The sequence below is a fragment of the Trichosurus vulpecula genome, chromosome 7 (assembly GCF_011100635.1).
Source record: "Trichosurus vulpecula isolate mTriVul1 chromosome 7, mTriVul1.pri, whole genome shotgun sequence".
In the NCBI taxonomy this organism is placed as follows: domain Eukaryota; kingdom Metazoa; phylum Chordata; class Mammalia; order Diprotodontia; family Phalangeridae; genus Trichosurus; species Trichosurus vulpecula.
The window spans coordinates 182,134,488-182,206,576 of NC_050579.1; positions in this window are offsets into that span (position 1 = coordinate 182,134,488).

Below are 72,089 nucleotides of genomic sequence, written 5' to 3' on the forward strand. Positions count from 1 at the left end.
AGTTATTGTTAGATTCTGGGCCATCTGTGACTGTACCAACTGAGATGGCAAGTGAGTAGGTAGGGGAGACTCTCTCTTTTACATTGGTAATTGGAAGGTGTGTGTGTGAGAGAGAGAGAGAGAGAGAGAGAGAGAGAGAGAGAGAGAGAGAGAGAGAGAGGATATATAAGACAGAGAGACATATATAGGCTTATATGTGTATATATATATATGAACTTCTTTGATATTTATTGAGGAGGCAAAAACTTTGATTTTTTGACTTGATTGAAACATTCCACTATTGCTTGCACAGTCTCTAAATTGAACATTATGGGATGAGACTGAATAAATAGCCATCCATTACGCAAAAGTACCAATGCCAGTTGACCAGCTTAGTCACCTCCTCTTGTAAAGTCACTTTCTCATTCTTAGTTTATTCATCCCATACCTTGGAGAAAATGCTCAGAAACTCTTTCATAGCTTCCAGCTTCTCTACATTTATAAATTTTATAGTAGGTAATATGTTAGATTCTTTGTGGTAGCCAAGAATTGGAAACAGTGCCTACCCATTGACTAGTAGCAAAGAACTGGGAACAAAGTACTTGCAAATTGACTGGCAACTGGCTGAGAAAACTATGGCACACAATAATAAATTATTTTTTGCAGTAAGAAATGAATATTAGAAATTCAGAGAAATGTGGGAATATTTGTATGAACTTATGCAAAGTGAAATGGAGCAAAGAGAAAAAAAACTACATAATGACTATAACAATGTAAATGAAAATATTACTAAAAGGAAGTCAGGCTTTGAGTAACCGAAAAACGAGTAAACATCTTGAAGAACAGGTAATGAAAGATACCTACCCCTTCACTTCAAAGACCTAGTGCTAGGACAGAGTACTGTCTGTATAGTCAGATGCAAACAAGATGTTCTAGTTTCATTTTTTTTTCTTTGTCACACAGAGGGTGTTGAAATGCTTGTGACATAAAGACAAAAGGCATGAATAAAATGTATTTTTTAATGTGTTAGTGTGCATTGTGAGTGGATTCTAAAATCCTACTTGAATTAATCTCTTCCTCTACACAGGGAGCTAAGAGACCCACATTTTTCCAGTATTTCAGTGAAATACTAGCAGCTTTGATAGACTCTTCTTTTCAGAGGTCACCTCTTTGTATTCATCTTGTCACCCACCTTCTTTTGTGTGCCTGTGACTTTAAAGTGGCTTTCAGGTTTCCTCAGTCTATTTACAGGTGGAGTGGAAGTTATGCTGCTTTTTTGCTGTATCTTCTGCATTTCAATTTTGGGAACACTCAGGTTGTTTCCACACTGGCAAAGAGGAACATTAGGGACTTTTTTAATAATAAAAATTAAAGTCAGATAGAGTGCTTTCTAAACTGGCACAAGGATAAAAAATTAATAGAAAAAACACTAGGTGGTTGCCATCCTAACAGAGTACTTTCTGGCAATTTTTCAAATTATCATCATGCTGATATAGAAGGCACAAAGATTTGCAAAAGTATACTTCTTCCCTCTGCCAGTAGAGAAAACAACCTCATTCTTAAGAGACCATATAGTTTCAGCATCATAATTTTTTGCAACAAAATCCTTATTCTGTCCTGTATTATTCAGGAGCAACCTCAAAAATGGATCAGGGCACAGACAACAGTTAATTTATTTTCAATTTTAAAATGAAAGAGTCCCATGTAATCCATAATTCTTCAATAAAATGTGGGTAAATTTAATTAACCTATATGCTAAGGACTTCAAGATAAAAGCTTTAAGCTGGCAACAAGACAATTAATACAGGAGGACTCCTCCCCAAAGAAGGAAGGGTATATAAAAAGCTACTTCACAAATACAAGATGGGGGGAGGGTGCATCATATCTAGTTAGCAGTTCATCTGAAAAATATCTGGAGTTTTTAAGAAACTGCAAATAAAATATGAGTCGACTGATATTATAGCAAGAAAGCAAATATAATCTAAGGCTACATTAAGAGGGGCACTATGTCCAGGACTAAAGAGATGATCACATTGCCCTACTCTGCTCTGGTCAAAGCACATTTAGACTATTGTATTCAATGCTGAGTGTCATATTTTCTGAAGTTCAAGAAGATATTCAGGATGTTAATAGAAATAGAGAGCTTGCCATAAAAGGATTAGCTGAAGAAAATGGGAATGTTTAGTTGGAAAAATAAAAGATTTAAGGGGTAAATTACAATTACCTTTAAGTTTTTGCAAGGTTATCCTGTACAGGAAAGGTTATAATTGTCCTTTTTAGTCTCTGAGGGAGGAGTTACAGTGAGACAGATTTGGGCTTAATATAAAGAAAAATGTCCTAATCGTGTTCCTGTTGTTCAGTCATTTCAATCTTGTCTGATTCTTCATGATCCCATTCGGGGTTTTCTTGGCAAAGATAGGGGAGTGATTTTACATTTCATTCTCTGGCTCATTTTACAGATAAGGTAACCAGGGCAAAGTGTTAAGTGACTTGCCTATGGTCAAACAGTTATTAAGTGTCTGAGTCTAGATTGGAACTCCAGAAAAAGAGTCTTCCTGACTTCAGACACATACTCTATCCACTCCACCACCTAGGTGCCCTGTCCTAACTTAGAACTGTCCAAAAGTGGAATGAGCTGTCTTGCAAGATAAAGGATTCTCCTCACTATAGGTCTTCAATCTAAGGTTGGATGATCACCTAGTTTGGGTTTTGTAGAAGACATTTTTGTTCAGGTGCTCATTGGATCAGACACCCTTCCAACTCTGAAATCCTGCAATTCTGTGATTTGAAATGAAGAATACAATTTTAGACATTTACAGTACATTTCTTAACAAATGATCATCAACTTCTTCATGTGTTTCAGAGGAAAAAGTCACTTGAGACTTTCACACACATCCATATGCTTCTATATTTACTTTTTGTCCTATTCTCTTCTCAGGTAAATAAACTGCCATTTGCCTTAAACTTACCATGCACCCTTGAAGTAATTACATATATCAGTAGTTTGTTTTTTAATTCTTTTCTCCAAAGTCTTTGCACATCAATTCCTAATTTCCATCAACCCTTTAAAATCCACTCCATTGTTTGAATACCAAATGCAATTCCTACCATTTTGAATCTCTATGTCCTAAACGTGCCACCATTGCAATTATTACAATCCTATTGCACCTGGCTAACATCAACCAGTACCACTAAACAAGGATAGCATTTCAAGCTGCAAATGTTAATGTTTTAGCAACGTTCTAACTCTGAATAGCACCCTATTGGCCAGGGTAGGGTGGGGAGGGAGGTGATGGTGGGAACTTCAGTTATTTCTAGTTAGAAAAAAGGAACCAAAGGATCACGGGAAGCAGGAAGGGAGAACTAGTGGGAGGTGGAGTTGGAGAAAAATCTGGCATCTTTTAACATTGTAGGTATTGTCTTTCCAACAGAGTACATCTGTATATATTTTACTAATTAAATAACTAAAAAGAACATATGAACACCAACACACAATTGGTCAGGACTATAGATGATTTCTAAACATAGTAAAATTCCATTAATACAAAATGAGAGAGTAGAAAAATATTCTGAGTTATCCAGGTATGAAAATGATCTTTTTTTATTTGAAGAATGATAAAAGACATCTAGTTTGGCTGCTAAATAGCATTTGGTTTACCTTGAAAGTTCTTTTGAATAAATCCTTTAATATTTTCAGTGTGTCTCTACACACCACCTAGCACAGGGCTCTTACTAAATGTTTTTGACAACTGACTCGTGAGCAAATATCACTATGTGAAAGCTGCATCATCCAAATTAATACACTTGGTAAAGGGGATGTTGTTTCTCGTTAACCCAGCTCATTAACAATCACTCAATATTCAATGAAATGAGAGAAGGGCACACTCCAAACAGTACAGCTTTGCTGTGTAATTAGATACTACACAAAGACCATAACCGTATTACTCTTTCCTTAGTTTTTCATCCCTGAAGTAGCTGTTTAGCCTAATTAAGAGTCTGAAATACACATGAATGTCATTCTTGTAAAAATGAGATGCAATCATAAGTCTCTTTTGTTATTTTAAATGGAGTCTTTGCCTGCAGAACAACAAAAAGACTCCAGATGCAATTGTGCTTAAAAATGAGAATATCTAAAGCCATCTGAAAATGTAGACATTTAAGTATCTCTTTGACTGCTCATCTAATTGAAAAGATCAAAGAAAGGCCTTAAATTATCATTGCATTTGTTTCAGTCATCCCAGTTTCACAGTGTCCAGTCATTCTGTGTTTTCTATATTCAGAGCAGCTGTTGTTGTGACTCCCAAGATGTTGGACTCCCTAACAAGTTATTTTCCAGTTTTTTTGGCAAGAACTGGCTTTAGAAGCATGATGGTTTGCCTTGATGCATTCCAGCTGGCAGGAATTGTGTTCTTCCATCAAAAAACAGGTCATCGCCCAGAGGATCCCAACTTTTACCCAACTAAGCATGGAATTAGGAGCTGCTAAGGAGCCCAAGAGTTATATCTGATTAAGGATACCCAGTGACCTAGTGATCCAGCCACCACATAAGAGGTTAAGAACTTTTAACTTCCATTCCAGACTTCCTGCCAATGCACTTTATAACCTTGGAGACGCCACTTAACCTTCAGCTCTCTTTCCACAGCTATGATCCTAATTATTTTATATTTATTGAGCCACAAAAAACAAGCACCCGAAGAGAGCATAAAGTGAAAGTATTGCTTCCTTCTACTAAAGAGTTTACATTAGAACTGGTTCTTTAGCAACATTTCAACCTACCTCCTGGAAATACATTATGGGCTGAGCCATTATTATGAAATATTTAGGGAATATCCATCAGGACTGTTTGCTCATTTTAAAAGAAGCAGACTGTGGGGTTTTTCCTTCCCTTGTTATTTTTCAACTTAGAATTCTAATCTAATGTTACCACAGGTCCAAATATACAATGCCAAGTGATTTTTTGTTTAGTTGATGCAGTGTGGTACAATAGAAATAATGCTGGATTTGGAGTTGGGGCCCTGAACTAAAATCCTGGTCCCATTAGTTACTACCATTGTAGCCTTGGGAAAATAGTTTCACCTTTCTGAACCTTAGTTTCTTCATCTGTAAAAAGATGGAGTTCCACTCCATGGCCTGCCAGATCTTTTCCAGATACAGCTCTATGACTGCTCTGAGCCTATAACTAGATCACCTCTGCAGCCGAAGTCCCTTATAGTTCTAAATCTATGATACTAGAAGGTGGTAGCTTCTGTCCTGGTCACTGTAGTCCGCTTACTTTAGGGCCCCAGCAGTGGCCCCAAAAATGAGGCTCTCAGAGCTGCTGGGTCTCTCAAGAACTTCAAACCACAGCATAAATACAATTCAGTTTTTGTTTCCTTGAGTTTGATTTTTTGTGCTTGGGTTTTCTGCCTGTTGTTTCACAAAACGATGGTTGTTGTTGCTGTTGCTCAGTCATACCCAGTTCTTCGTGACCCCGTTTGGGGTTTCCTTGGCAAAGATACTGCAGTGGTTTGTCATTTCCTTCTCCAGCTCATTTTACAGATGAGAAAACTGAGGCAGAGTTCAGTGACTTGCCAAGGCCCATATAGCTAGTAAGTGTCTGAGGCCAGATTTGAACTCAGTAAGATGAGTCTTCCTGACTCCAGGCCCAGCACTTTATATACTATGCCACCTAGCTGCCCAAAGCATGGTTAAACTAGAGGTAAAACAATAGGGCTTTTATTTGTACAGATGCTCAATTATAATGGCCTCCTTCACTAGAGTCACAGAGCTTGTCTTTTTAGTCCCTGACCTTCCACAAAGGCACTTTATTTTAGAACACGATACTGAGTATAATGTTTTGGGGTTTTTTTCTCCTTCTCAAACCCCAACCTGGCTAAAAGTTCTTTGGAATCCATATCAGGGAAGGCTTACTTGCTTACAGAGTGCTCAATATGCTGCTCCAGCATTATACATGGATGTGTGTGAACAATTGGTTTTCTCTGCAGTGAGTGACCATTTTCAACAATGAAATATACTTTCAAAATACTTTTGTTTCATGCAGGAGTTTTCCCTCCAATATTTTGCCCTTAGTCCATTAAAAATGACAATAAAAAGTACCATCTCCCCTGCCCCCCCAAAATAGGAGTTCCATTTTTCTTATTCTTTTCCTCAGTAACCCATATAGAAACAGCACGTTTGATGGTGGTAAGTGTTTGAAATAATTTAACCACCAGGATAGAATTATTTCCACTCTATTCTAACATTCTACATGTAAATCTCTCCACTATAATTTTGCACTAAAATATTTTTCTCCCACTTCTAGGCATCCTTTAGAATTTCATGTGGGAATTTTCTATACAACATATTAGAAGGGGGAAGCAGTAGAAAACAGTTAAAATATAGAAAGGAATTCAACTGCTTTTGCCTTTCAACTTCTATAGACAACAAAAGCTCACTTATCCAGGCTCTATTCCTCCAGAATTTATTATAATTGGGGCAAAAGCTATGCTTGAATTTACCTCTGAACCACCTGTGAAGAAAAAATAAGCAAATTAAATAGAATAATTTAGCATAGTGTACCAGATAGAGAAATTGTCTCTGAGAGAGGAAGACCCAGCTCTAAATTCTGCCTCTTGCACATAACTGGTTGTATGTCAGTGGGCAAGTCAATTAACTTGATAGTGTGCTAGGCAATTTCACCATGTGTTGCAGAGAAGGTGCCAACCTGCATTGGAAAAGGGAGTTTTCTCACTTGGGAATTCCTCTGCCAAAAATATCACAGGTCTACTAATGCCCCCTTTTCACAGTGTCTTTGAGGAATGAGGTGTTCTGTCACTTATATGTATGTGTCGTATACCTCTACCAGACTGGATGCCATATGTGGAAGCTCTAGCACTATCAAATCTAAATTTTGTGCCTGCCCCAGCACCTGGCACAATACTGCACAATTTTGTTATTGTTGTTTGGTCATTTCAGTCATGTCCAACTCTTCATAACCTCATTTAGTGTTTTCTTGGCCAAAAAAACTGGTTTGCCATTTCCTTCTCCAGCTCATTTTACAAATAAAAAAACTGAGGCTACTGAGGGTGGAGTGACTTGACCACAGTGATACAGCTAGTAAGTATCTGAGATTTGAATTTAGGAAGATGTCTTTCAGTCTCCAGGCCCAGCACTCTATCCATGGTCACCTAGCTGCCCATACACACAATCGGTACTTAATAAATGTTTGTATAATCAAACTGAATTCCACATAAATTTTCCCCTTTACTTCAATGAAAATTCGATTTTAAACATTTTTAATAAAAGCCTTTCTAAAATGCCATACCTTAAAAAGCTAAGTCATCCACAAAAGTACTCCCCAGAGCTTTATTGTGGTATGGAGGTGACCCTGGGTTCTCGAAGGAAGCTGGAAAGTAACCAAAGACAAGTCTGGCAATGGACTGATTATCTTTCATCCAAGGACCTGTCTAACTGCATTTAGAAAGGCTCATTGCCAGGCTAGCTGAAAGGTGATAAATTTTTCAACTACAGCAACCCTCAAGGACCATCTACCAAGTAGTAGAGGGCTTTGTGATCTGTGTTGGGAGAGGACATACCCACACCAATGAAATCATGGAGCCTTGAAATAAATTATTAAACAGAATATGTTGACTATAACTTTAATTTTTCTTGATGGTCATGGTCAATCATTATGAAAATGTTATTAATGTGATTTATTTTCAGAGTCTAATGATGTATGTATTCTGCCCCTCTTCTAAATGGCTCCAAACAGCTTTATGTTTTTCATCATTCTATTGCCTCAGTGGTTTCCTTTCTTACTGTTAGGGAGGCAGTGTCGTATAATGGTCAGAGCAGTAGACTGTGAAGTCAGAAAGACCTTTATTAGAATCCCTCCTTAGACATTTACTAAGTACGTGACTCTGGGCAAATCACTTAACCTATCTTGGTCTCAGTTTCCTCGTCTATAAATGGGAGTGATAACAGTGCCTGCCTCATAAGGTTATTGTAAGGATCAAATGAGATAATGTACTTAAAGTACTTTGCAAACCTGAAAGTGCTCCATAGATATTGGCTATTGTCATTAGCAGATACTTCTCCATGTTGCTTTATCTAGTTTCCCCTCTTCTGAGTCTGCCTCATTGCTTCTAAACTGCTAACATCTAACCTAAAGGAAAAGGGGGAAATCAAGCTTGATAAATTAATAGACCTAATTATACACATATTTAAGATTTTTTCTGATTCTTTTGTTTATACTTGTGAAAAACATATATAAGTTTTATATCAGTTATCAGTATCTTTTTTCATCTTTATTTCTGGCCTAAAAGCAATATTTCACGCATTTGAGGATGCTAAGAATTTATTGGATAAATGGGGTATTGATACACTCTCAGAATAAGCTGTTTTCAAGGACCTTCAGTACTTTAAGACTGCATATACTTATAAGACATTGATGTGTTAATTCCAAAGCATCCTTACTTAGCTTTTTAGGCAAAACTTTGCTGGCCTGGTTCCTATTGTTATCTATTATTAATAACAAGAAATATAATTATGACTCATATTTACAGAGTACTTATAATTTTCAAGACCCTTGCCTTACAGTAAGCTTGTGATGTAGGCAGAGCAACCCACATTCTACGGAGGAGGAGACTAAGGCGTAAATATATTAAGTGACCACCTTTGTCACAAAGCTAATGAGTAGAAGAGTCAGAATTCAAAATCAGTTCTTCCCATTCTAAGTAAACTTTCTGCAAGCTATATTTCACTTTCAAAATTCTGTGGTTCAGACTTTTAACTAATTAACTGTTAGCTAATTAACATTGGCCTTACTCCCAACTAGTTGGAGTGAACTTTTATGATATTGCATACTGGTTGTGTATATAGGCCATGTATGTGTGTATAGATATGTAGCCACTAGTCCAACATCCCAGGTGTTTTTAGCCTTTCAGTGATCTTTGTGGTCTTTTTTCCAAGGCTCTTAAGATTTTCCATCTCTTCTTTTACTTATGAATAAATAGCATTTATTAAGTGTGTGGCAGATACTGTGCTAAACATTAAGGATAGAATACAATGCTGTCTTCAAGGATATCATATTCTAATTACCAGGAGACAATTCATATAAGGGAGTGTGGGTCAGTGCAGTTGATTGACACATTATTTCCAAAAGCAATGGTATTGATTTGATTACTATTCCGAGAGCAAGAGATCAAAAGGTTGAGTTCAGTGGGAAGGGGTGAGGAGAAAAATAAGGTTTGCATAACTGTCTTTATATAATTTGAATAAGATTCCAACCTACAATACAAGGCATGGCAATCTGCCTTATATGGCATTTGTTTTGTCAGAAGAAAGAGCCAGGTTCAGAAGTAAGCCCCTAGGACTGGTTTCCAGAAGTGGGGAAGTCTTATCATTAGGGCACAGGGCTCAGTCCAGTCATAGCTTGGGGAATAGGGATAGCTGCCAAGACCATTATTCTCAATCCTGGACAATGGCTGATGCTTCTAAAGGAGAAAACTGGCACGGCTGGGAGGGTGAGCATAACAAGACAGAACATAGCACAATTGGGGCAGCTAGGTGGCACAGTGAGTAGAGCACCAGTCCTGGAGTCAGGAGGACCTGAGTTCAAATCCAGCCTCAGACACTTGATACACTTACTAGCTGTGTGACCTTGGGCAAGTCATTTAACCCCAATTGCCCTGCCTTCCACCCTCCAAAATAAAAGGAACAGAATATAGCACAATATGGGAACCAATAGAGAGCAAATAAGGCTAGTAATCTCTATTAAGTGTAAATACTCACAATACTAGGGGACGGTAATGGAGGATGGAAACACAGGTCCACCGGTATCCCTGATGGAAGAGGGCACAAAAAAACCAATAAAATCTAGTGGGTTTTTATGGGATCATTATCTGAGTCAAGCAGAATCAGACATTCTTCTAAAGGGTAGCCTGGAACTGGAGTATAGGTCAAGGTTTTGAGATTGATAGTGATTCATGCTGGGGAAAAATACCCAGGAAATTGGCATATGGTTGATACCTGGTTTCCCTTCCCATAGCGAAAAGGTGCATTACTTCAGACCTTACCTTGTCAGGTGACTTGGAAGATTTGGGCTCTCCCAGGCCTTCTTCCATTAACAGAACAGAGAAACTACTGAGGACCTTACAACAACAATAATACTAAGTCAGATGGCAAGAAGATGGCAAGGTGCATAGTTGATTGAATTCACTGATTCACCAATCAGAACAGTTCAGCTCCAGAATCAGGTGAGGGATAGGGTCTAATGCTGAGTAGATTTACTCTCCCAGATCAGGATCTCTGGAGACCTGTGGTTTGGGGTCCAGGACTACAGTGACAATTACAGTATCTAGTATTATGCTCTATGAAGTGTTTGACCAGCATCCCACATAAAAAAAATTGTCTGCTAAGCCCTATTCTTTTTCCTTTAATTAGCAACTACAATGAAGAAGGGGCCAGTCTTCCCTACCAACTACCAACTAACTGTCACACACAGGTCAGGCAAACTAGACTAGCTGCAGCAGAAAGTCACTCTGAGGGAGTGGCAGGAGACAGCATATGCCAGACAAGAATGTGCAAGTCAAACCATGACCACTACCTTGACCGCAATCTTCCCTCAGACCCTAATGGCAATAGCTGAAGACTCTGAATCCAAGAATCTTAGGAAGAGGAATGCTTTCAGCCCAGATGTCCTCAGAAATCATACAGAGAAGCAACCATCATAAAGATTCACCTGGAAACTGCTACAGCCACAGCCACTGAAGACCCAGAAAACAAAGTTCTTGCCACCAAAGTTCTTAGCACCATCAAATAGTTCAACATCAGAAATTGATATGATTTTAGCAATGGAAAGGGCATCTTTAAAAAGGCATTAATATCTGCTTCACCACTATGCTGTAAGGAACACAGAACTTTTCCATCCTAACTTGTATCTGAAACCTTCCATATGTGTTGTTTCCTCTATTAGAATGGGAGCTTCTTGAGAGTAGGGATTGTCTTTTCTAATTGTACCCCTAGTACTTGGTACAGTGTTTCATACACACTAAGTGTTTAATAAATGCTTCATTCATTCATTTATTCATGAATCTTTAGGACTTTTCCCCTCCTCTAGTGTGCCTTTTAAAAAAAAATTAAGAAGAGCAAGACAAACAAACACTACTTTTCTGTCTTATCAGCTCTCTAGGTCTTGGCTTAATGCATATCAAAGGGGCCAGTCATACACCACCTGGTATTTAATACACACCTTGGTTTTCTACCATAAGTGTAGTACCATTCTCTTGTCCGTATTGAACTTTCTTTTATTTTGAACCTTTCTTCCAACTTGTTAATATCATTTTGAAGTCTGATCTTCTCAAGGCTTTGTCTACCTGCTAGTATCATCTGGAAGCCACATTTGCATGGTCTTGATTCCAACATCCAGGTCATTGATAAAAATGTGAGAATAACACTGGGCTCCAGCCCAGTACCTGCTGTAAGCAATCATGATGCTCTCTAAATTATTCTTCAGTAATGTCTCTCCAGACACAACTGTCTGCCTGAACAGAACATTCCACTCTGACCCTTTAAATTCTCAGTCTCCTTTTTAGTCCATTGAGCTAACACATGCCTCCCTCACATTACCACCACCTTAAGGTACAGTATAGCAGAAGCAAGGAAATTCCAAGCTGCTATTCATCACCTATGTGAGAGAAATACTTTATGACCTTTAAAGGAAGCCCTAGTCCATTAATACAAATCTCCTGCAATGTTATACATATTTACTCATGGCAGATTTGACTCCTGGCTCGGGAAATCTAAAGGAAGTCAACTAAAAAAACCATAAAGGCAATTTTTATCACTTGTTTCTGTGGGAGTCTGGCAAATGCGCTTAGGGATCCAAGTCCTACAGCTCAAAGTGCTGAAACTGTCACTAGCACACACAGAAAGTTCATAGATCAGCCAAGACACAGCAGCCTCACAGATTTCTCAGGCTTTTCCCAAAAGGAAACAATACTGTTTGTCCTGCATCTGTACAAAGGTATACAGCATCATTCTTTAGAATTTACTTCTGTTTTGAGACTAATTTTATAAGATTATATGTAATTATGAAATCAGGATTCTCTTTTCTATGAAAAAGGCTCACCAGCACCTTATTATTTTTCCAAAGTGTACTTTCCTCCATCCACCCACAAAAGAGCCAGGTAGTCAGCACTGTTATAATCGCCCCAAAACCCATGGCTTATAACATAGATTCACATTGCAGAAAGACAGAACTGGGGGAAATGAGCCAAAGGTCATCTAGCCTCATAAAAAGCAAGGAAATGGAATCGAGAGGTCACATCTCCAGAAGCTAAGCCCTCTTCAGATAGGTGAGATCAGAGACCATCCTAGGGTACACTACAGAGTCATCTCTGTCTTCACCTGGAGTCAGAATGTGCCAAGGGTCAAACATGAAACCGAAAACTGTAATAATTATCCCTTCACTTTTCTCTGACTCCACATTGAGAAATGTCCCACTGTATTATGTGTGTGATCAGAAACAATATCCCAGTTGCCCTTGGTGTTCCTTCCCCTGAATGCTCTCACTGTTAGCCTACTTCTGTCCTAAGCCTCCGGCAGACTCTGAGATGGACTTTTTGGCTCCATTTCTCTCAGTTTTTCTGTCAGTTGCTCTGTCTCTAAATAATGGGAAAAAAATCTTTCTTTCAACTCTAACACCCACTCCCCCACCTCTGCTCACTCATTCTCCTCAGCAATGTAATTTGAGCTGAAATACAAACAGACCAGTTAGTTCTTTGTTTGCCCCTATTGCATAATAACTGAAAAGGGGGAACAAAGGCTCCCATGAACTTTGGAGATTAATACCTCTTCTGTTCTCAGCTGTCAGATTTATTTCTCTTTTGTAGCTAAATCAGGTCATTATGCTACAAATCTTTATTCTGGAGGAGAGATTTAAATCTCCGGTGGCATTTTTTTCCCTGGGCATAATAAACCATAGTAATAGTAATTGGCTATAGTTTTATTTGGGTAGTTGGATGGGGGCTCCTATCAAATTCCCAGTAAACCTTCTCTGACCCTTTTCACTTTGCAGATCTCCTAGGAGTCCCAGCAACCCTTCCTATTGTCCTGGCACGTGGAATTTTATCCTTAATTATAGCTCTTTCCACATCTAAGATGTCATGTTTCCACAGAGCCACTTTAAACAATCAAAGAAATTAAAAGGTCTTTTGGGTTGCTTTGTAATAATTATAGTAATTTTTTTTAAGTTTCCATAACTCAAGCATTTGTCCTTGACGTGCTCTGAATTATTTCTTTAGAAAAAAAGAAAGGATTGAGGGGTGAGGGGGAAGCTCAGTATAATGGAAGGCTTACAGACTCCATTTAGCTACTTTAAAACCAGGACTGAAAAACAGCAGTTGAAGCCTGACTCCGAAATGAAAAGGCATTTAAGTCACCCAAAACGCCATTCACTGAGACCCCTTTAGAACAGATGTCACTTCAACCATCAAGGGCCAGGGAGGAGACAGTGAAGGTATTAATAAGGGTAATGAAGCTACTAGCCTTGAAATTAAAGCTGTTTTCACAAAGGTAGTCTTTAGGCAGAGCTTCCAATGATCCTAAAACATCCAATGGAGTCCTTGTTTCACTCATAAATCTCTTTTTCTCAGGATTGGTGGGGGTGCGTTAGATGAGAGGGAGAGTATAAAGGGAGGATGGGGGAGAGAGGAACAAATCTTGTATCTGTGCACTAATGACAGACCCTATAGAAAATAAGAAAACTAGAGACTAGGAAAGTTAAAATAGTAGCCTGAATACACCATGCTTTTAGCCCAAAGCACAAAGAACAAACGCAGATCTCTTGAAAAGGTACATTTGCCATATTATAACCCACTTTTCCCTACTGAGCTATATTTTTAGTTGTTTCAAGAATAGTACACTCCTCTGAAGAAACGAGGAGGTAAAGTGAAGCTTGTCAAGAAACAGGAGGAAATGTTCTCTGAGAATACTCGTGTCAAAGAGTTAAACGACCTTCTATGGGAGCTGTTGGCTTCTTAACTCAGTCATTGGTGTGGGCCCTGCTGAGTACCTGGCAGTGAAGCAATGATGTGGTCAGGTTCCAAGCCAAGGTCTCAGCTTGGGAGGTCTGAGAAAAGTCTTAGGGGAATAGGAAAATTCATTTCTGAGTAGTAGAGGACAGAGGAGATTCATGTAGAGTAGTGGGGGATAGAGGAATTTGAAAAAACAGAGTGTGAAGAGAAAAACGACCAAATTATTGGCCAAAGGAACCAAACGCCAAACCAGAAGACACAAGGAAGTGTTCAGTGGCAAGAGTTCAGCAAAGCTTACAACAATGAAATGTCAAGCCTCCCCATAGGCATCTACTTTTAGATGTACCTGCCCATCCAAGGTGAGGTTCTCCTATTGAGGTTCCAAGCAGTTCTTGGCAAAACCAAACATTTGGAATCCTGATTGGGATGGAGGTTTTATTTAGAGCTGGAGAGAGAGAGAGAGAGAGAGAGAGAGAGAGAGAGAGAGAGAGGGAGAGAAATGGGTAGATATAGATAGATTGGATAGATAGACAGATAAGATACACACATATATAAAATATATACAGATGTATTCATATATAATAGTTAATATTTATTTAGCACCTTAAGGTCTGCAAAGTACTTTACAAATATTATTTCATTTTATCCTCACAATTACCCTGAGAGATAGGTACTATTATTATCCCCAATTTATAGCTGAAGAAACTGAGCCAACAAGAGGCTAAACTATTTGCCCAGGATTACACAGCAAGACTGTGTAAGTATGTATGTATTGTGTTCCTGTATGTGTGTGACACACAGATAATGAAGCTACTAGCCTTAAAATTAAACCTCTTTTCACAAAGGCATTTTTTAAACAAAGCTTCCAATGATCCTAAAACATCCAATAGAAGATGAGAGGAAGAGTATGAGGACAGGAAAGGGATGTGTCTGTGTCTGTGTCTGTGTCTGTGTCAGTGTGCAAGTATGCACATGTGCCTAGAGGCTTCTAAAAAGAAAAATATTTTTCTACCAGTCTGAAATTCCCACCAATAGAGCAGTGGGGAACTCAGGAAGACCTAAGTTCAGATCTGGCCTCATACATTTACTAGCCATATGACCCTGTGCAAGTCACTTAAACTCTATGTTCCTCAGGTTCTTCAATTGTTAAGATAATAATAGCACCTCTATCTCTGGGGTGTTGTGAGGATCAAATAATATAATATTTGAAAAGCACTTAGCATAGTGCCTAGAACATATAATAGGTGCTATGCAAATGTTATCGTTCTTATTAGTTATCATTATTATTACCAGTAGAGTCAATCTTTTGGGGGAAAGCATTGCTTCCAAAAATAAGAATTAAAGAGTAGGATTAACATCAGTGCCACATGCACAGACTTTGTACCCAAAGAGTACCCTAGGATACCTTTTAAGCAATGCGTGACCTCTAATTGTCAGGGCCCTATGATTTCTAGCACAAATGCACCCAAGGGCAGCTAGATGGAAGAGTGGATAGAGTGCCTGGGCCTGGAGTCAGGAAGTCAGGAAGACCTGAGTTCAAATCCGGCCTTAGACACTTACAAGCTTTGTGACCCTGGGTAAGTCACTTAACACTGTTTGCCTCAGTTTCCTCATCTGTAAAATGGGCTGGAGAAGGAAACAGCAAACCACTCCAGTACGATCCCAAGTAGAGTCAAGAAGAGTCAGACCAGTTGAACAACACACTCAAGAGAAGAAAGGGAGGCTCAGGAGGGCTTGCCAAGGACACAGAGTCATCACCACCAAACCCACCAGAATTTAGATATTCAACACATCCTATCCTGATTTTAGCATTAAAGCATTGAGTGACTCAACCAGAGAAATTCAAGAAGAAAATGACCAAACCAGGCATTCTGCCACCTTTATCTGAACGTCTGAAGGGGTAAGTAGGTTCACAGTCGCTGTGCAGCTTTCCTCCCTTGCTGACAGCAGAAATAGAACAGAATGATATCACGGGTCACTTTGGCTGTGAAGTCAGAGGACATGGATCCAAATTCTACCTCCAATGCTTATTCCTTGTAAGACTTTGGCCGAGTCATTTACCTTCCCTGGTCTGTATTTTGCTCATCTCTAAAATGCGGCAGTTGGATTAGATGGCTTCCAAGATCCCTCCAGCTCTAGATCTATAAATCTGGGGTGGCATTTCAAGTCTAAGATGACTCATGCACCCCAGTACAGTATGTGGCATTTGGTGTGTTCAATGTTTGGGATGTTTTTGCTTATTTTTCTTTGACACAAGGAAGGATTGGCAGTGGGGGGAACGTGGGGGAGGAGGATGACTGTGATGTAAAGATGAAAGACATTAATAATTTTGAAGAACATTTCTGCTAATTATAGGATCCACATGAGCCAAGAGGAGACTTTCCACATGAATGTAATATCAGACAGGGTAAATCAGCAGTTGTTTCTGGTGTTTATTAAAAACCAATCAGGCTCTGCTGCTCTATGAACTTTGTCTACAGCAGTTTACTCAAATTCCAAAGTTCTTAACTTGAGGTCCGTGAACTTGACTTTTTTAAATATATTGATAGAGAATGGTCCTGCTGCCAGGAAGACCTGAATTCAAATCCAGCTTCAGATCCTTATTAGCTTTGTGAATCTGGGCAAATCACTTAACCTCTGTTCCCCTCAGTTTTCTTAACTATAAAATAGGGATAATAAGTAGCATCTACCTTGAAGGTTGATGTTTGCTCTATTGAAAAACCAGGTCAATTTCCCAAAAAAAGTATGATCTATAAATTCAGTTATAACAATATATATCATTAGCAGTCAGTTATAACAATATATATCATTAGCAGATAATAGGAGAAATTACTTAATGATCATTGAGCCAGAGATGAGAGCAGAGTGATTGAATTTTGTTCTACATAAAGTAGGGTGGTTGTTGATGCTGGGGGCAAGGGTAGGGGAAGGCTTAGATGACTGAAAGATTTTGAACAAAAGTTCTTAAACTCTTTTGTGACATGGAGCTTTATGGCAGTCTGTTGACACCTATGGACCCTTTCTCAGAATAATATTTTAAATGCATAACTGAGATAATATTTGTAAACCACTTAGCTCAGTGTCTAACACAGAGTAGTTGCTATATGAATGCTTTTTCCCTTCCCTTATTTCAATATAATTGGTTTCCTTCATTGTCCTATGTATTTTATTTTATGCATTTAAAAATATTATCCTAAGGAGTCCATAGACTTCACCAAATTGCCAAAGGGGTCCATGACACAAAAAAGTTAAGAATCCCTTCTCTGGTCTAATGATATAGATAGACAAATAGTCAACAATCAGCCACAATTGCTCAGAGAGAAATAGTGTATGATGCATCTCTGTTCCCTCCATCATACCCAGTAAGTCTTTTCATTATCACTTCAGGTACTTTGAAAGCATGAATTTATTTTATTATAATATCATGTTCTCACATTATCAAGATTTTTAAGTGTAAGGCTTAAGGAAAATATTATTGAAAATAAGTTTTGTATTTAGCATTTTCTATACTCCTAGCTTAAGGAAAAGATTATTGAAAGCAATCATTGTATTTATTTTTCTATGCTATATAGCCAGGCCCCTTCCTCACTCCTCACTTAATATAGCTAAAAAATATCTGAGAATGGATTTGAATTCATATCTCAAGTATATTACAGAGGAAGAGGCTATACTCTTTGTGTGTGTGTGTATGTGTGTGTGTGTGTGTGTGTGTGTGTGTGCGTGTGTCTGTTGGGCTGTTCCAGACAAACAAACAAATACATGCACAGAGCCTTATTTTCCCTCCACACATTCTCTGCCACCAGTGCTTGTGCTGCTCATTGGCTTCAATGGCCCTCCAACCACAAGGACACTTAAAACTTTTTCAATTTAATAAGAAAAGGAAGTTGGAAGCTCAATTTGGGTGCTTAGTCAGAAGACATTATATGAGAAGATGATGTGTTTAAATTCAGATGTTATATATTCCTTCTAGTGGGAAACAAAGTGATTTTTAAATTTCTACTTGGGACTTGGATCAGGAGATGGGTGGGTGGCATGAAATTAAGATTACACCAGTCACAAATCTAGGGTTTATAATTAAGAAGGGAAAAGTAAAAAGCTACTCGAACTAGAAGTGAAGAACTACTCAATTCCATCTCAGCACTGGGAGGTGTGTCTGTAGGGAAGATGAAGGGAATTGAAACATCAAGTGAGAATTTCCTTATTCTCATTCAGTCAGAGAACCAATATAGAGCTGGTGACCTTACTTCACGCTTCTCTACCCCAATACCTAAACTGCTCACTGGCTACCCTATAATTCAAATAGAGAATGAGATTGCCCCGGGGTGTTGTACAAATACAGAGGAGAGAGCAGGGCTGTACAACACCTATCATGATGGAACTGAATTCCAGCTTCCCTAATATTGAGACCAACCACTAACTTCCTCCTATTTCTGACTTTGCTATGCAGACTACTTAATTATGTTAAGTCTTGAAAATGCATCAGGGGAAAATTCTATTTCTGTTCTAATAATAGAAATGGGTAATGTTTACCACATTAACAGACTGTGTCATACAAATGAAGGCTGCTTCTTCAGTCCGTATCTATGAATATCTACGTGTATATGAACGTTCTTCAACAATCTTGGGGCAGGTGGGAATTTAAAAAGTAAGAGTGTGGGAGAGCTATGATTTTAAGAAAGTAATTTAATCTAGATTTGAAGGTTAAATGGAAACTGTTTCCATAAAAATTGTATGGTGGAAAAACAACCAGATTTCTAAGTATAGGGGGAAGGAAAGAAATTTTTAAATATTATTTTAAAGTGGATTAGTAACATTGATGTCTGCTGTATTGAAAAACCAGGTCAATTTCCCAAACAAATGCATGGTCTATAAACTCAGTTATGACGACATATAGCATTAGCAGATAATAGCAGAAATTGCCAAATTATCATTGAGCCAAAGATGAGAGCAGAGTCATTGAATTTTGTTCTATATAAAACAGAGTGGATATTGATGCAAGGGGCAGGAGGAAGAGAAGGGTTGGGGATAGATGGCTGAAAGGTTTTGAGCAGGAGTTCTTTAATTCCTCTTTGTTGACACCTATGGACTCCTTCTCAGAATAATATTTTAAGTGCATAAAATAAAATACATAAGATTACAAAGGAAACAAATTATATAGAAATATTGTTCTCAAAGTATTATAAAAACAAGTTCATAGACCTCAAGGTAAGAACACCAGAAGTGTGGCTTCTGAGAGGAAGCAATGTTTTTCTACTGATGGAGGGTCCCCAAGTCCCCAAGACTCTACAAACTCTGAATTTCAGCTAAGGCCAGGATTGCATTCCTCCATTGGCATTCATCTAACTGTGCAGGGCCTCCAAACCCTGCTAAAATTACGAACATCATTGTCACACTAGAGACTGTTCAATTTTCTAGACTTGAAAACAAAAGAGAAATATCGGCTCTAGTACAAAGTTTAGTGGCCTCTTCATTCTTCACTTGGGAAAACACATCTGATAAAGTATAACATACCTATTGTTAAAAACACTGGGTAGCAACTGAAACATGGATGAAATTCCAGGCACTGAGAGGGACAGTCATGAAATAGGAAAAGTCATTGATTGGGTTCTCTTCATTCTGTGTTCAACAGATGTGTCAAAATCCCAGAGCTCTAGATCCAGATGTTTATGCTATACTACCTTTATCCAAAGAGTAAAAGGGGACAAGCAGTCATTCTCTCATAAGGTCTCAGCCTTGTCCTCTTGGCCACTATTCTCCTTGAATACTTGTAGCCAACAGGCATGGACAAATGTGATGCACAAAAACATGGAAGAGTGAGCCAGAGGCAGAGCTGCAACAAACTTGTTTCATGACTGGGGAAAATTTTCCCAACTGGGATAAGCAGAATGAAAAATTACTTCAATTTAGGCTTCTTAATTTTTTTATGTCATGGGCCCCTTTGACAGTCTGGTGAGGTCTATGGATGGCTTCTCAGAATATTGTTTTGAATGCATGAATAAAAAATATATATTTATACAGGAAAACAATTATAATAAAATGTAGTTTCAAAATATTTTCAAAAACAAATTCACAGAATCCCCGAAATCTATCCACAAACCCAGACTCCAATTTAAGAACCCCTATTTCGAATCAACTTTTATAAGACACATTCATTTGAGGGAAGGACAGAGACCCCCAAGACACAGCAATGCCATATTTGAGGGAAGAAGAGGAAAGGAATTTACCTAGGGTGCAGCAACTGAGGAGGAGGAAGGAAGTGTATGCCATCTGATAGCTTCCTATTTTAGCTAATTATTCTTCCTAAGAGGTGCTATGCTTTTGGAGTGTAAGTGCTATCAATACCATCTAAATTCTGACATCCTAAAAGATAACTCCAATTGCTCTAGCCTAGTTACAATAATAATAACAATCAACTAATTAACAAGCATTTCTTAAGAGCCTATTAAGTGTCAGGCTCTGTCCCAGATACTAGGGTTACAAAGCAAAAATGAAACACTTTCTGTCCTCGATGATCTTACTTTCTATCGAGGGAGACAATATGAATATACATGAGTATATGCAAAAAAATAAAAGGTAATTGGGGGCAGGAGGAGGTAACAACTAGTATCTGGGAAGATCACAAAATCTCCCATGTAGAAATCATCCTGGAATGGAAGGAAACTAAGGAGGAAGGAAATAAAAAATTCAGAGTAAAGCCAAGGAGGGAGTGAATTCCAGGAATGGAGGTTTGACTATACAAATGCACAGAGATGAAAGATATAGTATTTTGCATGAGAAATGGGGAGAAGGCTAATTTGGTTGAAAGACAGAGTGTGTAAAGAGGATTAAAGTATAATGAGGTTTTAAAAATAACTTGAAAACAGGTTGTGAAGGAATTAAATCCAAAACGAAGGTCTTCAGATTTGATGCTAGAATAGGGAGCCATTAGAATTTATATATGGGCAGCAAGGTGGAGCAGTGGATAGAGCATTGGGCCTAGAGTTAGGGAGCCCTGAGTTCAAATCTGGCCTCAGATACTTACTAGTTGTAGGACCCTGGGCAAGTCATTTAACCCAATTTGCCTTGCTTTCCTCATCTGTAAAATGAGCTGAAGAAGGAAATGGCAAACCACTCCAGTATCTTTGCCAAGAAAACATCTAGTGGGGTCACAAAGAGTCAGACACACCTAAAAAGGTTGAGCAACAACAACAGAGAGCATTGAGCATACTTTGTTAGAAGGAATTTACATACTGAGAGAGCTTATCACCAGTGAAGTCACAGGGCCAGACTTATCCAAATTCCCACCCCCAAAAAAAGATATCTAAGTAATAAGTCAAGCTCAAGAAGCTTTGCTTTTTATAACTGAAATTTAACATCTCTTCCAAATTTGTTCTTTATAAAGTTCATTTTGACAAGCATGTGGAAGTTATATTGAAGAGAGGAGAGACATGATTCAGAGAAATCAAATAGGAGGCTATTGCAACAGACCAGGTGACAAGTGATAAGGACCTGAGCTAGGATGGTGTGGATGTGAGTATGGAGGAAGGGCAACACATGTAAGAGATGTTAGAAGTAGAATCAACAAGCTCATCATCCTTCCAACAAGGTTTACAACCTTAGAGAGTTAGACTTGATTCTTCCCTCTTTCTTGCCTGACAACTGATTGGATATGTGGGAAAGGGAGAAGGAAGAATCAAGTATGACTCTGAGGTAATTAACCTGATTCACTCCCTTGGTAGAAATGGGGAAGTTTTCAAAGAATCTAGGATTAAAACCAAGAATCATCTACCTAGCAAAAATGAATATAATACTTCAGGGGGAAAATGGTCATTCAATGAAATAGAGGACTTTCAAGAATTCTTGATGAAAGGACCAGAGCTGAATGGAAATTTTGACTTTCAAATTCAAGAATCAAGAGGAACATGGAGTGGTAAACAGGAAAGAGAAATCATAAAGGACTTATTAAAATTGAACTGTTTACATTCCTACACGGAAAGATGATATTTGTAACTCATGAGACTTTTCTCAGTATTAGGGTAGTTGAAGGAAATATAAATGTATATATAGACAGAGGGCACAGGGTGAGTTGCATATGAAGAGATGATATCTAAAAAATAAAATTAAGGGATGAGAGAGGACTATATTGGGAGAAGGAGAAAAGGAAGAGATAGAATAGAAAAAGCTGTCATAATGGAGGGGAAGAGGGGGGAGGTGAAAGGGGATGAGTCAACCTTACTCTCATTGGATTTGGCTTAAGGAGGGAATAACATACATACTCACTTGGGTATCTTACCCTACAGGAAAGCAGGAGGGAAGAGGATAAGAGGGGGGGATAATAGAAGGGAGGGCAGATGGGGGAGGGGGAATCAGAAGCAAGCACTTTTGAAAAGGGACAGGGTCAAGGGAGAAAATAGAATAAATGGGGAGGCAGAATAGGATGGAGGGAAATATAGTTATTTTCACAATATGACTATCATAGAAATGTTTTGCATAACTACATATGTATAACCTATATTGAATTGCTTGCCTTCTCAATGAAGGTGGGTGGGGAGGGAAGAAGGGAGAGAATCTAGAACTCAAAGCTTTAAAAAAACAAATGTTAAAAATTGTTTTTACATGCAACTGGGAAATAAGATATACAGGCAATGGGCTATATAAATCTATATTGCCCTACAAGAAAGTAAGGGTGAAGGGAATGGGGGGGGTGATAGAAAGGAGGGCAGACTAGCGGAAGGGGTAATCAGAATGCATGCCATCTTGGGGTGGAGGAGGGGAGAGATAGGGAGAAAATTTGGAACTCAAAATCTTGTGGAAATGAATGTTGAAAACTAAAAATAAATTAATTAAAAAGGAAAAAAAAGAAATGGGGAAGTTCAGAAGAGGGATGAGATTGGTGGGAAAGCTAATGAGTTCATTTTTGTAAATGTTACATTTGAGGTGTCTATAGCTTATTCCATGTGAAATGTCCTATTGTTAGTTGTTGATATGGGACTATAGCTCAGCAGAAAGAAAAAGATTAAATGTATTGACCTGGGATTTATCTGTATAAAGATGAAAATTATGGGAAGAGCTGGTGAGCTCACCAAGATAGTGGGCGGAGTAAAGGGTTCAAGACAGTGTCTTGGGGTGTAGACCAACAGTTATAGGTGATATATGGATGATGATCCAACAAAGAATGAGAAAAATCAGTCAGACAAGTAAAAGAACTGAAAGAGAACAATACTGCAAAAGAGAAAAAAAAATTGTCTAGGAAGAAAAGATAGTCAATAGAGTCAAATGCTGCAGAGATGCCAAGATGGATGAGGATTAAGAAAGTCATTTATATCATACATGTATGTGTGGGTATGGGGATCATGTATGTATCACCTCAAAGTTTGCAAAATACTTTAATTAATTAATTTAAAATCATTTATTTGGTATCTACTATGTTCCAGGCTAAGTGTTGGGGATATAAAAAATTATCTGCTCTCTAGGGAGGAAAGACATTAGCAATTTGGAGAATCAAGAACAGTTTCAGATAAAAGATATTGCTTGGCCTAAATCTTAAAAGGACTCTATAAAATGGAAATGAGGAAGAAGAGAGTATTCCAGGAATGAGAGAGGCCAGTGCAAAGGCACAGAAATATGAGCTAGAGAACCATGTGTGAGAAACAGAAGTTGTGGTTTTATATACATGGATAGAATATAAGTTCCTTGATGGAAAGTGTGGTATGATCGAACATGATTGCCTTGAATACCTGTGTGCTGTTGACAGTCCAGGTGGTAATAATATCCATGAGGCTATTGTAAAGTGGGACCAGATATTAGGAATGAGGTAATCTGTAGATATAGATTTGGAGTCATGTGCATAGATAGAGATGTTAGTAGAATCTATGAGAATGGATAAAGTGATCAAGGGAAAGAGTATTAAAAGAGGAGAGACAAAGGTAGAATTTTGGGGAATATATGTATTATATTTAGGAAGAGGAGCTAGCAAGGGAAAAATCCAAGAGAGAACCAGGAGAAAGAAGTCACAGAAAATTAAAGGTAAAGGAGTATATCAAGGACAATATGGTCAATAGTATCAAAGCCCTATAAGAGACCAAGAAGAATGAATAAAGAAAGGAAAAGCCAATGGACTAGGTGATTATGAAGCTTTTAGGATACAATTTTAGTACCATGGTAGGAAGAGATGGCAGATTGTGAGCATATTGGAAAAGGAAGTTGCTATCCACTCATTCAAGTTTTAATAAATAGGATAGAGATAAGACACTAGCTAAAAAGAGTCACAAATAATCAAGCAAAGTTTTGTTTTGTTTTCATGATAAAGGAGATCTATTCATGTGTGATTGTAAAGGGGGCAATATCCAGTAAGTAGGAAGAAATTAAATATCTTTAAGAGAGAAAGGGAATAACTGAGAGACCTGGGAGGGGATGGTATCAAATGCACAAATATAGACATTATCATAGAAAGACTAGACACATTATTCTCTTACAATTAATGATGGGAGGCAGTTATAAGGAGCATAAATAGTTAAACTTGGAAAGAAAAGAGTATAAAGGAGCTCACACCCAATGGCTTTGATGTCAGTGAAATAAGAGGCAAGATCAACATTTGAGGCTGAGGATGAGGCCATGAAATTAAGTTATTAAAAAGTGTAGGAAAGATTTGGAATAGCCATGGCATTTGAAATAGCCAAGGAATTAACAAAGGATCAGCAAAAGTATTGCTCAACAGCAATGAGGGTTTAAATTGTACTTATGAGCACTATTCAGTCAATTTAGGGAGGCAGCAACAATGGTTTCACTAATTATGCATAGGAAAAAAATCACTGACAAAACGTCCAAATGAAGAATTAACTATAGGTAACTCTTAGGTCTGAAATGTCAAGGAAAAAATATGTTAGATTTCAATCATAAAAAGCAATATTTTGGGAGCTTGGCCTATTTCTTAGATATCTTTTTTTTGCAAGAGATTGGATGTCTGGACCTGCGATTTCATGGGTACAGAGAACCCTCAGTAAGCAAATTTCTTCCAGTAATACAGACTTGCAACTCCTCTGTAACTTATAGTTTTAAAGAGTGAGCCTCTGACATACCAAGAAACTAAATGATTTGCCCAGGGTCACACAGCCAGTATGTGTTATTGGCCATACATGAATCCAGGTTTTCTTGAGTATGGGCTGGCTTTCTATATGCCACATGGTCATATGGAATAGTTTAAATGTGCCATAATTAAAATAGAAATTTCAAATTATCTTAATATCACATGCAGTTTCATATTTTAAGTAGACATGCAATAAATTTATCACCTAAAAATATTTGGCGACAACTAGACAATTTATAGAGCTACCCCCACCCAATACATTTTAATGCTGAATGCTTGTGAGTATTGAGGTGAATTTTTTTTTATCTCACCTTCAGTGTAATAGATATCTGTTCTCCTCTTCTATAACTGTGTCTTTATAGTTATATAGACACAGATACAGATATACACATCTATAGAAATAGATAAATAGAATTATATCTCTCACATTCTCCACATCTCATTCAACCCTAACTTTAAAAAAATTACTGTTGGCTTTTTTCCATCATCTTCATTTCCCAAGGATGCAGGCATATTCCTCTATCTCTTCTTTGGGGACAAGCTTGGTTGTTACATCATAGCATTAAGTTTAAATAGTTTTGCTGTAATTATTTGCATTTATATTGTTGTGATTTTTTTATATTGTTTTCCTGGTTCTGATTGCTTGATCTTATACCATTTCATGTAAGTCTTCCCATATTTCTCTGAATTCTCTATTTCTTCCCTTAGATTGATAATTAATTTGTTTACTTTGTTTCAAATTTTTTTGCTATTATAGATAAAATATTTGGTATATAGGGAAACTCACATTTTTTAACATTATACTTGACCTAGTTCTCATTCCACTTCCATTCATTGCAACTCTTCCTATTGGGGAGTGGGAAAGGGGAAATAGGGAAATGGTTTGCTTTGTGTTTAACTTATCATTTTGAAAGATTTATTTTAGAAGCTTTTTTTACATGAGGTGTGCACCTTGGACATTTAGTTTAATTGAACTCTAAGAATGTCCTGACATCGTGAGAGTTAACAGCCAAGCAATTTAGAAGAGGCAATGCATTTCAAGTCAAATTGATTGTATTAATTGTTTTATTGAGCAATGTTAACAGCATCTTGTTCCATTAAGTTCTGTAAGCAATACCTTTATTAATTACATTAATTGTGTGGCAGCATCCAGATCCATCAAGTAAACAATCCTGTTTTACTTGTAGGTTTTATAGTATGCAGACAGTTCACTTAGGGTGCAATGCTTTTGTAAGTCAGAGTTAGGGATGCTTTCTATGAGCCAGACAGCTTCTTTCAGGAGGAAGCCTGATATGGGCAAAGAGTGCTAGAATTAGAATCAGACACCCTGCATTTGAAAAACAGTTCTGTCTCTCACTGCTTACATGACCTTGAGCAACTTATTTAATTTCTTTAGGTCTGAGCTTCCTCATCTATAAAATGGAAAGTTGGCCTAGGTGACATCTGAGGGCTTTTTCCACTCAAAATGCATCAACTCTTTCCCATAGCCACAGACTACAGACCACTATCAAATAAATGTGCATTGCTGGTCACAAAGGCGGAATGAGCAAGACAATACATAAACAGATCTACAAAAACTTATCACCGTTACACAGCTTTTGAGGAGAGAACTGAGATAGGTCCCTTTTACACCAATCAGATTTACCTACGGTCATTTGTTTCTAGGCTCTTTCTCTTTATCCTAACCTTTCAGAATCTTTAGCCCTAAGGCTCAATTCAAGTGCCATCTCCTACATGAGGCCTTTCCTAAACTCTCCCCACACGTTGTTAGTGCCTTCTCCCCCAAATTGCTTTACATTTACTTTGAATGTGTGTTATTCCTTGGTATCTCTATACTTACTGCTTTTTTCCAGCAGAATATAATCTCCTTGAGGGAAAGAACTTGTTTCATTTTCCTCTTTGTATACACAATGCTTACTACAATGCCTAGCACACAGTATGTATTTAATAAAGAGTAACTGAAATAAGTTGAAGTTTAAAGAGAAGAATTAGAGTCAACCCCCACTGACAAACTAAAGAGTTTGGGAGTTTGACATTTCTCCACTGGACATTGAGGAGTCCCAAAAGTTTCAGAAAAAAGGAGCAACAAGATGAAGGTGGTATCTGAACACCTCTAACCTAGCTATAACTGTGTGCATGTCAGATTTGATGCTGGAAGACACTAGAAGCAATGAGACCAGTGAGAAGTCTCTTGGGTGACTCTAAACATGAGATAAGACTAGTCAGCCACTTAATACACATTTATTAAGTACCTACTATGTACTAGGCACTGTGCTAAGCACTGGGGATACAAGAGGGGGCAAAAAGAGAGTTCCAGCTAATGCATGCTAGACTGAGGGACCCTCTCACCTGCCAACATTTGCTTGTTAAGACCTGTCAGCAGACTGGATCACTAATCGGTTATAACTTGCTTTTTGTGTGTTTACAACTGATGAAACATATACGAATGGTTTTTCAAAATTTTCTTATCTTCTTTCCTTATGTTTCACCATTCCCTTACTTTTATTCAATGCCATCCAACTGCACCCAAGAATACTACCACCCCCATCATTCCAGTACCCTGCAGGGGGCAGTATCACCCACTTTGGGAAAGTATGATTTAAAGAAAAGGCCTTGATCTCTGTTCAGTAATAGTTCTTTCAGTTATTTGAGGTCTGTGTAGTTGGTAAGGATGCAGGGAAGAGAAGGGTAATTGGGGCTCATTTGTTATTCTTGACATGCTCTCAATATCATTTATTATTGTGTATTGATGACTTAGCACTCAAAGAATGAACAAACTCAAGAAATCAATAAGTTGTTTCCCACTTTTTCCCATCTACTGGTCTGACCAGGAGTACATTTCAGATTTAAAACTCCAATACTCTTTCAATGAAAAACAGTAATGTTAGTATCATCAGAGTAAACTTATGTCTTCTGCAAAGTTTACTTTGGCTGCACAGTCAGGTTCATCTACTATTTTTTGCTTTTATATAAATTGCTGCCCAGGAAATAAGCCATCCAGCAGAGCTGTAACTAGGGATTTTTACAAGAGGTGAGAAAACCATCTTCACTTTGGGAAGGGGAAAAGACAGAAATTCTGAGACAAGAATACAAGGTAGAGGGAGGGGCTCTGAAGAAGATCTAGTAATTTCTAAATAAAGCTAATCCAATGCAAAAAAGTATTTATTAAAAGCCTGCTACAAGTAAGGCACTGTGCTAGGCATCAATGAGACAAAGACAGAATGAAAAACTGTCTTTAATAATTTAATATTTAATATCTTAATAATAATTTAAAAAATAAATAATTTAATAATAATAATTAATAATGTTCTCAAGGAATAAATAAGCCAACAGACAAGCATGCATAATAATTTGAGCAGGGAGAGAGTGCTATCAAGTAGAAGAATCAGCTTCTAGTAGAAAGTGGTACATGAGCTGATCCTTGAACACAGCTAGGAGTTCTAAGAGGCAGAGGTGAGGAGAGTGTGATTCTAGGAATAGTGAACAGCCTGTGCAAAGGTATGGAGGTAGGCAATAAAATGCCAAGAACTGGGAACAGCCGCATACATGAGTCTGAACATTAAGGAAATAATGTGAAATAAATCTGGAAAGGTAGGGTGACATCAAATTGTGAGGGGCTTTAAATATCCAGCAAAAGGCATCACGATGACTCTAAGAGAATCCCATGGATCTACTTACCAGGGATTCTGAGGACAAATGCTTTCTTGAGCCCCTTTAGGGGAGGGCTTCTAGACAACAAAGGCAGTACCTAATTCTGTACTTTGTACACAATTCTGTACGCTTCTGTGTTAAAGAAATGTGGGTAACTGATTGACCATGGTTGGCACAGGACCTGGCTGTGGGCAATTCACAAATGCTTGTTGATTGGTGAATTAAGTGATGGACACAAGTCCTAATAGGCTACCAACCCTGTGTCAGTCATAAACCACGGGTTTCATGATGGAAGCTGTCATGCAATTTCTTACAAAGTTAGGCCCAGATTTTTTTAAATTAACATATAATGACTTCCATAGACAGAGACCAGAAGGGATGTAAATAATTCTATGCCATCTTGTACTTTTTAATATCTTTTTGCCATGCAAAGAGGGAGAGAGTTGTTTCAAAGCGGGTGGGAGTCGTTCCTGAACAAAGATGCCAACAAATAAAGAAAGCAGTTGTAAGGAGCAGAGCCAACATGGTGACTGGAAAGCAGGGACTTGCTTAAACTCTCCCCCAGTTCCCTCCAAACACCTGTAAAAATGGCTCTAAACAAATTCTAGAGCTGTGGAACCATCAAAATAACAAACAGAAGCAGGACTCCAACCCAGGAAAGCCTGGATGGTCTCAGGGAAGGGTCTATCACATGCACTTGAGAGCGGAGCAGAGCACAGCCCAGCGTGGGCTACGCCAGGACCAACCAGACAGGGAGCCTGGCAGAACAGGGGATAGGGCCCTGAACCATTGAGCTGTGGCAGTTACCAGACTTCTCAATGCACAAATGCCAAAGACAACATAGAGGGCTAGTGGGAAAAACTGCTAGAACTCAGAGAAAGGAGTGTGCACTTGGCCCCAGCCCTGGGGGCATGGAAGTGGTGCAGCTCTGGGGCTGCTTCCAGAGCTCCAGCTACAGTTGCTTTCAGCCCCAGGCCCACCCTCCAGGAGGAATTAAGCAGGGGATCAGGGGATCAGAGCAGGAGTGCAGAGCCTGCTTGGATCTGAGTCGCAGTCCTGGTTGGCGGTTCTTGGGGGAGGAGGAACACTGGTATGGCAGAGCTTGCTATGTAGAAGTAGCTCTGAAAACAGCAACACAAGCCCCCAAAAGCTTGGGACAAAGTACTCTCTACTCTACAAGCAGTCATACCTTGACAAAAAGCTCAAGGGTCAAGTAGTTGGCTGGGAATATTAACAGGCAGCGAAAACAGACTCAGATTCAGTCTCAGACTTTGGAATATTTTTTTGGTGACAAAGAAGATCCAAACATACAGCCAGAAGAAGACAACAAAGTCAAAGAGCCTACATCAAAAGCTCCAAGGAAAATATGAATTGGTCTCAGGCCATGGAAGAACTCAAAAACGATTTGGAAAAGCAAGTTAGAGAAGCAGAGGAAAAATTGGGAAGAAAAATGAGAGTGATGCAAGACAATGATGAAAAACAAGTCAATGACTTGCTAAAGGAGACACAAAAAATGCTGAAGAAAATAACACCTTAAAAATAGACTAACTCAAATGGCAAAAGAACTCCAAAAAGCCAATGAGGAGAAGAATGCCTTGAAAGGCAGAATTAACCAAATGGAAAAGGAGGTCCAAAAGACCACTGAAGAAAATACTACCTTAAAAATTATATTGGAGCAAGTGGAAGCTAGTGACTTGATGAGAAATCAAGATATTATAAAACAGAAGCAAAGGAATGAAAAAAATGGAAGACAATGTGAAATATCTCATTGGAAAAACCACTGACCTGGAAAATAGATCCAGAAAAGATAATTTAAAAATTATTGGACTACCTGAAAGTCATGATCAAAAAAAGAGCCTAGACATCATCTTTCAAGAAATTATCAAGGAAAACTGCCCTGATGTCCTAGAGCCAGAGGGTAAAATAGAAATTAAAAGAATCCACCAATCACCTCCTCAAAAAGATCCCAAAAAGAAAACTCCTAGGAATATTGTCGCCAAATTCCAGAATTCCGAAGTCAAGGAGAAAATACTACAAGTAGCCAGAAAGAAACAATTTGAGTACTGTGGAAACACAATCGGGATAACACAACATCTATCAGCTTCCACATTAAGGGATCGAAGGGCTTGGAATATGATATTCAGGAGGTCAAAGGAGTTAGGATTAAAACCAAGAATCACCTACCCAGAAAAACTGAGTATCATGCTCCAAGGCAAAATATGGATTTTCAATAAAATAGAGGACTTTCAAGCTTTCTCAGTGAAAACAGCAGAGCTGAATAGAAAATTTGACTTTCAAACACAAGGATCAAGAGAAGCATGAAAAGGTAAACAAGAAAGAGAAATCATAAGGGACTTACTAAAGTTGAACTGTTTTATTTACATTACTACATGGAAAGATGATGTGTGTAATTCATGAGACCTTTCTCAGTATTAGGGTGGTTGAAGGGAATATACATATACGTAGACAGAGGGCACACGATGAGTTGAATATGAAGGGATGATATCTAAAAGAATAAAATAAAATTAAGGGATGAGAGAGGAATATATTGAGAAAGGCATAGAGGGGGAGATAGAATGGGGTAAATTATCTCACATAAAAGTGGCAAGAAAAAGCAGTTCACTGGAAGGGAAGAGGGGACAAGTGAGGGGGAATGACTGAATCTTGCTCTCATCAGATTTGACTTGAGGAGGGAATAACATACACATTCAATGGGGAATATGACCCCACATGAAAGTAGGGGGAAGGGGATAAAAAGGGGGGATGATAGAGGGGAGGGCAGATGGGGGAAGAAGTAATCAAAAGCATATACTTTTGAAAAGGGACAGGGTCAAGGGAGAAAAGTGAATAAAGGGGGACAGGATAGGAGGGAGGGAAATATAGCTAGTCTTTCACAACATGACTATTTATGGGAGTGTTTTGCATAATGATACCTGTGTGGCCTATGTTGAATTGCTTGCCTTCTTAGGGAGAGTGGGTAGAGAGGGAAGAGGGGAGAAAATTTGGAACTCAAAGTTTTAAAAGCAGATGCTCAAAAAAGTTGTTTTTGCATGCAACTGGAAAATAAGATTTGCAGGCAATGGGGCATAGAAATCTATCTTGCCCTACAAGAAAGTAAGGGGGAAAAGGATGGGTGGGGGAGGGGGAGTGTGGTGATAGAAGGGAGGGCTGACTGGGCAATGGGTCAATCAGAATATATGCCATCTTGGAGTGGAGGGGAGGGTAGAAATGGGGAGAAAATTTGTAACTCAAGATCTTGTGGAAATCAGTGCTGAAAACTAAAAAATATGAAATAAAAAATGGGAATAAAAAGGAATGAAAAAAAAAAGAAAGCAGTTACAGGAGAAAAGATACTGAAGAAGAACAGCCTAATGTGGAGACCCAGATAGCCTTGCAATTACAAGAGCAGCACATGGTTGGTGGCCCACCAATGCAGCAGAATGCACACTCTGAGCAAAATTTTAGAGCTTTTCAGGGTCCAAACTTATATAGAGTTTTTAAACAAGAAACTGACATGGCACAAACAGGAGACTCCCTCTTCAACAATGGGGTAGCGTGGACCATTGAAATGAGGGTATACTCTGAATTCCCTAATAAGGAATGAAGAATGAGGGGTAAGGAGCCAAGAGACTTAACTCTAACCATGCCACAGCAAGAATGGCTGGGGGAGAGGGCAGGAGGGAATGCAGTCTTTGGGTCAGTTGAACCACAGCATATATGCGTCCTAGGGTTTCTCTGGTTCATCCTTTTACTGCAGGACTTGGAGAAAGATGAAACTTAAGGTACAAATGGGAGTAAAGATAGCAATCGCCCCAATAAGTCTAAGCAGATTGCTATTAAATCATGCTTTTTCTTGTTAAATGAAATAAATAAACATAGAAATGAGGTAAGATGGCCCAGAATTGCATCCCTGCAAACCATCCCCAAACTATTTCACCAACTGAAAATAGAGAAATTTATCTCCCTCTTCCAGTCTATTCTCTCTATTTTGGAGTACAGGAATAGTTCCCTATCACTCATTTTCGGAATATATTTGTCTTTGATCCATATGTTGTTGTGTTTTTCATTGTTTACCTAAGTGTTCTCAGTGTGTCTCCGGGAATCTGAGACTAGTCTCTTGTAGGCACAATTAAGAACAGGTGGTTAAGAGCTTGGAGGCAATATTTGCATAAAATGATCATTTTATTTTGACACTGTGGGTTTTCCCCCTCTTCCTTTTAATAGCTTTTCAATTGTCAAGATTCCCTGCCCTTTGGCTGAAGATAAGGAAATAAGAATATTTAGTCCACCTAAAAGCTAAAACATCAGCTCATAATTCAGACAGTGGGAGGATATAATGAAGCAGATGTCCTATGATATTTGGAATAAAGGTGCTATATGAGTACTAAGTAAAATAAGGCTCCATTTATCTGACATTCCACATTCCAGCAAGCTAAATCACCTAGAACAGCATCTGAAGCAAGAAAATAAACAAAATAACTAAGTAACAAAGAACAGAATAATATGCAATAGAATTATGCTTTCCCTGTGTTCTAGAGTAACATGGAACTATCTCCCAAGCCAGGGTTTACTGACTTAGTGTTACGTATAAAACTAATGCTGATGTTTTAACCAATCATGCTTATCTTTCTTCTCCTCTTATCCTTCTGTTCTGTCTTAAGTTACAAAAGTGACAGCTGACAGAGAGGAAATAGAAGAATCATCAGCTAGAAAAGTACAAGCATCTGGGACCATTTAGTGTAAGGGTAAATAAGCCAACAATCATAACTTGAATAATTCGGGCTTTAAGAATGATAGTTATCACTGCAACAGCTCTGTAAGGTAGGGTAAATATAATGGAAAAGGACAGAGAGAGGTGCACATAGAGAGGGTTACACAAAGCATTGTCGTCCCTGCTTTAGAGATAAAGCAACAGAAGCATCCAGAGTGAGCAAGTATTGAAGCCAACATTTTCACTCAGGTCTCCTGAATTCATATATAGGAAGTATCTGTGATTCAGCAGGTATAAGAAACTCCTTCTATAAGGGAGGTCCATAACAGTATATAATCCTGAATTAGAACGACTTCTATTATTTTATAATGTCTGTGATGTTTATAATCTTGAGAATGATTTTGGTTAAGCTGAGGACAATAGACATTAATTCATCTGGAAAGTAAAAGTTGGTAAAATTTTCCGTCAGTGGCTCATAGATCAATTTTTGTAAGATCACAGTGAATATAATCATAGGATCACAGAATCATAGATTTGTATCTAGAAGTCACTTCAGAGGTTATCTGGGATTCAAAACCCAGGTCCTCTAGTTCCAGATACAAACACATTGAGCTTGCCACTAAACCATATTGCCTCTATACAACAACCCCTTCAAGGTAAGTAGTACACTTATTATGATATCTATTTTACATATAAGGTATCTGAGACTTGGAGAATAATATCACTTATTTATATGGTTTGTGAAGAGCTTTACATATATATATGTGTATGCATATATTTTTTTAATTTATTCCTCACAGTGCTATGAGATAGATGCTATTATCCTCATTTTGCAAATGAAGAAACAGGCTAAAAGGAATTACATGATTTGCTCAGGGCAACAAAACTAGTGTCTGAGGTGAGATATGAATTCAGAGCTTCATGATTCAGAGCTCTATTATGTCTCCCTGAGAGAAATTAAGTGACTCAGCAAGTCACCTAGCCAATTAAAGTAAGAGCCAAGACTAGAACCCAGGTCTCAACTCCAAGTCCCAGGTTCTTTCCACTATAATATAGCACACATTTCTAATTAAGAGGATTAGTAGGATATTAACTATTATAATATCTAAATGTACATATATAGGAAGTATCTGTGATTTAGTAGGTATAAGAAACTCCTTCCATAGGGGAAGGTCCACAACAGTCTATAACTTTACAGCTAAATTATAGGGACTTTCCTGAAGTACATAGAAGGTTAGTAATGTGCACTAGGTCATAGAATCGTAGAATTAGAGAGTTGGAAGTGACCTCATTGGCCATCTAGTTCAACCCATACACAAAAGGAAATGTCACTATAACAAGTGGTTGTCTAGCCTCTACTGGTCACCACATGACCACTAAGAATCACATAGCTAGTGAGTTTCAGTGTTTGGACTTTAACCCAGGTCTTCCTGACTCCAAGCCTAGCACACTATCCATTAGGACTTGACTTGTGATTTCATTGGTATAAGTAACTTCCAGATAAGGGAATTCTTTCTACCAATGAAAATGGGTACCTTCTCTCTAATTCTGTCTTAGAGAGTTGCCTAGAGCAGGGCTGTCCAACCTTAGATTTTTATTGAAACAATAGACAATATATTCTGATTTGCCATTTTAGTGAGAGCTCTGCAGTAGCTAGGCTTCCTTTACTAAAGCATTTATGTAAATGTCTATGCTTGTAGGTGGGCCACATAAATCGCACTGCAGACCACATGCAACCAGCCAGCCACATTTTGGACAGCCCTGGCTTAGAGGACTGAAGCAGGGTCATGTAGCAAGTATGTGTCAGAAAGCGTCCTTGAAGTCTGGCTCCAAGGCCAGCTCTCTCTGTTTCCTCCATTTTATGTAATGATACTACTCAAAACCTTTTACTATCCTTCTTTGTAAGATTTTATAAGTAATTTTACATTGTAAACTTAGTGTTTGGCAACTAAGTTGTGTGTAAGTATGTGTTCATGAAGGCATTTTCCAGTCCTTTTCACTATCCTTGTCATTGCAATTAATTTGCATTGGTTAATCTGTCAAAAATTATTATAATCCATGTCAATGTCCTTTCCTCCATCCATATACTATTTTTGGCATTAATAACTTGTTTAAATGGGTCAAGTAGGACTCATTTTTATCGCAAATAAGTACTAGAGAAATTTTTATGCCTATTTCACAGAACAATTCACAGAAACTTCCATTTATATATTATTTTATGGTCATCAAAGAGATTTGCTTACAACAACAACCAACCACTAAGGTAAATAGTGCACGTTTTAACATCCCATTTTATACATGAAGAAAGCAGCTAGTAGTGATACAGTGGATAGGGCACTGGGTCTACATTCAGGATGAACTGAGTTCACATCTGGTCTTATTCACTTACTAGCTGCTTGAGGCTGGGAAAGTCACTTCACTTCTGTTTGCCTCAATTTCTTCATCTTTAAAATCTGTAAAGCAATAACTACTTACATTGCAGGATTATGATGATCAAATGAGATAATATGGAAAGCATTTAGGACAGTGCTTGGCACATAGTAAGTGCTGTATAAATGCAAATTCCCTTCTCCTTAAATGACTTGCCTACAGTCCAATGGTAGGAAGTGTCAGAGCAGGAACCCAAAATATTCTGACTCATGATCTTCCAGCATTGCCACTTTCCCAAACCCTTCTTACTCTTTCTGTCCCCACCTGCCCCCAGTTTTTCCCATTTATCTGTCTTTCTCTCACCCATGCATCCATACAGTCTACCGTATATATAGCTTATTAATTTCTAGGTGATGCGGTAGGGGGTGAATCCTTAAGAGAAAGCTAGTGGTATTAATAAGAAAGAATTTCAGACAGTGCTACCAAAGTAAAACTCTCTGGCTGAATTGCAAGCCTGGGCTGGTAAACTAAAAATCTATCTCAGATAATTGACATTTATTTGATTGAAACAGCAGGGTGCCCTCCATCACCATGGGAGGAGACCATATGGAAGAACAGTATGAGTGGAGATAATGTTTGTCTACTGAGTGTGTCAATGTGTTTAGAGATTATTCACAGGACTCTGGGGACTCTAGTATGATAATGCCGCAGCCAAATTAGAATCAGATTAATTGCTCTAATCTAATGGAAAGACAATGTTTATCAAATTATTGCTCTTTTCACCACATGATATTGCAGTGTCATTATTCTTTGGGTTTCGGGATGAAAATGAAAAGACTCCTGTAGCACATCTGTCCAAAAGTTATGTGAGTGTGCTTTTCCCATTATGTACAAGACTTTAGAACCATTAGTAACTCCGAGAAGAAACCAGTAAAAGTGAAAGATCTGTCCTGGTTAAACTTGCCCAAGCCCTAGGATGTCAGTTCCTATTTTGATCACATAATCAAAAAAAACTTGTTACAGATTTGAGAGCTTTTATTATACTGTTTTGGGTCTTCTTTGACTAACTTCTCCACCATTCCTCCAAATCAAGTACCTTCTAGACCCTGTCCCCACTTTTCAGCTTCCAATTGTATATTGTGTTCCTCCAAGAGATTGTAAGCTTCTTGAGGGCAGAGACCATCTTGTTTCTCACTTATGTATTAAATGTTTATTGAGTATTGACCATAGGAAGACCCCCTCATTTATAAAGTCAGGATTTTTGTAATGATTGGCACTGAGAAACAAAATTCTAAAATTTAAAAATATACAAATTTTCCCAATGTCCCAACCCAAATTTCTAAGGACAGTTAGTCATACATCCATGGTAGGCAACCCTCTAAAAGTTTACGTGAGAGGAAGACATTCATCCTTTTCTTGTCTGAAAAGAACGATAACATTCTGATCAATTCTCTGTCAACTCTGACTTTCATTCTCATTATTTGCCTCTTTGGAAATCTTCCTCAGGTGATGAAACAACCAGTCCCACAAACTAATATCACTTCCGCTTATACTTCTTAGAAGCAGAGAGAAAATGAAGCATCAAAGCTATTATCCATGTAGAAAATCACCAACCAGGTTTTAGGCAGAAATTCTCAGTTCAAACTAGGCAATAAACTCAGTTTCAGGGCAGAACTGGGAAGGCAGAAGGAGGAAGGATTTTCTAGCCTTTCCCAATTCCACAAAGAGCATTGTGGTGTCCTATAGAACCAAGAGTGGAAAATCAAGCAATATAATTTGCACTTTCACCCTTGTGTTCAACCTGCCTCTTTTAAAATAACTGCAGAGCAAAAGTCACTCAGATGTTTCTGAATGCTTAGGAGAGATAACAGCCAGTCTTTATTGGGAGAATATTATAAGATCTCAATCCACTGCTTTTTCTTTTTGATGCCATTTTGACTGGACTTAACACTAGGAAATATGTCTGCCCCTGATCTGAGCTGCATAGAATAGTGTTTAGATGGCCAGCCTTGGACAGAGGAAGAATTTAGCCTGTGTATTGGTCTTCAATCTTATAGATAGTAGCCATGTAATTGTCAGCAAGTCACCTAACTTTTCTAGGTGGCATAATAGAAAAAGCTTTAGGTTTGGAGCCAGACAAATCTGAGTTAAAATTCCACCTCGAACACTTAGTAGCTGTGTGACCCTAGGCAAGTCACTTAACCTCTTTCTGCCTCAATTTCATTTGTAAACTAGGGATAAAAATAACACCTACCTTATTGGATTGTTGTGAAGGTCAAATCAGATAATTTATGTAAAGTGCTGTGTAAACCTTTAAGCACTGTATAAATGTTAGCTACCATTACTTAGCCTTTCAGGGCCTCCAATTATCTTAAGACTAAAAGTCACAGTTGAATAACAGACCTTCGTTGATGAAAAGAACTGAGGACTTCCCTATACTGATAAAATCACAAGTCCAGATAAAAAATTTAAAATTTTAAAAATTCTACATAGGTTCTGAAAGAAAAAGGCTGAAATATTAGCTTCTCTAGACTTGAGTTACTAACTAATCTTCATTATTATTTTTATTATTATTACTGTTATTATTTAAAGCAAGGTTGTCAACCATTAAACATGCATCCCACAATACTCATATGTACAGTCTGAACCAGATTAAAATGCAACTGAAAATATTTTTTAAAATTAAAAAATAAAATGAGACATAGATGATGTTGATAAGTGGTTTTCTAAGTCAATAAATATGTGGCTTGCATGGATCCTTATATACAGGTTAGTGGTCCCTGTTTCTATTTAAGCTTGACCCCACTGGTTTAGGGAAAATTTCTGTCATCCATGTTTGAGTCCCCTTAATTTCCCACAGTTGGATGATGTGTGTTCTCTTCTAAAACATAACTGAAAAGCATGTAATTATAGTCATGCAGGCTGGTTGAGGATTCAGTTCCCAAGATACTCCATTTCATTCATTGGTGATTGTCCTTCACATTGACTCCAAAGTCTTTCTTAAGATTAAAATCAGATCAGTAGGACTGAATGGTCATCACTGTGTCTGTCTAAATGCTGTTGCAGCTGTCATTATAGCATATAGTTATAAGAATCAGAGAAGGCTGGCCTACAAGAAGAATCAACTACTCTCATCAATCAGAGCTCAAATGTAGCTGTGAAGTTCATGTCTTGTCATTCCCTTGATAATGGACTACCCTTTGTTTAAAAAAGAAAGAGAGAGAATAATTTTAGATCAGTAAATGAAGTATGTTGTAGCCTTCTTGATACCTATGGAAACAAAAAGCTCTGTGGAGGTTGCCAGGGCAAAGCACAGAGCTGCAGAGCTTCATTAATTATAATGCACAGAAACAAAAGTAAACACAACCACTGTAATTAACAATATTAGGCATGCAGCCCATGTCTAAATTCATTTATTTCATTATAATATACCAGTGAGAATCTATGAAATTGTTTTAATCATTTTTGTTGGTGTTGTTATATTTCTTTTTTCTTTAAAGCTGTGCAACTTATCCTAACCCTTAATCATACATTCATTTAAATTTATATTTGCCAACTTCTTTAAACCCCTATGTCATCATGTAAGCCTGCAATCAAAAAATTCAAAACACTTTATTATAAACTGTGTTTGCAGTGTCATCTGGTAAAATGGAGCAAATATTGTGTAAAGCAGGGGCATCCAAGTGTCTTTTTTAATAACATTGGACCACATGATCAGAAATCTATATACGTATGGATGCAATGAATGTTTAAATTACAATTGCTAATTGATCCAAATGCGATGACAATCATACAACAGTAGTGACAGGAAAATAGCCTCCCAAATCATTTTTGCTAAGAAATGTATTTTTTCCTAAAAATCTGTATGTAAGTATCTTTTCCTTAAAAACCTAGTACAGGTTGCTACAGTGAGATGGCTATGATCTGGACCATTATATACCAGAGTTGTGAAATGCCGAATGATCAAATAAGTGAGAAGATAACTTTATCACTTCAAAAGGCAAGGATTTCAGAGAGTCAATAAACATCATCTACTATATGCAGTAACTGTACTAAGCATTTGGGACACAAAGGTAAAAGGCAATACTGGCTTTCAAGGATCTCACAATCTAATGGGGAAATAGCATGTAAATAACTGTACAAGCAAGTTAGATACAGGATAATTCGGAAATAATCAACAGAGGAAAGGTATTAGAATTAAGAGAGACTGGAAAAACCTTCTTATAGAAGGTGGAATTTTAGCTGACTTAAAGGAAGGAGGTGGTGAGGGAAAAGCCAGCAAAAATGCCCAGAGTTGGAAGATGGAGTATCTTACTCAAGGGACAGGCAGAAGGCCAGGGTTATTACACCATAGACTACATAGGGGGTGACTAAGAGGGAAGGATAGAATAAAAAATAAAAAGTCTTGAAAGGGAAGGGCAAGATACAGAGGGTTTTGAATGACAGAGTATTTTATGCTGGAATTTATTGAATAAGATAAGGAATGTTTGTGTATGTGTGTGTGTGAGAGAGAGAGACAGACAGACAGACAGATAGACAGAGACAGAGAGAGACAGAGAGAAAGAGACAGATAGAGACAGTGAGAGAGGTAGTCAGAACTACGCTTTAGAAAAATCACTTTGACAGCTAAATGGTTGATGGACTCCACTGGCAAGGAGAGCAACCATTAAGTTATTGCAATAATCCAGGTGATAAGTGAAAAGGAACTGAATCAGGGTGATGGTAGTGAAAGAGAAGTGTGAGTGTGTATGTGTGTGAGAGAGAGAGAGAGAGAAAGAAAGAGAGAGAGAGAGAGAGAGAGAGATGATGATGATGATGATGATGATGATGATGATGATGATGATGAGATGAGATGAGACATGTTATAAAGATACAAATTATGCAATAAAGTCAGGTATAAATCAGCTAGGTAGCACAGTGGATTGAGTGCTGGGTCTGCAGTCAGGAAGACTCATATTCCTGAGTTCAAATCTGGCCTCAGAACTTACTAGCTGTTTGACCCTGGGCAAGTCACTTAACCCTGTTTGCTTCAGTTTCCTCATCTGTAAAAGAAGCAAGAGAAGGAAACGGCAAACCACTCCAGTATATCTGTCAAGAGAACCCTAAATGGGGTCTAACAAAGAGTTAGGCATGACTGAAAAATAACTAAACAACAACAAAACCATCAACTAGTATCAGTTTATAAAAATAATAAATAATCATAACTCACTTTTACTTAGCACTTTAAGGTTTACAAAACGTTTTCTTCACAACAACCCTGTGTAGCATAGTATCCTGAAAAGAATGAATCCTGGTTCTGGTTCTAAGTCCTAGCTCTACTACTTGTGACTTATATGACCTTGGGTGAGTCACAATTTCTCTGGGACTCAGATTCTTAATCTATTAAACAAGTGATTTGGACTAGAGGAATTCTAATAAAATTTCCTCCAACTCTAAGTTGTATGGACCTATGATTCTTCTTTTATAGATGAGTAAGCTTAAGCTTAAAGAGTTAATAGTTTATCTAGCATCAAATAGGTAGTATTCAAACCTGAGATTTGAACCCAGACATCGCTTGACTCTAATACCATTATTCTCTCTACTATTCCATTCTCCCTCCTTAATCCACAGGTATTTCACAAGCACCTGCTTCGAATGAGCCTGAACTTGGTGGAGAATACAAAAACTAAGGCTAAGCCCCTTCTCTCAAGGGCCTTACAATGTATCTAGGAAGACAGGTGCACAATTAGAGAACAATGAAGTGCTAAACTACTTAATACTGACTATAAATTCAATAAGAATTCAAATAAGACAGATGTGTATGAGGTGGAGCAGTCAAGTATTAATGAGGGAAGTAGAATTTATGTTTGGTCTTGAAGAATGGTGAGGATTTAGATGGGGGTGAGATAAAGAAATGTTCTTCCCAACAAAGAGAAAAGCAAAATCACAGATGTACGAAAAGCAAGGTGAGAAAGTAGGGGAGGATACTTGGAGTTACTGCAGGTTACTGGGGTTCCCTGGAGTTGCCCAGGGATTTAGAAAACCAGGTGCAGTGGGAATGAAGCTACATTAAAGTACAAATGCTCATAGGTAATGTCCCTAAAGCAGTCTAGTCAGAGCAAAAATCAAGGAGATGGGAGAAGCAAAAAGTGGGGCGGGGATTGGGGAAGAGAGGGAGAGAAGAAAAAGGAAAATAGGGAGGGAAGGAAAGGAGGAGGAAGCAACAGAAACACAAAGATTAAAGACAGAGAGAGACAAAAAATCAAAGTCTTGATCTGGAAAGATGATCAGGCAGATATTTAGGAATCAAGACCATGGACAGAGTAAGAGTCCAAGTCAAAGTCAAGGAGAAGGTAGGAAAAAAGAAAACAAGATGCTCAGTAGTACTTGAAAAAGACAAATTGCCCGTTAACAATTCTTTAGACTAGAGACCATTTGGTTGACCCAGGTTGCATTCCTTTCATTGTTCATATGTCCTACAAGAATTTATTAAGCACCTACAATTTGCTAGGCACTGTATCTGAATGATAGTATTGAGAATAAAGGTATTGAAGATACAAAGACAAAAATAAACAGCAGCCTGCAAACTCAAACTTACATTCTAGTCTTGGAGGAAATGTATACACAAATACCAAGTATATCAAAATGATTTGGGTAGAGTGAGGATGCAAATAATTGCGTAAGGGATAATACTTAAATCACTTCTTGAAGAGAGCTAAGGATTCCAAGAGGCCGAGGTAATAAAAAAGATTTCTATTCATAAGTGAATATATTTAAAATGGACAATATGTTAAGCTGCTATCATTTGTTATATCATTTGTACCTTAGTATGAATGTTCTTCAGGCTCTTTTCTGAACTGGACACCTAAAGCAAGTGGAAGAAAGAAATGATGAAGGGGGACTGGTACCTAGAACAATGGACATGAAGGTGCCAAAGATGCTGTGATACCTATTGGCAAAAGAAATGTAAAAGAAGGGGAAATCCAAAGAATATTTCTGAGACAAAAAATGAGAAGTGAAAGGTTGTGTGAAGGCAAGAGAAGAATGAAAGAATATAAGGTAGAAGAATAAATAAAAAATTAAGTTCCCTGCCTGGGAGACTGGTAAAATTATAGTATAACTGATAGAAATGGAGTAGTTAGAAAGGAGAACTGATTAGAGTAGAAAGATGATGAGTATTGTTTGCCATCCACATGTAGAGCTGTTTTGGGGTTGCTGGATTTATTTTCATAACTAGAAACACATGACTGAGGCACAGTGAAATCACAGGGACAGAGACCTCAATCTGAGAATCGTTTATGTGGAGGTGATTGTTGCAGACATAAGAGTACCTGAGCTCTCTAGGGGAATGAGTGTAGAAAGAGAAGAAACTAAGGACAGAGCCTGGAGGAGAACCTAACTCTTAGGTTAGAGAATGCAACAGTGGCGACAACATGAGGAACAAGAAATAACAAAAAAGACAGAGAAATATTTTCAAGAAAAACTAGGAAAGTACTTTTATGGAAGCCAAGGAAGATGACAATTTCAAGAATTGAATAGCCAACATTATCAAATATCTCAGTCAGTAAGGATGAGAAATTTTAAAACAAAAAAAAACACATTGGACTTGATTAGAAGTAGGTCTTTGGTGACCTCTGAAAGCTCAGTAAAGTGATGAGGAGCAAAGCAAGATAACCAAGATTAAAGAATAGATTGGATTGATAAGGGATGGAGGGCAGCAAAAGTAGATCATATTTATCATGGCTAACATTGAAAAAGAAGGATAGAACTATGGTAGTAGCTATATGGGGTCAAGAATATTTGAAGAGGAGAAATTCCTCACAGAATCATATAATTTCAAACTTGTTATGGGCCTCAAGCACCATTGACTTCAACATATATCCCTACAACATCTGCTCTATAAAATACCTGACAAGTAGTCATCCAGCTTTTTTCTTGCAGACCAGTGAAAGGAAACCCACAACTTTACAAGAAAGTCAATCCCTCTTTTGGATAGCTTTAATTGTTAGGAAGTTATTCCTAATATCAAGCTTAAATTTGCATTCTACCTATTACAGAACTCCTGGTTCTTCCCTCTGCAGCTAAATTGAATGAGACCACTTCCATATGGAAGCTTTTTTAATACTTGAAAATAGATATCAGCTCTCCCCCCAAGTCTTCAGCATGTTAAACATTCCTAGTTCCTTCCACTGATGCCCAGGTCCATTATCATCTTGCTCAACCTCCCCTGGATGTTCTTACACTTAGCAAAGTGTTTCCTAAAAATTAGTATCTAGAACTAAATAGGATAATCCAGATGTGGTTTCATTAGATCAAAGGACAACAAGACTATTATTACCTCTTTGTTTCTCAAAGCTCTGTCTAATGCAGATCAAAATGATACTAGGGTTTGTTTTTGGTTTTACTTTTGTTTTTTGATGCCATAGCACTCTATTGGATCATATTGAGTTTACAATCCACCAAAATCCTCAGATTTTTTTCAAAAAAACAACTACCTTATCATGTCTTTTCCAACTAGAATATCTAAAATCAATTTCTTGAATACAAGTAAAGCAAGACTTTACTATTTACTATCCCTATTAAATTTCATCTTGTCAGATTCAATCCATTGTTCTACCCTGTCAAGATATTTTTAGATTCTGACTGTAATTCAGTATGATAGCAATCACTCCCAGCTTCATATCTTCAAATTTCATAAACAAGCTATCTATGCCTTCATTTAAATCATTGATTAAAACGTTAAGAAGCATAGGAGCAAATATACAGATCCTTCAGGCACCCCAGTACAGACATCCATCCATGGCAACACAGAACAATTAACAACTACTGCTTCAGTCCTACCACTCCAAATCCATCTAATTCTATTCAGCATCTCTCTTTTCCACAAGAATAGGATAAAATAATCTATCAAACATTTTGCTGAAATCTAGCAAGCCTTGTTAAAAATTATATTTCCCAGATGCCCCTGATCTATCAGTTTAGCAATCCTATTGAAAAAGGAAATATGGACAGTTTGGCTTGATTTTTTTTGGTAGGCAGCATGATCCAGAGGGGAAAGAGATGGATCTAAATAAAAGGACATGGGTTTAAATCTTGGCTCTGCCACTGACTGTCTGTTTGACCTTGATCAATTCATTTAACCTCTCTGTTCCTCAGTTTCTTCTAAAAACAGGGTATTGAACTAGGTTACTTGTATGATATTTTCCTCCTTTAAATCTATGGAACAATAATCCTATGTTGTACACCTGGACCATGTGGCTTGACTTGAATTAATCAAGAGTGGTAAAGTTCTCTTTTCAATCTCCTTACTTGTCTTGGCTATCAGTTTCCTATTAGCCATTTGTTTTGTCCTTTCTAGACTCTTCCTCTGGTGTTGGAGGAAGATTTTAATCTGCTCTGTAAAACAGCAGATATGATCATCAATTAAGAACAGGATTCAGAGGCTAAAAAAATGGGAACATAAGAAGTGAGTTCTATGAGAGCCATTGGAGGATTGTGTGTGGCATGGTAGAATGAACATTGGATGTGAAATTAGAAAACATGACTTAAGTATCAGCTTTGCAATTTATCAGCTTTGTGATGAGGCAAGTTTCTTAGTGTCATTAGCCTCAGTTTTCTCATTTATAATACTTGCACTACCTACCTCAAAGGGTTGTGATAAGAAAGTTATTTTGTAAATAGTAAAGTACTATATAAGCTGCTCTTCTCACAGTAGTCAAAAATTGGGAACCAAGGAGGTGCCCTTCTATTGAGAAGTGGCTAAACAATTATACTATTAGAATGTGATGAAATATCACTCTCATAAGAAATGGCAAAATGGACAGTTTCAGAGGAAACAGGGAAGACTTCTATGAACTGAGTGAAGTGAGCAGAGGTAAGAGAACAATTTATACAATTTATGACAATACCCTATGGAGAAAAACAACTCTGAAAAACTTTAAAACTGATCAATGCGAAGATAAACCATGAATCCAGAGAACAGAATCCAGATGAAACATGCCACTAACTTTCTGCCAGATAAACTTAAAAAGCAAAATGAGACATGGATTTTTGGATATAGCCAATATGTTAATTTGTTTTGATGTTCTATGTATATTTGTTATAAAAGTTTTATTTGGGCTTTTTTATTTATTCAGTCAGGGTAGAGGCAATGGGAGGGGGAGATTAAAATGTCTGTAAAAATTTAAAAATAAAATGCTATGTAAATGTAAACCATGAATGAAAAGACCTGACAGGCAGCATCAAGAACCAGACTGAGGTAGATAACCTGAACCTATAAAGGAGCAAGTCTGCAATTTTCTGCATCTTTTTAACAATGATATTCAACTAAGGAGCAGAGAAAGCAGACAAAAGAATGACCCAAAATTGATGACTGGCATGATGAATCAATTAATTGATGAAAACATGTTTATTAAGAGATCAAAACTGAAGACAATCCCTGACCTCAAGAAGGTGATATTCTAATAGAGAGAGACAAAATATACGGGGAATTGTTGGCCAAGAAGGGGTATTTTGGCTTGGAATATTACAGGGGTAGTTAGTGGAGCTTTATAAGGGAATAGGTTGAAACACCCTTGCTGTGGCAAAAGAACTACTGAGAAGATGGCCAGGGACTAGGTCCCTATTGTTGTTCTGTCATTTCATAATGTCTAATTTTCCATGACCCCATTTTGGGTTCTCTTGGCAAAGATACTAGAGTAGTTTATCATTTCCTTCTCTAGCTCATTTTACAGATCAGAAACTGAGGCAAACAGGATTCAGTGACTTGCTCAGGATTACACAGCTAGTGAGTGTCTGAGGCCACATTTGAACTCAGAAAGATGAGTCTTTCTAGTGCCCAGCCCAGTGTTCTATCCACTGTGCCACCTAGATAGTTAAGCAAAGCATAATTCTGGTCCATCTGAAATAGTGGCCTAGGTGAATCATTCACCAATCATTTGGGGTGAGGGGTTCAAATGTTCTAGATCTGAGAGGGTTAAGACCCCTAGAGCATGGTCTCTGGTCCCTATCTGTGGCAAAGTGAAAGGATAAAAAGAAATTATCCCAAGAAGGAGGAAATGGAGAAGTTCACCATGGAGTTTCCATTTCTGTGGAAAGATTTCAGGGAGCATGTGAATTTGGATGGGGAAAAAAAGTCTTTATTTTCACTAGCGTTTAACTTAACTTTAGCTTTTCTTTCAACTATATAAAGATATTATTCTGAGAAAGGGTCCATAGCCTTAGCACACTGCCACCAGAGTCCATGACACAGGTTAAGAATGACTAGCTTAGGGGCGGAGCCAAGATGGCGGCTGGTAAGCACGGACTAGAGTGAGCTCTGTACCGGAGTCCCTCCAAAAACCTATAAAAATGGCTCTGAACCAATTCTAGAACGGCAGAACCCACAGAACAGCAGAGGGAAGCAGGGCTCCAGCCCAGGACATCCTGGATGGTCTCTGGATGAGGTCTATTCCACACGGAGCTGGGAGCTGAGAGCTGGGAACAGAGTGGAGCAGAGCCCAGCCTGAGCGGTGTGGACGATCCAGACCAGAAGCCGGGCGGAGGGGGCCCTAGCGCCCTGAATATGTGAGCTGCGGCAGTTACCAGACCCCTCGACCCACAAACACCAAAGACTGCGGAGAAGGTTAGTGGGAAAAGCTGCGGGAGTGGAAGGAGTTCGCGGTTTGGCTTCCAGCCCTGGGGGCAGCGGAGGTGGGGCAGCTACGGCTGCTGCTGCTTCCGGCTCCAGGCCCACCTGGTGGGAGGAATTAAGTGGCGGATCAGAGCAGGAGTGCAACAGCCTGCTGAAGATTTAAGTCCAGTCTGGACTGGGGGTCCTTGGGGAAGGAGGAGTGCGGCTCTGACAGAGCTGGCACCTCCCCCCCAAACGTAGAACATAGAACTCGTTAGTCTACAAGCAGTCATACCCCACTGAAAAACCCAAGGGTCAAGTTAGTTGGTTGGGAATATGGCCAGGCAGCGAAAACGCGCCCAGATTCAGTCTCAGACTTTGGATTCTTTCTTTGGTGACAAAGAAGACCAAAACATACAGCCTAAAGAAGACGACAAAGTCATAGAGCCTACAACAAAAGCCTCCAAGAAAAACATGAACTGGCCCCAGGCCATAGGAGAACTCAAAAAGGATTTGGAAAAGCAAGTTAGAGAAGTAGAGGAAAAATTGGGAAGAGAAATGAGAAGGATGCGAGAAAACCATGAAAAACAAGTCAATGACTTGCTAAAGGAGACCCAAAAAAATACTGAAAAATACACTGAAGAAAACAACACCTTAAAAAACAGACTAACTCAAATGGTAAAAGAGCTCCAAAAAGCCAATGAGGAGAAGAATGCCTTGAAAGGCAGAATTAGCCAAATGGAAAAGGAGGTCCAAAAGACCACTGAAGAAAATACTACTTTAAAAATGAGATTGGAGCAAGTGGAAGCTAGTGACTTTATGAGAAATCAGGATATTATAAAACAGAACCAAAGGAATGAAAAAATGGAAGACAATGTGAAATATCTCCTTGGAAAAACCACTGACCTGGAAAATAGATCCAGGAGAGATAATTTAAAAATTATAGGACTACCTGAAAGCCATGATCAAAAAAAGAGCCTAGATGCCATCTTTCAGGAAATTATCAAGGAGAACTGTCCTGATATTCTAGAGCCACAGGGCAAAATAGAAATTGAAAGAATCCATTGATCGCCTCCTCAAATAGATCCCAAAAAGAAATCTCCTAGGAATATTGTTGCCAAATTCCAGAGCTCCCAGATCAAGGAGAAAATACTGCAAGCAGCCAGAAAGAAACAATTTGAGTATTGTGGAAACCCAATCAGAATAACCCAAGATCTGGCAGCTTCTACATTAAGAGATCGAAGGGCTTGGAATGCGATATTCCGGAGGTCAATGGAGCTAGGATTAAAACCTAGAATCACCTACCCAGCAAAACTGAGTATCATGTTCCAAGGCAAAATATGGAGTTTCAATAAAATAGAGGACTTTCAAGCTTTCTCAGTGAAAAGACCAGAACTGAATAGAAAATTTGACTTTCAAACACAAGAATCAAGAGAAGCATGAAAAGGTAATCAAGAAACGGAAATTGCAAGGGACTTACTAAAGTTGAACTGTTTTGTTTACATTCCTACATGGAAAGATGATGAGTATGATTCATGAGACCTCAGTATTAGGGTAGTTGAAGGGAATATGCATATATATATATATGTATATATATATGTTTATGTATATATATAAGTGAATGTGTATGTATGTATGTATCTATGTGTATATGTATGTATGTGTATGTATGTGTTTATATATATATATATGTAAAAGAGAGAGAGCAGACACAGGGTGAGTTGAAGATGAAGGGAAGATATCTAAAAGAAATAAAATGAAATTAAGGGATGAGAGAGTAACATACTGAGAGAGGGAGATAGGGAGAGATAGAATGGGGTGGATTATCTCTCATAAAGGTGGCAAGAGGAAGCAGTTCTATGGGAGGAGGGGAGAGGGCAGGTTAGGGGGGAATGAGTGAACCTTGCTCTCATCAGATTTGGCCTGAGGGGGAATACCATACATACTCAGTTGGGTATCTTACCCCACAGGAAAGAAGAGGGAGGAAGATAAAAAAAAAAAAGGCGGGGGGATGATGGAGGGGAGGGCAGATGGGGGTGGAGGAAATCATAACAAACACTTTGGAAAGGGGACAGGGTCAAGGGAGAAAATTCAATAAAGTGGGATGGGTTGGGAAGGAGCAAAATGTAGTTAGCCTTTCAGAACATGAGTATTGTGGAAGGGTTATACATAATAATACATGTGTGGCCTAGGTTGAATTGCTCAACTTCTTAGGGAGGGTGGGTGAGAAGGGAAGAGGGAAGAGAATTTGGAACTCAAAGTTTTAAAATCAGATGTTCAAAAACAAAAAAGTTTTTGTATGCAACTAAAAAATAAGATACACAGGCAATGGGGCGTAGAAATTTATCTTGCCCTACAAGAAAGGAAGGGAAAGGGGATGAGAGGGGAGGGGGGTGATAGAGGGGAGGGCTGACTGGGGAACAGGGCAACCAGAATATAAGCCATCTTGGAGTGGGGGGGAGGGTAGAAATGGGGAGAAAATTTGTAATCCAAAATGTTGTGAAAATCAATGCTGAAAACCAAATATGTTAAATAAATAAATTGCATCAAAAAAAAAAAAAAGAATGACTAGCTTAGTCTTTACTTCCTGGACTTTCTCAAGTGTTCTCCTTTCATTCCTCTCTATTAGGTTCCATGATATATTGAGGTATTCCTCATTGTTATGGACTAGAAAAATAGGACCAGCTCAGTCTACAAGATGAAATCCAGGCTTAAGATTTGCTTGTTTGTGGAGGATTTGATAGTAATGGTATGGGAGTTTTAAAAACAAAAGGCAGATGGAAAAGAAGAAAATATAATGACTTATAAAGATTTTGAAAACCACTAGATTAGAGGTAGTAGTGTGCTAGTAAATGTTTAACAACCAGCTCTCCAGGGGAAAAATGTCTAGAAATGAGACGTTCTTAAGTTTAGTCTGCACTATTAACATTTTTTCCATTATTTTCTTTTTAATTCAGTTTTATTTTATTTTCAGTGCAAAATAAACTTTTATTAGTCTTCCCAAAACTGAATAAAAAGAAAGGGTATAAGGAAAGAGGGAAAGAAGAAGGAAGGAAGGAAGGAAGGAAGGAGAAGGAAGGAAGGGAGGGAGGGAAATATGCTTCAATCTATACTCTAAGTCCATCAGTTCTCTCTTTCTGTAGGTCAATAGCATCTTTTATCATGAAGCTTTTGGAATTGTGATTGGTCATTATGTTGATTAGAGTTACTAAGTCTTTCAAAGTTGATTATCTTTATAATATCACTATTACTGTATAAATTGACTTCTGATTCTGCTCACTTCACTTTGCATCAGTTCATACAAGTCTTCCCAGGTTTCTTTTAAACTATCTTCTTGCATCATTTCTTACAACAGAATAGTATTCCATTGCATTCATATACCCTAATGTGTTCATCCGTTCCGCCATTGATGGACAACGCTTCAGTTTCCAATTCTTTACTAACATGAAAAGAGCTGTTATAAATATTTTTTGTACTTATGGGTCCTTTTCCTCTTTCTTTGATTTCTTTGGGGGTATAGACAAGTAATATTCTCACTGGGTCAAAGGGCCTCTATCACTTTCTTAAGTCTAGATAATCAGCAAGCTCAGAATTGTAGCATTTGTCCATGTTGGAGGTACAAATGCTCATACTGAAAATTTAGCAATAGGTTCTTATGAGCTGGCTCTAGGACATCACTGATTGGAGGACAGATTTCTAGCCAGAGAAGGTTCTCCTACCCACAACCAAGTCTAGGAAAAATACAAAATAGCATCAGCTAATGACATTAGGGGTACTTCACTGTTGCTGAGTATTTCTACCTGCACAGCAGTTAATGCCCAAAGACTTGTGATTGTTTTGCATGGAACAGGAACACACTCTCTTATAGCAAAATAAATAGCCTGCAATCTGATTGCCTTCATGTATAAATACAGCTTGTTATACTAGGGTGTAATTAGCCAAACCATGAGAACCTTCCTCTCTACTATTTTAGAACCACTACCTATTCCAAAATTCAGATCCTTCCTCCCAATATTGTAAGATACACACATACTCTGACTAAACAGGCTATTCATCAATGAAGGCTCCAGTTTCTCTTTCTCTCCATCTCCTACCTCAAGCAACTTGTATTCTCATCTTGATGCTTATTACCTTGTTAGAGGTAGCTAAATGGTGCAGTGGGCCTGGGAGTAGGAAGATCAAATCTGTCCTCCTAGCTATCTGACCTTGAGCAAGCCACTTGACCTTTTTCATCTTCTATTTCCTCAACTGTACAATGATGACAATAATACCAAATACTGGCCAGGGTTGTTGTAAAGATCAAATGAGATATTTGTAAAGCACTTAATACTTGGCACTTAGCACATAGGAAGTGTGTAATCATGTGTTTTTCCTTCTCTCATCCCTATTCACAAGTATAAGCACACAAATGAAATACTCATAAAATACTTTATCATTTCCATAAGATACACACACACACACACACACACACACATCCAGTATCTGTCCATGTCTTACAGCATACTGTTCATAAGTGATAGAGAATGAAGGGAAATATGGAGTAGGAATAGGGTAGGAAAAGAAAATTAATTGGTCTTTTAAATAATACTGTGATCTAATTTAAAACTAAGAAGTTGGGGGGAGGAGCCAAGATGGCGGCTGGAAAGAAGGGACTTGCTTAAGCTCTCCCCCAAATCCCTCCAAACACCTGTAAAAATGGCTCTGAACAAACTTACTAGAGCTGCAAAACCCACAAAATAGCACAGGGAAGCAGGTCTTCAGCCCAGGACAGCCTGGATGGTTGCTGGGGGATCTATCGCACAGTGCTGGAAGTGGAGCACAGCCCAGTGTGGGCCATGCCAGGACAGACCAGACTGAGAGTTGGCCCAGAGCAGGCCTTAGAGCCATGAGTCACTGAGCTGTGGCAGTTACCAGACCTCTCAACCCACAAATGCCAAGGACCATGGAACAGGTTAGTGGGAAAACTGCTAGATAGGGTTAGAAAGCTGTCTGGCCCCAGCCCTGGGGGTGTTGGAGGTGGTGCGATGATGGGGGCAGTAGCAGCAGGAAGCTCCTGCAGCTGCTTCCAGAGCTTCAGCATCAACTGTTTCGGAATCCCTGGCTAACACGGTGGGAGGAATCAAGCAGCAGACCAGAGTGGGAGTGCAGGGCTTGCTTTGTCCTGCTTGGATCTGGGTCACAATCCTAGTTGGTGGTTCTTGGGGGAGGAGGAGTGCTGCTGTGGCAGAGCTTGCAGTGACAGTGGAGTAGAAGTGGCTCTGAAAATAGCAATGCAGCCCCTAAAGCTTGGGAAAAAGCACTCTCTACCCTACAAGCAGTCATACCTTAACAAAAAGTTCAAGGGTCAAGTAGTTGGCTGGAAACATGAACAGGCAGCAAAAAGGAACTCAGACTCAAACTCAAACCCAAACTCAAACTCTAGATTCCTTTTTTGGTGACAAAGAAGATCAAAACACAGAGCCAGAAGAAGTCAACAAAGTCAAAGTCAAAAGCCCCCAAGAAAAATACGAGTTGGTTTCAGGCCATGGAAGAGCTCAAAAAGGATTTGGAAAAGCAAATAAAAGAGTAGAGGAAAAATTGAGAAGAGAAATGAGAGTGATGCAAGAAAACCACGAAAAACAAGTCAATGACTTGCTAAAGGAGACACAAAAAAAATACTGAAGAAAATAACACCTTAAAAAATGGACTAACCCAAATGGCAAAAGAACTCCAAAAAGCCAATGAGGAGAAGAATGCCTTGAAAGGCAGAATTAAGCAAATGGAAAAGGAGGTCCAAAAGACCACTGAAGAAAATACCACCTTAAAAATTATATTGGAGCAAGTGGAAGCTAGGAACTTTATGAGAAATCAAGATATTATAAAACAGAACCAAAGGAATGAAAAAAAAATGGAAGACAATGTGAAATATCTCATTGTAAAAACCACTGACCTGGAGAATAGATCTAGGAGAGATAATTTAAAAATTATTGGACTACCTGAAAGCCATGATGAATAAAAGAGCATAGACATCACCTTTCAAGAAATTATCAAGGAAAACTGCCCTGATGTTCTAGAGCCAGAGGGTAAAATAGAAATTAAAAGAATCCACTGATCGCCTCCTCAAAAAGATCCCAAAAAGAAAACTCCTAGGAATATTGTCACCAAATTCCAGAATTCCTAGGTCAAGGAGAAAACAATGCAAGCAGTCAGAAAGAAACAACTTGAGTACTGTAGAAACACAATCAGGATAACACAACATCTAGCAGCTTCCACATTAAGGGATCAAAGGGCTTGGAATATGATATTCAGGAGGTCAAAGGAGCTAGGATTAAAACCAAGAATCACCTACCCAGAAAAACTGAGTATCATGCTCCAAGGCAAAATATGGATTTTCAATAAAATAGAGGACTTTCAAGCTTTCTCAGTGAAAACAGCAGAGCTGAATAGAAAATTTGACTTTCAAACATGAGAATCAAGAGAAGCATGAAGAGGTACACAAGAAAGGGAAATCATAAGGGACTTACTAAAGTTGAACTGTTTTGTTTACATTCCTACATGGAAAGATGATGTGTGCAATTCATGAGACCTTTCTCAGTATTAGGGTAGTTGAAGGGAATATACATATATATAGACAGAGGGCACAGAGTGAGTTTAATATGAAGGGATGATATCTAAAAAATTAAATTAAATTAAGGAACGAGAGAGGAATATATTGAGAGAGGGAGAAAGGGAGAGATAGAATGGAGTAAATTATCTCACATAAAAGTGGCTTTTTCTTGCCACTTCACTTTCTTCCAGTTCACTGGAAGGGAACAGGGGGCAGGTGAGGGGGAATGACTGAATCTTGCTCTCATCGGATTTGATTTGAGGCGTGAATAACATATACACTCAACTGAGTATCTTACCCCACAGGAAAGTAGGAGAGAGGGGAAAAGGGGGGGATGATAGAAGGGAGGGCAGATGGGGAGGAGGTAATCAAAAACGAACACTTTTGAAAAGGGACAGGGTCAAGGGAGAAAATTGAATAAAGGGGGACAGGATAGGATGGGGGGAAATATAGTTAGTCTTTCACAACATGAGTATTGTGGAAGTGTTTTACATAATGATACATGTGTGGCCTATGTGGAATTGTTTGCCTTCTTAGGGAGGGTGGGTGGGAAGGAAAGAGAGGAGAGAATTTGGAACTCAAAGTTTTAAAACCGGATGCTCAAAAGAAAAAGCTGTTTTTGCATGCAACTGAGAAATAAGATATATAGGGAATGGGGCATAGAAATCTATCCTGCCCTACAAGAAAGTAAGGGGAAAGGGGATGGGGGGGAGCGGGGTGAGAGAAGGGAGGGTTGACTGGGGAACGGGTCAATCAGAATATATAACATCTTGGAGTGGGGGGAGGGTAGAAATGGGGAGAAAATTTGTAACTCAAAAATCCTGCAGAAATCAATGTTGAAAACTAAAATATTAAATAAATAATAAAATTTAGAAAACAGCAAGAAGTCACTTGGAGCATCATGGAGTCATTTCTTTGTTCACCAGAATTAACTTGTGATGGTGGTCAGGGACAGGTATGAAATTCCTCAAAATATTTGGAGTTTCACTGTTTTTCAATCAGAGCATATATTTAGAAATAAAAGTGGCCTAGTTTCAACACCTTATTTTTTAGATAAGGAAACTGAGGCAGACAGGTGAAAAGACATAACCAGCGTTTTTTTTTTCTTTCAGTTTACCATATTCCATACAAAAGCATTAACTGGAAAAGATATGGATTGACCAGATGGACTTTTTATTTCTCAGAAAGATCCTCTAAACTTAATAGGGGGAAGCTAGGTGGCACAGTAGACAGAATGCCATGCCTGAAGTCAGGAAGACTCATCTTCCTGATTTCGAATCTGGCCTCAGACATTTACCAGCTATGTGACCCTGGGCAAGTCACTTAATTCTGTTGGCCTGTTTCCGCATCTGTAAAATGAGCTGGAGAAGGAAATGACAAATGGCTCCAGTATCTTAGGTGGTACAGTAGATAGAGTGCTGGCCCTGGAGTCAGGAAAACTCATCTTCCTGAGTCCAAATCTGACCTCAAAAACTTACCAGCTGTATGACCCTGGGCAAGTCACTTAACCCTATTTACCTCATGAGGTTCTTTATCTGTCAAATGAGCTGGAGAAGGAAATGGCAAACTATTACATAACATTTGCTAAAAAAAATAGGGTCACAAAGAGTTGGACATGACTGAAATGACTGAACAACAACAAAAACTTAATTGAAAATAAAACATCTAAATGTTTGTGGGACAGGGTTTCTGCAATAATAACACTTTTGGCACTTTAATAGCACTTTTGGCCACTGAACTTAAATCTAGCCTAAGTAAGTGTTGTTTTGACAACTTTTATTTCTCAAGAACTAGCTTTATCTTCTTCCCTCCTTATTTCAAGTTTTTCTCTTTATCTCTACAGTTGTATTTTAATAAAAGAAAAACACCTCACCACAAGACTTCCAGTAAGGTCCCAAAAGGACACAACTCAGGTGGCTTTTAACCTGGAATCATTCTCTTTTCCTTCTTTTTTTTAATTGTATAGTCATGGCTATTAATTTTTCCCTAAAGCCATCATTTACAGTTCAGTTTTAAATAGCCTCTATCAAGGGCTCTCAATATTGTTCAGTGATGCAGTTTTTCCTCCCTTTGTCTATAATTCGGGTACCTATCTGATTTACAGTTTTCCCCTGAACCCAAACAGCATGTACTCCAATACAGAGAGAAAAAGTCCTGCAGTGATCACGGGGATTAGGGTTCATAGGAACTTCAGCCACCCAAATGTGACCTCATGATCTTCCACTTTCTCTGTTAGAGTGCAGAGTACTCTCTAGAGTACAGATGATATTCAGGAAGGTCCCATTAGACCGAAAATGGGAATTGCTCCCTTAATTACTATGCATTAATGTGCTTAGAATTATTGTTAAAGATTATAATTTCATTATACAATAATCCTTTTTATACATTATCATGTTCGTTATGGAGTGGCTCTGTCTCTCAAAGTCAGGATGGTAGAGGAGGAGGACCTGGATAGCCCAGTACCCCCTCAGAACTCTTTCACAAAGACATAGAAAATGCACCAGATTGAATCCTGATTAGTAAATCCAAGGGAAGAAATCATAGTAAGTCATTTCTCCAGTCCAGATTAGCATAGGAACAAGTCTAGTCAGAAAGGCACCATACCTTGCAGTATAAAGATAGAACAAGTCATCAACTGTGAACTAGGACAAAGAAAGGTCTCACATATGCCTCAGTGCCTATATCTCCCTGAGGCTGTGCAGAGATCAGGGGAAAAGTGTCAACCAGCAACTCTGTCATTCATACACTAGAACTGGGTCACAGATCCAGTGAAGACTGAGGAGGGGACCTGCATAGGTGGTAGAGAAGCAGTCTTAGGGAACTGTGCCTGGTTGGGGGTAGGGGGAAGACCAAGAATAAGAACAGGAACAGGCCTGACATTGTGTCCTTAGCAAGGATTAGGAATAAAACTAGTAGCAGCTATGTAGCTCACTTCCCAGGAGGGTAGTGTGGCCTCAGATTCAGCCCCTAGCTTAGTCTGAAGCCTCCAGTGGAATAACTAGAGCAGGGAGTTCAGACAAAAGTCCATATCGAGCTTTGTTACTCTGAATCTGTAACACCTTCCAGCTAGCTGACTGTGTTTTGATCTAGCAGCAATGTACTGGAGTTCCAATCAAGGGCAAGCTCACAGTTTTATTGCTCAGTCTCAATCTCAGTCCAGGAGTTGGTAAAGCTTAGACCAAGAAGGCAGCATTCAAACTTTGCCCTGGACTGGATTACTTTGAGTATAATGAAATCATGCAAGTTCTTAGCCTAAACTGTGAGATCCCTGAAAAACACAAAACTCAATACTCAGAGAAAGCAGCAGACAAGACTGAAGAGAATACAGAAAAGGACCAAATATAGCCTATCAGGGGTGGGGAACTTGCAGCCTCAAGGCCACATGTGGCCTTCTAGGTCCTTGGGTGCATCCTTTTGACTGAGTCCACGTTTTACAGAACAAATCCCTTTATTAAGGGGATTTGTTCTGCAAAGTTTGGATTGAGTCAAAGCTACACTTGAGGACCTAGACAGCCACATGTGGCCTTGAGACCATAGGTTCCGCAACCCTGAACCATTCTCTGCAGAACTGTACAAAGCCTAGCCCTTACACAAAATCTAAATTCAAGAAGCAAGACTGAAAGAATGAGTAAACAAACAAAAACAAAGAATTCTATGATAAAGAACTGTTATGGTAATAGGGGTGCCCAAAACTCAGTAGAAAAGAATGCATCCAAAGCATTTACAAGCAAAGCTTCAAAGAAAAGCACAGTTTGCACACAAAGTCAACTAGACTTCCTGCAGGAAATAAAGCAAAAGTATCTTTTTAAAGAGTTTTAAATGATTTTATGAATGAAATGAAAGCATTAGAGGAAAGAAATGTAATATAATTGAGAGCTATAGAAGAAAGACTTGAGAAAGAATTAATATCTTAAAGCAAGTGTTACAAAGCTTTATCCAAACAATAGACTTCTTGAAAATCAGAATGGACCGAATAGAAGACAGTGATTCCAGAAGCCAAGAAAAAATATGAAAACAAAGTCAAAAGACAAGAAAAAAAATCTGAAACAACTGATCTAAGAAACAGATCAAGGAGAGATCATTTAAGAATCATTGGACTACCTGAAAGCCATGATCAAAAAAAAATCTAGATATCAGATTTCAAGAAAACATGAAAGAAATCTTTCCATATCCCTTAGAACCAGAGTACCAGATAAAAAAAAACAATCAACCTGTCACCTCCTAAATCCCCAAAATGAAAACAATGAACCTTTAATAAAACAGGTGACTTCCAAGTAGAACCTTTGAAATACAAACTCAGGAATCAAGAGAAATATAAAAAGGCAAATTAAAATAAAGAGGTGAAAAGATGAGTAATCATAAGGGACTAAATAAGGATAAAGTATCTACATTCTAATGGGGGAGGTGACAAAAAGTGTCCTCTCAGAAACATAGTATCATTAGGGGTCATGGAGGAAGTCAAATAAGACAGAGGGATTGAAACATTTTTGTTATATTTTACTAATTTTAAAAGTATAAGTAAAGGTTAGGGAAAAGGAAAGGATGGAAAATAAAAAGTAGGGGAAGGTTAAGGGACATGTCACACAATCAGGGTATACAAGAAAGAGACTATACAAACAAGGAAGAAGGTATGGGAGAGTAGGCAACACTTGAATCTCACTTTCATCTGAGCTGATAAAAGGAAGAATACACTTAAACACAGAGCTGGGTACAGAAATACATTTCACTCAACAGAGAAACAGAAAGGAAAGAATAAGAGGAATAAGAGAGAGTAGAATAAAGGATGGATTAGTCACAAATAAAATAAACTCTAACCATAGAATGTGAATCATGAAAGGAGATTTAAAAGAAAAGAAAAAAAGGTAAGAACCTGTGATGGGGCTCTGGGTGAAAGGGACACAGAAGCAGATTACAGCAAACCTAGAGCACTAGTGCTAAACACATTTCTTTCCTTTAAAAAGGGAGAAGCGGGAAACAGAAAGAAGGTAAAGTATGAGATAGGATGGATGGAAATACACGATTAATGATCAATACTGTGAATGTGAATATGATGAACCCACCCATAAAATGAAAGAGAATAATAGAAATTATTAGAAAGCATAATCCAGCAACATTTTTAACAAAAAATACACTTCAAACATAAAGATTCACATGGAGTAAAAATAATGAGATGGAACAGAATCCGTTAGGCTTCAAATGAAGTAAAAACAAAGGCAAGGATAATGATCATGTTCTTAGATATAACAATAGAAAAAAAGATTTGATTTAAAGTGGTAAACTGGGAAACTGTATTATGCTGAAAGAAAACATGGATGATGAACTAATATCAATACTAAACATTTATGTGCCAAATGATATAGCATTTAAATTCTTAAAGGAAAAGTTAAATGAGTTGCAAGGAAAGATAAAATATAAAATTATAATGGGGGGGGAGATCAGATTAACCCTTTCAGACACAGACAAACCTACAAAACAAAGTTAAGAACTTGAATAGAATTTTAGAAAAGCTTATTATGACAGACCTCTGATAATTATTGAACGGAAATAAAAATAAGCATACATATATCTCATATATATATATGTATTATATATATCACAGCTTTTAATTGTACCTTTAGAAAAATTTAATATATATTAGAGCATAAAAACATCATAAACAAACGTAGAAGAGGAGAAATATTTAACCCATCTTTTACACATCACAATGCAACAAAATTGTATTCAACAAATAGCTACTAAAGAAACTATTAAAATTAATTAGAGACTAAATAACAATCCCAAAGAATGGATGGGTCAAAGAACAAATCATAGAAATGTTAGATAACATCATTAAAGATAATTGCAACAAGGAGAAAACATACCAACATTTTTGGAATTTCCTTAGGTGGAAATTTATATTTATTAAAAATGTTCTTCAATAAAAAGAAGAACAGATCAGTGAGTTGAGTATGCAGCTGAAAAAAATGAAATAGAAAAGCAACAAATTGAAAAACCCCAATTAAATACAAAAATAGAAATTTTGAAGATCAAAAAAGAGATTAAAAGTTGAAAGCAAAAAACCCATTGAATTAATAAATAAAACTAATTTTTAAAAAACATTTAAATAAGCCATTATCTAACTTGATTTTTAAAAGATGAAACATACCACTCTATAGCAACATTGTGTAATCATTTTTTGGAGTTCAGCCTTATTGTAATATTATGACTGAGGTCTAAAAGATCCCAGGTGTCCTAGACCCAAATAGATTGGGAGAAAGGAGAAGCAGAAACAACAGCTAGTGCAATTGGAGGTTCCTTCTTCCAGACATATTTGGATAACAAGACTAGATGGGCTCCATAGGATATATTTCACGGAAATGTTAAGAAAGACATGGGTGTAGTTTGGCAAGTTAAAAAGAAAAGTGGTAATATAAGTTAATATTCGCAGCAACGAATTTGGTTACTTCTCATCTCTTTAGGAATCATTCTTCAACCCACTAGTTTTATGGTTTATTACAAAATCCTTATGGAATGCAGTTCAGATCACTATTCAGTTTAGAAGAAAAGTGGCAAGAAAAATGTCAATGGTTAACATAAAATATTCCTTTAAAGTAATTAATATCTTGTATTCTGTTTCCTTTAATCAAATCCCAGTTATAATGGGTTAATGTTAGTGTAACTGTGTATTGCACACAGTTCTGTTTGTGTGATGCACATAGATAGTACAATGAAGAGAATTCCTTGCGTCACAGTGATAGGTCCATGAGACACCTACATAGCAAAGAAAATTAAGCCAAAGGTGAAATATATCTTTCTGTCTCTCCTATCACTGTCACTCCTCTTTGCTTTTTTTACTTTTTTCCTCTTTACTTTCCATTCTTTATTATAGGGGATGGTTCCCTGGGTGGAGAGATAAATTGGAGAATGAAAGTGTTATATTTTAAATGTTGAATTATTGATCTTACTGACCTCTGAACTTTCTTCAGGTGACTGAGTAGTCATTAAACATTCTTAAGTAGGACATTTGGTTTATTTCCTCAGTTTTATTACCTAATTTAGTTTACATGCTATTTCCTGTGTACAATGATAGTATTGAGAGATTTCTGTTGATTAAGCCAGCTTTGGACAAATATGTAATGGTGATTGTACTTTTGCCAAAAAGCCCATGGATCTGAGCTGACTAGTGCTTAGCACAGTACCTGGCACATAGTAGGCATTTGCTTATTTATTGACTGATTGATTGGAACATGTTTATGACATTTTGGAAACCAAGTTCTTGACCTAGTAGAGCATTATGCTAATGTACCTTATGTTTAGGTTGTGAATTGTGCATCTTAAACCTACATAGAAAGATTTCTCTGATAACACACTAAGCCTGAACACAGAAGTCATTTTTTGAAATGTAATATCTCAAATTTTCTCTAAGACTGCTAAAAAAGATCACATTTCACTACAAGATAAAAGCTTGCCAAATATCCTTGGCAATACATAGCTTCATTTCTGAAATATGCAAGCAACCAAAAACATATGAAAACCGAATGTTCCCCAGGAAGAATTTAACAGAATTTATTTAAGGGACAAAACCAACTCATTTGTGAGAAAGAGAAAAAAAATGTATCCAAATGTATAACTAAATGTATCCCCAGGCAAAAGCTATCCCTTTTGAATTTCACAGCAGAGCAAATACAGATGATTTTTCCCCCTGCCCCGCTTCACCTGCCTGCCCTGGAAATACAGTCAGTATGGAATCCCAGAAAATAGTGACATAACCTTAGTTGTAATGGTCCAAGCCCACAGTTTTTACTCACAATTACAGACTCTCAGAGACACTCATGTACTCCACATCTGTGTTTGGGAGGGGTGAGGTGGGGGGAAAGAATCTCTCTTTCAATTGATCTGCCCTTTGTCACTGTCACAGATATGTTTTCCCTATTTTGACAGGTAGTTGTAATTCTATTAGCAGACCATCGACTTCCCTGTGAAATCGATCTGTGTTGGGTTGGCTGGGTCTTCTTAACCTGGCTGATTTATTGCTTCTGCATGTGTGAGAGAGAGAGAGAGAGAGAGAGAAAGAAAGAGAGAGAGAGAGAGAGAGAGAGAGAGAGAGAGAGAGAGAGAGAGAGAGAGAGAGAGAGAGAAGTAGAAAGGGTGAGTTGAGAGGGGAGTGGAGGAGGGTAAGGGGAGAAGCACTTCTACCACCACTGTGAACAAAGTACCTAACCAATGTTTGAAAATGAATAATTTTTAGCCTCGCTGTTGGTTGTCTCAGTGGTGGATGAGCTGTGACCTTTTGTTGGCAGCTTCACTGAGATGCCTGCTGATGCTGGCAGGTATAAATGATCGTCAATTTCCCTTATTAATTTACCTTGCTGTCTCATGTATAAACTAGGAGATCTTGTTCACCCTAAATGTCCTCGTAGTCAATCCACTGCATTTGCTTAATTTCACTCTTTTGCATAGAGTTTTCCAGCCACCTGAATAAGGAAAAAAAAATGCAGAGAAAAGATTCCCAGGCTCTGCTCTCTTGCATATTGAAAGTGGGACACCAAAGCCAATTTACAGGAGACAGCATTTTACCAGAGGTCGGGGAAGGAGGTTATCACAATATTTTGCTTACAGAACAACAACAGGAAAAATGTAATGAACACCCTGGTCTCAAAGCACTGTCCCAAAACTTATAATGGAATCCAGCAATATTAAATTAAAATAGCATATGTTTTTATTGAGTAACCTAATAATAAGAAATCTTTTCAAGGAAGTTAAAAGAATAAATTTCACAAAATGGCAATATAGTTTTTAATAATGAATTTTAAATATTTCAGGCTTAACTTTACATATAAAAGTGCATTTTATGCACAATATTAACGACTCATGAATTCTATTTGTAACTTCAAGTTTGAATGATATAAGGCAGAGTTTAATTATAAACAAGGTTGTCCTGAAGCAAAATTGTGAAATGGGTGATCTTTGGTTTTTGATGTATTCCCATGACTTCTCAATCTATGTATCCAACCCTAGTCTCTCTCCTGACTCCAGGCTGAACTACCTATTGGAAATTTCTAACTACATGTCCCACAGAGATCTTAAACTCAATATGTGCAAAATAGAACTCATCATTTTCTCTCCTCCCCCCCAAGAAAATAAAGTATTCCCCTTCTGAATGTTCCTATTTCTATCAAGGGCACTATTGTCCTTCTAGTCTTTCACATTTAAAACCTCAGTATCATCCTCAACTCTACATTCTCATTCACCCCACACACTCAATAATCTAATTGTTTCTACCAAATCTCATTCTTTCTAATTCCACATTTCTTGCATCTGTCCCTTCTACGTACCCATGTAGCCACCATCCTAGTTGAGGCCTTTATCACCTCTTCTACTGAAAACTAATTGACCTCCCTTCTTCAAGCCTCTTGCCCACTCCAATCCACCCTCTGTACAAGCTGCCAGTGATTAGAAACTAAAGCACAGGTCTGACAATGTGACTCTGCTACTCAATAAATTCAAGTGGCTCCCTATTACCTCTGGGATCAAATTTAAACTCCTCTGATTGGCATTTAAACTCCTTCACAATCTGGCCCCAGGATATTTTTCTCTATTCTTATTATACACTACTCTTCTTCTTGTTCCTTATAGTCCAGTAAAACTGATCTTCTTACAGTTGCTCACTCCATCTCCTGACTCCATGCATTTTCACTGACTGTCCCTCGCATCTAAAATATACTTTTTTTCCTTATTTCCACCTCTAAAAATCCCTAGACTTCTTCAAGACTCCACTCAAGCACTAGTGTTTCCATGAGGCCTTTCCAGATTCCACTTCTCTCTAGCTGCAAGCCCTCTCCTCCCAAAATCACTTTGTACACATTTTGTATAAATTTTGCATATTCCTATATATGTGTGCATCATTTCCCCTCCTGGATTTGTTTCTGACTTTCTGGACTTCAAAATTAAGCTTCTATTGCTGTCTCATCCTGGAACTTTTCTCAGCACTTATGTCTTTCCTCACCCCACTTTTGTGTGTTTTTCCCCCATTACAATGAAGGGTGTGTGGGTGCATGGCACCTAAACCAAAACTATCTCAGAACTGCCTTTAAAAATGATTACAAGAGCAACAGAGTCTATCCATTGACTTAAGTCTAAACGTTCAGTGTTTGAGTTCTATGACTCATACTCCACATCAGAGATGTAATTTACAACTTAATTTTAGATTGCTAAAATTATCATTCCACTCCCTCAAAAATGTGCCTAACTTCTAAATCTGTGCTTTCTGTGCACTTACAATTTATTTGCTCAAGAAAAAAAAAGTGAGGAAGCCATCATCTAAAAGAAAGCATTACCATCAGTGGTAAGGCAGTTGCTGTCCATCTTGAAATGGTACCCTCATAGTGGTCAGATTATAATGCCGGTTGATAGCTACCTGAAGGTCTTTTGAATGATAGATACAAAGTCATTAATTTCCACAACTTTGGCTATAATCCAAGATTGGTAGGCAGTCTGGTATAGTGACTAGAAGTGCTAGCCTTGGAATCACAAAGACCTGAATTTGAGTCCTTCCTTCATTGGGTATTAAATATGTGACTTCAGACAATAATTTAACTTCTCAGCACCCCTACAGTCTAAGCTACTCTCTAAGACTAGAAATAACAGAATAAGAGACAATCTGAATTGGTGGAGGGAGTTTCCTCACTGGGATTTACTAGTGAAAAATGGTATATTTACCCTAATTCACAGGGTAAGAAGGTGATAGAAGAAGAAAGGCACTATAGATTAAAATGGGGAAATTTCATGCAGTAATGTCTGGATGAGATGTTCTGAAGGAGAAGGAAAACCAGATAATTATTTGTAGGTGATCATGAAGAGAGTTGAGATAGAAAGAGTTTGAGACCTAGGAATACTGAGGAAATAAATACTGACTATGGGGCAAGGACAGAGGGGATATTTAAGGATAAACATAAAAAAGTTTTTTATAAACTTTAATTAGGGAACAAAATGGAACTTTGACATATATATGTATATGTACATATGAATATTTGTATATACATATATACAAACATACATATATACATATTATATATATGTATGTATTTCTGCTCTGAATTATATACTTCTTCCTACATAGGGTTGAGGAAAATAGACAGAAAGAGAAAGAGAAGAGGGATGATAAGGATAATAATAATAAGATTATCTGACATTTATAAAGCACTTTAAGGTTTGCAAAGCACTTCATGAATATTAATTAAAATATTGAAGGGAACTCCAATTACAAATAAATATCAATTTTTTAAGAAGAAGCTAATAAGAAAATTTCATTTCTAAAAATTTTGAAGCTAGAGAGGGGAAAAAAACCTTTAAAAGCCAAAGTGTTATTTTAGGAGTATGTTTTTTAACCATCGTTTTGTGCATTGTGATGGTATTTTCAACATCATACAAGGTGAAAAGACACTCCTTTTCCACATTTGGTACACTACAAAAATATTTTGAACAACAGAACCAAATAAAGTAGATTAAGAAAAGCAAATATTTCTGAAATTTCTCATATGTCAGATTATATCTGAAAAAATCTGAAAAAAATCAGGATTCCCTCACATTCAATTCTATGATTAGTCTTAATTGATTTTTAATCTGTTGTAAACTGAATAAAAATGCATGGTGAGAAAGATATTGTATTGCAAGCTTCTAATAACATCACAAACCTCATAAATGACTGTATTGCTTTCACTAATAAAATTTCATGATAAAATTACACTTGAGTAAAGAATTTCTTTTGCTAGTTTCTGCCTACTTCTTAATATGTCTCCAAAATAGGCATTTACACTGATGACATTCACTTCATCTGATCATACTATCATGCTAACAGTTAGAAATATGTTTAATACAAATCCATAAGTAAAGCCTATATCAGATTGTACACCATCTTGGGGAGGGGGGAGGAGAAGGAGGGGGAGAAAATTTGAAACTCAAAATCTTATGGAAGTGAATATTGAAAATTTAAAATAAATTAATTTTTAAAAAAAGATTTTTAAAATTTAAAATTTTTAAAAAAAGAAATTAGAATTTGTTCAATTCATTTCAGTAAATACTGTATAAATTAATTACATATCATACGCAAGGCACTATGCTAAGCCCTAGGGATATGACAGAAACAAAAAACGTCCCTACCCTGAAAGAGGTTGCATTCTACTAGGGGGAGGTGGAGAGACCCAACTTGTACTCAGATAAGTAAGTACAAAGTAATTTCAGGAGAGAGAAAACACTAACAACTCCAGTGAAGCCAGAAAATGCTTCCTGGAAATATATGGCACCAAAACTGAGTGCCCTCCCTCCTCACTCACCTCCCATCTTTGATTCCTTCAAAGCTTAGCTCAAGAGACATCTTCTACATAAAACTTTTCCTGGTACCACCATTCTCTCCAGCTGCTAGTTCCTTCCCCCAAAATTACCTTGTTTATTTTTAATATGTTTTATATAGAGAAATAGCCATGACACAGTGGATGCACCTAACAAAATTTCTCTTATGTCTGCCCCAGGTAAGTTGTTTGCATACTTTAAAGGTTTCTACCTACAAGCCTGTGGTTAGAAACAGCAAAGTGGCAACATTTTTATGACTTTGTAAGCTGTTAGGAATGACTGGCCCTAATGTTTTTGCCCTGTCCCAGGGAGGCACTGAGTCCTTGGAGCTGGCACGTGGTCTAAGCTGGATGAGGAGACTGCAGCAAGAAGACAGCTATGGCACAAGAACTAGCCTTGGAATCAGGAAGACCTCAATACAAGTCTTGCTTCTGATAAATACTTGCCGTAATACCCTAGCAAACCAGAAGATACTGACCTGCATTATTAGAAGGAATTTCCTCACCTGCCAGTTTCCACCACCAGTGAAATCTCAGGTCCAGTCTTTTGCCATATTTGTACATATGTATGTATGTAAATGTCTCTATAGATAGATCTTAAACTTCTCAATGGTGCCATTTAATGTGGGTATGTGTGTGTGTGTGTGTGTGTGTGTGTGTGTGTGTGTGTGTATGCCTAGCATTTGGAACTGTAATGGGCAGAGAGTAATGAATGCTTGTTGATTGACTGAAAGAAGATAAAGATTGTAAGAAATGAAGGCGAAGAAGGAGTATGGTAGAGATGGAAAGAAGCTGGGTGGTGGAATGACAATAGTTGAAATATTATAAAGGCTTATCGAAGCAGACTGTGACGCTCTCCTACCTTAACTTACCTCAAAAAATGATGTGCCTGAATGAGGTCCTTGCTGAGTTGGAAGACTAGAAGAATGGGGACAGAAGACGTAAGTGCAGTGTTGTGCTTATGGTAGAGTGGTATTAATTAATTAAATACCTATCAAATGATTGACTATGAGGCCCTGTGATTCTATAAATACTACAGAATAACTCAGTGGGTAAAGATTAGACCAAACATGCCAGTATTATGAATTCTAATTTCCTTCCTGCCTTAGATACTGTTCAATTCTTTCCTATTTCTAACTTTATTTCTTCATCAATAAAAAGGCAATCCTTTGTCCTATATCACTCCATGAAGGTGAAGAGTAACTGATTTCATGGGTAAGAGCCAGGCTGTATTTGACCTAAAGCAATCACATCTCAGCCCTGAGAGAATTCACTGCTTTCAATTTTAAATGGATAAAATTAAATTACATTAATTTAAATGGATAAAATTTGAATTTAAATGAATAAAAACAAAGGGTTAACCTATAAACAAAGACTAAAGGGATAGAGGAGACTGAAGCCAATTAAAATATAGAGCAAAGATTCATCTGAACTGACCCAGGACCCTCACTCTCACCACTTTTCACACTGTCTGAGCCACCTATGCTACAGAAGTAACAGATCTGTTGCTATGGCTTTTCCATTTCATGATACAGTTTTTCTCCCATGCTCTGAGATACCCTGGATTATCCTGCTACCATCTAGTTCTCACTTACTAGCCTCCTATAAAATTCACATAAGTGCTTTCACAAACCTTGAAGTGCTATAAAATGTGAGCAGATATTATTGTGATAAAGTCCACTGTAAACATTAACACATTTAAATGCTACTTATTAATATAATTATGGGTGTTGGGAATTTTATTTATGTGGTATCTCTGAGTAGTTTGTTATTTTGTATATAAAGGGGAAAAGTTTCTTTTGTTCAGAGTACTTTGAAAAAGGCCCCAAGTTAGCATGAGTGGCAATGTATGACAGGGTCAATGCTTAGACAGGCCTTCAAAACAAAGTCTCTTGGGCCCAGGACAAGATTAATTAGGAGAATTGGAATTCATATGCTTGTGATGGAATATCATTTTGCCATAAGAAATTACAAGCAGGATATATCAATAAAACCTAGAAAGACTTATATGAGCTGATGCAAAGTGAAGTGATCAGAACTAGGTAAATATTGTACATAGTAACAGCGATATTATAACAATAATCAACTGTGAATGACTTGGCTATTCTCAGCAATAAAATGATCCAAGACAATTCTGAAGGATTTATGATAAAAGAAAAATGCTATCCACTTTCAGGAAAAGAACTGATGGAGTCTGAATGGTAGTCAAAGTATACTCTTTTTTTACTTTTTTTCTTATATTTATTTTTGGTCTGTGTTTTTTTTTCACAACATGGTTAATAAAGAAACATGTTTTGCATAACTTTACATGCATAATCTACATCAAACTGCTTGCCTTCTCAAGGAGGGAGAAGAGGGAGAGAATCTGGAACTTAATTTTTAAAAAATATGAATGCTAAAAATTATTTTTATATGTAATTGTAAAAAATAAAATATAAATAACAATAACATTATTACATCAGCTATAGCCATCATTAACTAATGCATTTCCATACTATTTGTCAAAATATTTCAGGGCCTGCACAAAACAATATATGATGCAACACTAGCAAAGTAAAGACCAGAGAAAAGGTGAAGTTGTCAAGAAATACTCCTAAAGACAAGAATCTAATACCACCATTACAGAGGCAACTTGAGAAAACTATGGAAGACCTATGGGAAAACATTGAAAGTTACATAAATATTTACCCAGCATGTGCAGCAAATTTTGAATAATCTTGAAAAGAAGTTTTAAACACAAAGTCTTTGTGACCTGTAACACTCTCAAGTGCAACCCAAACTAGACTAAAATATAATCAAGAAATATGTTCAGTGAAATATGGTTTAGTAGCACCTGTTTCTATTTGAGTTTGATGCCACACATATTAAATACCATACTCTTCAATTAGAGTAACAAAAAGGAAACATGAAATGGAATCTGGAAAATAAATGTATATCAGAAAGTCTTGATACCTGCAGTCAGCAATTGATAGAGAAAACTAAAAGTTTAAGCAATATAGTGACAGCAGTGCAAATATAATTTTTTTAATTCAACTTTAATCAAAAACTATACTCTATGGGCTTAAGAAGCAAAAATACTATGGATGAAAGACAACCCACAAAGAATTCTATCACAATGAAAATACAAGTTGTATCAAATGTGAAACAAGAACAGAAAAGTTACATTCAAGAAGATGACAATCTGTAGATTCTGTACAAAACTGAAATGTAGCGGGTCTATGGAAGATCCAAAATTATTGACTCAAACACTTCACATGAATTAGCAAAGCATTACTATATTCCTGGTATAAAAAATAGATCCCTTTCTTCTTATCATAAAACATCACATGTTTACCACCAAAAAACTGAGACCAGTTGAAATATCAATCCATTATATTTATGTATTTTAAACAAAATTTTATATCTTGTTTCACCCCAAATATCTATAAACACATAGTAACAGACAATATGTTGACTTTGAAGTAAAAAGAGTATGGCAAAAAAAATTCCAGGGATATAAAGAGCAATTCATCATCAATTTGGTGATTATTGAACAGGTCACCCCAAGACACCATGACATTTACATCACCTTTATTGATTACCACAAAGCCTTTGACTTAGTCTTTCACTCTTGGCTTAATTATGTGCTGCAAACATATAAAATGGACCCAAATATAATAAGGATCCTAGAGTATTTGATGCTCACATGGCAAACTTAAGTTACTACATCAACACAACAATGTTAACAACAACTCATTAAAAAAATGGGGCAACTTCCATGAGTTTTAGGCATCTTATGTTGTTTAATAAACCTGTTATCCAAGAGTTAAACTTATTATTATGAATCCTCAATAGAACTCAATGTGACTTTCAAGCTAAGAGGAGACCACATCAAAACATCATATTAATCACTCAGTGAAGACAGATGACATCAAGTTATATGGGTCCACTAAAAACCACATTTAACAACTACTTCATCTCATGGAAGCTTTTTAATGAAATCAAAATGTAATTTGGACTTGATAAGTATAAAATTATTAATGCACACCAATGCCTTGAATTTGAATCTAAAGGTCATATTGAACCAATGGATGAAGGCAATACTTACAAATGTTTTGGTTTTCTCCAGGCAAGACACATTAAATATAAAACTATAAAAGGAGAAAGCAAGGGCCGAGTATGTTAAGAAACACTAGCATTCTAAAGTCAAAGCTTAATGGGAAGACATTTGGAGCAACAAATGCCTATGCAATTCCAGTCTTAATGTTTACTATTGGCAGAGTAAATTAGACTATAGGTAAAACAAAAGCCATAAAACATTAATCAAAAACAGTCATCAAAAGATGAACACTTCTTGTCAAAAAGAAGGGAGAGGATTGATAAAAGTTCTCAATGCACATGACAAAGAAGTGTTGAACAAATGGCTAAGAAGTAGATTTGTTTATGGCAATAGGGTTTTAGGGTAATAATTCAAGATAAGTTCATTACAACTAGTAATTACAGAAAGATTATCCTCAAGGAGCCTCTACTTATTGATCAGTGCAGATTCTATAATGAAATGATGGGAACTGTGCACATTTCACTGCAGGTCACAAAAATTTAGCATCTAAAGGATACCTAAAAAGATATGATCAGGTGGCTAGAATTATACAGTGAAATGCACAATTCTTTGTAAACTAGCATGTGAAATCTGTATGCAACAAATATAAGCCTCAAAATATTCTTGAGAGGGGGCAGCTAGGTGGCGCAGTGAGTAGAGCACTGGCCCTGGAGTCAGGAGGACCCGAGTTCAAATCCGGCCTCAGACACTTGACATGTGTACTAGCTGTGTGACCTTGGGCAAGTCACTTAACCCCAATTGCCCTGCCAAAAAGCAAAAAAAAAAATATTCTTGAGAATTCAACAAATAAACTCTACTGAAACCATTATATAACAAATAACTGTTGCCCATAACTGACCGGGCATAACATTGATCCCTAAAACTTTCAGAATGACATTTTTAATAGCTGTCACAATACCAAATACTCAAAGAAAAAAAAAGCTTTCATAATACAAGATGTCCCAAAAGTCATAGTGCAGTTTAAAGTTTTGATAGCTTAAATTTTGAGGCAGCTAAGTGCTTCAGTGGTTTGTGTGCCAAGGCTCAAGTTGGGAAGACTGATGTTCCTGAGTCCAAATCTGGCCTCAGATACTTACTAGCTATGTGATTCTGGGCAAATCACTTAACCCTTTTTACCTCAGTTTCTTCATCTGTTAAATGAGATGGAGAAGGAAATGTCAAACCATTCCAGTGTCTTTGCCAAGTAAACCCCAAAGGAGGTCACAAAGAGTCAAACATGACTGAAAATGACTGAAAAGCTTAAATATTAAGCTTTATTGGCTTAAAACTACACTAAAATTTTAAGACATGCTCTATAGAGACCTAGAAGAAGAAATTAAAATCATGTGGGAACTGAATGAGGTAAATGTTATCTTTATCATCATGTCTGCTACTGCAGTTATGCCAGATAGAATTTCTGTAAGCCTACAGAAAATGAGCTTACATCCCAATGCTATCATTCAAATACAAAACCAGTCATTTGTTCTTACCTGTACAATAATCTGCAAAACATTAACTATAAAAGAATAACAGTAGGATAGATACTTGCCTTTGGACCATTTATATCTAAATTTCAGCAAAAAAAAATGAGAACAAGCCAACAATGACACCAACAGATTCAGAAAGTATCCTAAAAAAAACTGGCACACTATAACAAAACACAGAGCCTACTCCAAGACAATTATGGAAATGCTAACACTTCTGCATCAAAAAAGTAG